Source organism: Sus scrofa, chromosome 4, assembly GCF_000003025.6.
Source record: "Sus scrofa isolate TJ Tabasco breed Duroc chromosome 4, Sscrofa11.1, whole genome shotgun sequence".
Lineage (NCBI taxonomy): Eukaryota > Metazoa > Chordata > Mammalia > Artiodactyla > Suidae > Sus > Sus scrofa.
Window position 1 is genome coordinate 11,626,741 of NC_010446.5, and position 72,089 is coordinate 11,698,829.

Consider the following 72,089-nt stretch of genomic DNA (forward strand, 5'->3'; position numbering starts at 1 on the left):
TATTGTAGTTGGTGGAACAGCATTTGCGGAGTTCAAAACCAAAATCCAATCTGGTGGACATGAAAACCGAAGGCAAAAAAATGACTGATGACACTTTCATTCTCCTTTCCTCTGCTCTGGCCAAGAGCATCAGGGCTGTGATTTCATCATGGATGTTACGGGCAGGAAGTGTGGGTCTGAAGGTTGGTACTTGCAGTAAGATTGAAAAAGACGAATATTCCTTACTAAGGGGGAGACACGAACGCATCGTGGGGACACATTCACACCCACAGATGATCTCCCTGGCCAGATGGGACCCCCGCCCCCCAACTACATTGGACCAGGAAGCAATTTGGACATGAACAGTGAAAGAGTTAAGTCTGAGGGCATGGAGTTCAAAAAGGAAATCAAATTTCCTTTTGAATTTAGTATAAAATTTATCATTGTGGATGTTTACCTACTTTTCTATGAATCTAAGGGTCAGAGGGTCCTTGATTGGTTAGAATTCCCTGCCAGGGCTGCAAAATGGACATTTTCTTAATAATAAAGAGGTGATGACAGGCATTCCCATTGTGGTTCAGCAGGAATGAACCTGACTAGTATCCGTGAGGACGTGGGTTTGATCCCTGGCCTCACTCAGTGGGTTGGGGATCTGGTATTGCCACCGTGAGCTGTGGTGCAGGTCGCAGACACAGCTCGGATTCTGTGTTACTGTAGCTGTAGCTCCAATTCAACCCCTAGCCTAGAAAATTCCATATGCTGCAGGTGCAGCCCTAAAAGCAAGATAAGATAAGATCAGATAAGGTAAGATAAGATAAATTTAAAAAGAGGTGATGTAAAGCTTTGATGAAACCCACTGAGCGAGGCCTGGGATTGAACTGCATCCTCGTGGATACTAGCTGGGTTCATTACTGCTGAGCCACGATAAGAACTTCTGAAATTATTTGTTGAAAAATCTTTTAGAGGTGTAATACCTTGATCCCACTTATTTATATGTCTAGTAAATTACCTTAATCCATTGCGTGTTTCTTCTGAAGGACCTGTCAGCCATACGGGGCATAAAATAAAATAAGGTTATCTCTGGATCTGGGAGATCTTCTGCTCTTGGGCTCTATAAAAAGAAGTCAAGAGAATGGCTAGATTGACTTACAGGTAGTAGTTGACTTGTCCAGGGCTCCCTGGAAATATGTTAGAAATTAGAACACCACGAGCATATGTTGTACGCCTACAATCCTTTGCTCTTATGGAAAGGGAACTGAGGCAAAATTTGGTGGCAGGAATAGTAGTCAGGAATATTTTATAAGTCATCAGTATGAGGGCTCATTGCTGTTCATAGAAATAAAATTTCTTGCAATAATTATTTTTACATTTCCTGTTGGATATTTTGAAGATGAATCTTCTCATGTACTTACTGGATTTCTCAACCCACAGTGATTAATTCAGAGACTTCGAGAGGCTGGAGATAGGGTTAAGGAGGGGTTTATCCCAGCCGTCAAGGAGCCCAGAATATTGGAGAAGGCAGCCACTGAATGAATCATCGCAATGTGATACAATCAATTCCTTCAATTAGGGTCCTGAAGATTCAGTACATTAAATCTCCAGGGTGTGGTATGTTGACATTTATTTTCATTCCTGGGATAGGAAAAAAAAGAAAAAAGAAGAAAGAAGAAAGAAAGAAGAAAGTTAAGTCATTATATCCAGCCCGCACATAGCTGAACTTTTGATATCGTTATTTTGTTTTGACTCATCAACCCAAGGCTCGCTGTCACTTCTCTAAACGTTGTGGTGGTTGTGTCTACTCTCAGTCTGCCTAAGTCTATAGCTACGTTTCCTCTGCCATTTTTCAAATCGGAGAGTGTGACTGAGGGAATGCTCAGGAAAGAGTGTTTTTACTTGCAACCTTTCTGCCAAACCTGAGGAGCAATCATCAGACTGAGTCACTCTGAGGTATAATAAGTGTTCTCGCCAAATGTGCTGTGGTTGTTTAACAACCATGTACCGTTTTTTCTGAAGGACCCTTTTACAGTGAGGGACCTGGGGTTTTCATAACTAGCTCTGGGTCCTTTCCTATCCTAGTTTCCTAAATGGAGGTCTCTTTCCAGAATTCCAGCCTCATATATCCAGCAGCCCATTCCACATCGCTACCTGCTTATTTAATACACAATATTATGTTCAAAACTCTTGATTCTTGCTCCTGCAGAACCTCTCTTCCTTCAGACTTTCCCAACTCAAAGACTGGTACACCATCCATTCGGTATTTGAAACTGAGACCTGAAAGAATGTCAAGTTCCTATCTTTCCTTCTTCACGACGTGACTTGTAGTCCATCTACAAATCCCTTCAGGCCATCTCATAAATTGTCTCAAAAGTGGTGCATGTTCGGAGTTCCCGTCGTGGCGCAGTGGTTAACGAATCCGACTAGGAACCATCAGGTTGTGGGTTCGATCCCTGGCCTTGCTCAGTGGGTTAAGGATCTGGCGTTGCTGTGACCTGTGGTGTAGGTCGCAGACTTGGCTCGGATCCTGCGTTGCTGTGGCTCTGGCGTAGGCCGGCGGCTACAGCTCCGATTAGACCCCTAGCCTGGGAACCTCCATATGCCGCTGAAGTGGCCCTAGAAATGACAAAAAAAAAAAAAAAAAAAAAAAAGTGGTCCGTTTTTCTCCACGTGTAGCATGAGCTCTCTAGCCTAAGATATTATTACGTCATGCCTGGACTACTGTTATCACCTCCCAGATAGACTCTCTCCTCCCACTTTTGCCCACTCTAGTTCTCCAAAAGATGTTTGAATTGCCTTTTTCAAACATAACTAAGATTAATGCTGCTCCTTCCATTGCAATCCAATTCTTCCAAACTTTCCCTAAACTAGGACATGTCTGAGTAATTATCTATTGGTTTACTAGTAGTGTAGTGAAGAGGAGACATTTTGGAATCAAAGAGACCATTCCTAATCTGAGTGACTAACCGCTGTGTGAATTTGTACAAGCTACCTTATATTTCAAGGCCTAATTTCTCAATCTGAAAAGTAAAATTAAATATAGTGCCTCCTTTCATTCCTTCATTCCTGCATTCTAAAAACGTTTGTTGAACTGCCAAGATGTGTCAGGTATTGTGGAGCATTGGTATAAAAAGTAAGTAAAACAGAAAGTTCCTGCTGTGGCACAGTGGGTTGATGATCTGGCTTGTCTCCATGGAGATACCAGTTTGATCCCCAGCCCTGATCAGTGGGTTGATGTCACTACAGATGGGTATTTGATCACTGGCCTGGGAACTTCCATGTGCTTCAGGGGTGGTCAATAAAGGGAAAAGAGAAAAGAAAAAGAAAACAGTGTGGGACTTCCTTAAAAAAAAAAATAAGTGAAACAGATATGAGAATATTCTTCCACTGCTCAGTTTATAATTGAACATAGTAAGTGTCAAACGCATAACAAGTACTCAATAAGCAATGAATTTTGTTATGGTCTGAATGTTTCTGTTTCCCCAAATTCATAATTGAAATATTGAAATCCAAGTGCCTGATGGAATAGTCTCAGGGGTTGGAGACTTTGAGAGGTGCTTAGGTCATGAAGGTGGAGCCCCCATGATGGGATTAGAGGTTTTATATAAGAGACCAAGGAGAATTCCCTTCCTCCCTCTTCAATGTCAGAATGCACCTTGGAAGTCTGCAACCCAGGAGAGGGCCCTCACTTGACCCTGCTGGCACTCTGATCTTGGACTTCCAGCCTCCCGAACTCTAAGAAATACATTTCTGCTTGTAATCCACGCAGTCTATGGCATTCAAATGGCATAGATGAGTGGATTAAGCAACATAAATGGACTAAGAAAGATGTTTTGTTTTTTTCCCTTCTGAGTCTAAAGCTCACCTATAATCTACTCCAACTTTCCTGAGTTATCTCCTGATTCTTAATCTTCAGCTGGATTCTACCATGGTGACTCAGGCTGTCATCTATTGGAGCAATATCCAGTTTTAAAATTTAAAACAATCAGGACAGAACTTTCATTCAAAAAGATACATGCATACCTCTGTTCATTGGAACTCTATTCACAATAGCCAAGACATGGAAACAAATTAAATGTCCATCGATGGATGAATGGGATTAAGAAAATGTGGTACATATACACAATGGAATATTATTCAGCCGTGAAAAGAACAAACTAATGCCATTTGCAGCATGGATGGAACTAGAGATTTCATACTAAGAGAAGTAAGTCAGAAAGAGAAAGACAAATACCATATGATATCACTTATATCTGGACTCTCATATATGGCCCAAATGAACCTATCTGCAGAAAAGAGACAAACTCATGGATATGGAGAACAGATTTGTGGTTGCCAAGGGGAAGGGGAGGGAGTGGAATGGACTAGTAGTTTGGGTTAGTAAATGCAAACTATTGCATTTGGAGTGGATAAGCAATGAGATCTTGCTGTATAGCACAGGAAACTATATCCAGTCACTTGTGATGGAACATGGTGGAGGATAATGTGAGAAAAAGAATGTGTGTATATATAACTGGGCTACTTTGCTGTACAGCAGAAATTGACAGAGCATTGTAAATCAACTATAACAAAAAATTTAATTAAAAAAAATTAAAAGAAAAAGTTGAAACGATTTCTCCTCAAAGGATAACATGGATTGTCCTCTTAGTGTAGTTTAGAGAAAGGATGCAACTATGCCCCCCCCCATGTGAATAAGCCCTCAGCCATATATAGCATCTATTAGATGTGTTAAGGTGCATGAAGAGGTGAGCACATCCTTGAAGGTTATAAATAAGCATGTGAGGTTTGCAGTAAAATACAAGAATCGGGTTTTAATTACAGAAACATGGCTTAAACAGCCAGATGACACCTATAACCACAAAAAAGACTACACTTCAATAATTAGAGTAGGTTGAGACCCTGAAAACCACAGCTGCAGCTAGTACCAGCTGGAAGCCAGCTCAGACCGATTCTGTCTTTGGTCAGGAGTGCCAGGCTACACCACCCTTTGGTAAGCAATGTGTCACCGCCACAACTTGGGAGGCCAAAGGCTGGATGAAATCCCTTGAGGCACAGAACAATTCTTTTTATGTTCATCTCAAGGAACTCATGCCCTCCTTCCTTTAAAAAATCTACAATCCAGTTTACAGCACAGGAAAGTCAAAAGAACAGGTTTCCCATTATTAACTGAGCCGTCAGAAGGGCCTCTTCTCAGAGGCTATGCATACAGCTTTGAAATAGTTTGCTTTTCATCTGTACTGAACAACTACAACCATGATGAAAATATAGGAGGTCTGGAAATAATTCCTTTTTTTTTTTTTTTTTTGTCTTTTTTGTCTTTTCAGGGCAACACCCATGGCATACGGAGGTTCCCAGGCTAGGGGTTTAATCAGCGCTAAAGCTGCCGGCCTATGCCACAGCCACAGCAATGCCAGATCTGAGCTGCATCTGTGACCTACACCATAGCTCATGGCAATGCTGGATCCTTAAACCACTGATCAAGGCCGGGGATCGAACCTACAACCTCACAGTTCCTAGTCAGATTCGTTTCTGCTGCGCCATTATGGGAACTCCTGGAAATAATTCTGACTCTGTGTCTGTGCACCAATGGGTAAGTCATTTCTTTGGGCTTCTGTTTCCTCACCCATTGAGTAGAAGTTGAGCAGGAAGCTTTAGAAGGACTTTTTCCGGTGTTCTGAAGAGGATGAAGCTCTGAGATGGCCCAAGCCTCTCTCCTACCTGTGGTTAGATCACTAACACATCAGCTTCTGGGCTATCGTACCATACTCTGAGCTTCCTTTTAGGAAGTTGCTTTGCAATAAGCAGGCTCTTGCTATTCTCTCATCCCACTCTATTATTCACCTTACTAATGACCTTCATTTTCTTCTCTTTGAGCCTTGTGGCCCCTCTTCTTTGTACAGTAGCTTAATTTGCTGCCTTAGCAACTACGTTCACATTTCCAGTGTATCCCTCTTCCCAGGCTCTGCTTCAGAACAAGACAAGTACCTCCTTGGATTGTAACTTGGTAAGAAGCTCATTACACATTTCTTTTTCTCAATTTAAGCATTTATAAACTTAAGATAAGTGGGAGTTAATGAACAGTAGAGCAGAGTAGACCCATTCAGGCATTTGTTCTGTAAATAATTATTAAGTATCTTTTTATGTATCAAGCATTTTGCTAAGTGTATTACATAGGTCTTATATAATCAACCAAATTAATTGAGTGCCTACTAAGAATCTGGAAACTTACATCTGGCAAATTTCCCTGAATTATTTCCTTCATAATATCTTTTTTTTTTTCTTTTTTTTTTTTTTTTAAAGACCGCAGGCATGGCACATGGAAGTTCCCAGGCTAGGGGTCGAATCAGAGCTGTAGCTGCCAGCCTATGTCACAGACACAGCAACGTGGGATCCAAGCCACGTTGCGTCTGTAAACTACACCACAGCTCATGACAATGCTGAATCTTTAACCTACTGAGCGGGGCCAGGGATCAAACCAGCATCCTCATGAAGCCTAGTTGGGTTAGTTTCTGCTGAGCCACAATGGAAACTCCCATCATATCCTTCCTTTTTAAAAAAAAAAAATATTAAAGTGTAGCTGATTTATAATATTCTGTCAATTTCTGCTGTATGGCAAGGTAAACCAGTCATACATATATACATACATTCTTTTTTTCATACCAACTTCCATCGCGTTCTAACCCAAGAGATTGGACATAGTTCCCTGCAATGGGGTCCTTTTGTACATAATATCCTTCTTATTTAAAGAAAATGAATTTTACCAAGATATAATTTACATATTGGGTATACATTTCAATGGGCTTAGACCAATATAGTCATCTAGATAACCACTCCAACCAATATATAGAACATCTATATCATCCCTAGAAATTCCCTCAAACTCCCTTCTATTCCTGGCCCTCGGCAGGCCCTGATCTGTCATTATAGATTGGTTTTGCCTGTTCTGGAATTTCATACAAATGGAATCGTGCAACATGGTCTCTTGTGTGTCTGTTTTTTGTTTTTGTTTTTTTCCATTTAGCATGATGTTTTTGAGATTTATCCATGTTGTTTGCATGTACTATTTATTGTTCCCTTTTATTATTAAACAGTGTTCATTGTAAGAATACACCACAGTTAGTTCATTCATTCCTATGTTGATAAACATTTGGGTTGTTTATAGTTTGGGCTATAATGGATAATGTTGCCATAAATATTCATGGAAAAGCCTTTGCATAAATGAAGTTGACACTTGAACAACACAGGTCCACTTATACATGAATTTTTTTTAACAATAAATATTACAGTCCTGCATGATCTGAAGTTTGTTGAATCCATGGATGCAGAACTATGGAACCAGAGTGTCAGTGATGGGATTTAGAGCATCTTAGAGCATCTGTGGATTTTGATAACTGCGGCAGGTCTTAGAACCAATCCCCTATAGATAGAGAAAAACAATCATACATATATTTTTATTTCTCCGGAATAAATACCTAGGAATGGAATATACAGATGATTGTTAAGTATATGTTTTACTTTAAGACAAACTGCCAAACTGTTTTTAAAAGGGTAATACCATTTTACACTTCTAGAGTTTTAGCTATTCCACATCTTCACCAATACTTAGTATTATCAGTTTTTTATTTATTTTTTATTTATTTATTTTTTGTCTTTTTGTCTTTGTTGTTGTTGTTGTTGCTATTTCTTGGGCCGCTCCCGCGGCATATGGAGGTTCCCAGGCTAGGGGTTGAATCGGAGCTGTAGCCACCGGCCTACGCCAGAGCCACAGCAACGCAGGATCCGAGCCGCGTCTGCAACCTACACCACAGCTCACGGCAACGCCGGATCGTTAACCCACTGAGCAAGGGCAGGGACCGAACCCGCAACCTCATGGTTCCTAGTCGGATTCGTTAACCACTGCGCCACGACGGGAACTCCAGTATTATCAGTTTTTTAAATCCAGCTTTATAAGTGGGTGTTTTAGTGGTACCTCATTATGATTTTAACTAGCATTTCCCTGATGGCTAGCAATGCTGAGTTTTCTTGGATATGCTTATTCATCATTCCTATGTCTTCATGTATTAATTGTTTGTTGAAATGCTTTGTTAGACTTTTTATTATTGAGTTATAAGAGATATTATATATCCTTGATACAAATCTTTCATTAGATATAGGCATTAGGAAAAATTTCTCCCAGACGGTGGGAAACTATTTTTTCAAATTCTTAATTCTTTGAAAGAGTAGATATTGTAATTTTGTTTTTCCTTTCTAAGACTATACCTGAGGCATATGGAAGTTCCCAGGCTAGGGGTTGAATAGAAGATTTTACAGAAGTATCCATCTAAAATGTATTGAACATTTAAAAAAAAGAAAAAAAGAAAAAAAACCTGGTACTTCACTATAGACAATTTGAAAACCACTTTAGATAATCTTTCCCATGTTAGTAAAACTCAGGAAGCACCAGGTGCTTAACCACCTTGCTTTGACCCTGTAAGTATCACGAATGCCTGGGAAATAGCAGATTCAAAGTAGGAAAGGAGGGAAAAGAAGGGAGCACTAGGGAGTTCCTGTGGTGGCTCAGCAGTAATGAACCCAACTAGTGTCCACAAGCATATGGATTTGATCGCTGGCCTTGTTCAGTGGGTTAAGGATCCAGCATTGCTGTGAGCTATGATGTAGGTCTCAGATACATCTTGGATCCCACATTGCTGTGGCTGTGGTGTAGGCTGGCAGCTGCAGCTCTGTTTCAACCCCTAGCCCTGGGAACTTCCATATGGTGCAGGTACTGCCCTAAAAAGACAAAAAAAAAAAAAAAAAAAAAAGGAAATATTTGCTTTCTCTTTGTCACTCTTCTGGGAGTTTTTCATATGTCACAAAGTAAAGACACATTTTAACTATTAAAGTTGGGGTTTCGTTTGGGAATGAAACTCTTTCTTTAGGAAAATACCTTGATATTTCTTCCGATGGGCCAGTTAAGGCCTTGAAACTCTGTAAAGATAAATGAACAGGAAGCTGGTGTTGAGAGCAGAAAGAAAAATAAGATCCTAAGTAATCTTACAGGAATTTGGAGCCCACACAGAAAATTGGCCAAAAAGAAATTCAAGATGGCAGGCAACACTAACATGCTTTAAAAAAAAAATAAATTAAATATCTGGTTGCTAAAATTATATTTTTAAAATTGTTGTGATGGAAATCTTTATCGTCCAAAACTTTTAGTAAAGAGGTGTACTGATGTCTGATATAAATGACTTTGCAAGCTTACCAGGGAAAGAAGGTGTGTTCCATATTGGTTAATTTGAAATAAATAGATGATAACATATAGAAGAGAGATGAAAATAAGTGGAGTTTGAAAACTCTATGAAACTAAAGCTAAGTAGGAGAATGCAAATATGACACCACTAAGAAGTTTTTGAATCAAGTTTTTAAAAATCTCTCATTGAACAGTTGCTGTATAAAAATTACCATGAATTTAGGGGTTTACAACCACCCATACTTATTATTTCATCATTCTGATGGGTTAGAAATACAGGCATAACTTAGCTTGGTCCTCTGCTTCAAGGCTGCTCATATTTAGAGAGAGATGTGGAAGAAAGTAAGAGGACGAGGAAGATTTATTGTAAGGAAATGTTTTTTCTTCCTGGTTTGTAATGGGTGGGGCATGGCAATAAGGAAACTTCCAGTCTATATCCTTAGGTTACTTGTTACAAACTTTAAATACAAAGAAAAGAAAATCCCAGACTTTCTAGCTAAGGATGGGGAAGGAATAGGAGTTTGGACGCAGAGTCCTCTCTATAGTTCTTTAACCTTATGTTCCATCCTCAAAATGAGCTATGACTGCTGCAGAGACAGGGCCTTGCCCCAGACATCTGTGCAACAGAACATTTCTCTCCCTTCCTCCAGTTTCTTCTGTTGACCCCCATTGCTTGCAGTGCAATGTTAGACTCCAGACTGCCTAGATTTGCCTTCGAGGGTTACCACGGGCTAGTTATAAGCAGTTTCTCCAATCTCATTCCCATGTCCTGTGCATGGTAATCCCTTCCCCTTCCTCATGTGTGATCGTCTTTCCTTAATTCTTTGCTTATTAAACTTGATCCAAGATCTTTTCATTCTGGTCCCTTAACACCACATTCTTAGCCAGCATTTCCTGTTCCTTGTGAGAATCTCAATGAAATGTTCCTTTATCTGGGATTCTTAGCACTTTGTTTATAACAACCCAAACATAGATTTCATTCTGTCACATGATTTGGCTTATTGTTTACATGTCTTTCTTTCCTTACTAGTCCAGATTTTTAAAGATGTTAAAACCCGCTTTATGTATATATACATTTCTATATTCCTACTCTCAGATGCTCTGAGTGAGGTATGGTGAGAAAATGAGGTTGAGGACAAGGCATAAATCTTGGAATTGGATGCACTTTAATTGGAAAATAAGTTCTGGCATTTATTAACTCTGTGATCGGAAGTTACCTAGCCCCGGAGTCCTGGCTTCCTCAACTAGCCAATAAGAAGAGCATTGCATTGGCGGCTTCAGAAGTGTTCTGTGAGAACTCACTACTATGAAATATACAGAAAGATACAGAAAGATTAGCACTATGTGTCCTCCCAGAACCTCCTAATCCCGCAACCCAGAATCCACACTCTGTTCCGACCCCTCTCCCACCTATGCTTCCCGGGACTACCCCACTGTTAATAAATTAATAAATGTTAAAACACATTACATGCCCTATTACTGTCCCCTTGAATCAGGAAGCAAATGACTCACAGCTTTTAAATGATCTATGGGCGTCTCTCTCTGCAGCCTTGCTGCTTGTTTGGTGCCTCTCATCCTTGCTTTTCTCTCCTCTCCTGGCACCCCCAGCATGGCCCACCATGAATCCTTCTTCTGTGTTCTTTTTCTGTTTAAAAGTTTCATTTTCACCTTCACTTTCTTTGCTTACGTGGCACCTCTCTTCTGCTGAGAGAGCATGGCCCTGTGGAGATGGCATTTGTTTAATCTTCTGGCTTCTGAGACCTGTCTTCTTGAGACTTTCCTAATGTTCCCAGTGCTGGGGACTTCCACACACAAGCCAGAGCTTTCTAAGTGCTCCAACCTGAAAGGAGAGCTTTTCCAAGGTTATGTCATCTCCTGCCATGGTTCTTCGTCATCCCCCAGCCAGGCAAAATAAAAATTTCCATGGAGATGAGACAGAAATGAGTCTCTCTGATCAATTCAGATTTTCATTCATAGGAATCTGTTTTAAGTCTATGCTTGTGGCTTGAGCTGCTTGTCATAGCTAAGGGGAGGGTGGGACGTTATCAAGTAAATTCCTAGCATTGAATATCTGCTCAGTTTAGTATAAGAGACTAGCCTGTTGCCCTAAAGTGGCTTAAGATTTAGTTAGAAAATGAACATTTATTTGTAGAGTAAAAATTTACTTGAGAAATAAAAGGTAATCCACAAGATAGAGAAGGTAATTCGTGGTTAAGAATAGGAGGAGCTAGTTTAAGGACTATTTATCGAGTCATTGCATCAATAAATAATTATATATTGTTATAGACTGTTTATGACCTCCTCCCCTCGAATTCATTTGTTTAAACCCTAGTCCCTCATGTTGGAGGTGGGGCCTTTGGGAAGTTATTGGATCATGAGAGTAGAGCCTTCATGATGGAATTAGTGCCCTTATAAGAAGACACAGGAGGGACTTCCCGTCGTGGCGAAGTGGAAATGAATCAGACTAGTATCCATGAGGACGCAGGTTCGATCCCTGGCCTTGCTCATTGGGTGGGGGATCCAGTGTTGCTGTGAGCTGTGGTATAGGTCACAGACCTGGCTGGGATCCCGCATTGCTATGGGGTCTATGGCTGTGGTGTAGGCTGGCTGATACAGCTACAATTTAACCCCTAGCCTGGGAACTTCCATATGCTGCAGGTGTGGCCCTAAAACATATTCTCCTTCTCCCAGTCTCTCTCTCTCTTTGTCTCCCTCTTTCTATTTCGTCACCATGTGAGGACCCAGCAAAAAGGTGGCAAATCGGGAAGAAGGTTCTTCATTGGAACAAGACCATGCTGGCATCCTGATCGTGAACATTTTAGCCTCTAGAACTGTGAGGAATAAATCTCTGTTGTTCAAGCTACCCAGTGGTATTTGTTATAGCAACTCAAACTAAGATAATGATTGATTGATTGAATGAATGAATAAATAAGTCTTGTACTTTAAAATTTTGACAAAGTAACCAATTCAGAGCAGTTTAAATCACCTCCAAATTATTTGCATTGGAATGCCACATTGATTTCATTAAATCAGTCATTTAAGCAATTTCAGCAAGGATACCTTAAGTAACCACAATGGACCAGACCTTATGCTGACTACAAAAAAAAAAAAAAAAAAAAAAAAAAAAAAAAAAAAAAAAAACCAACAAGAGATATTGTCCTCTCTCTAACATACAAACAAAATTTTCCTCTCACCCTTCTATGGATTATTGTCCAGATATCCTAAGTATAGGTCCATTAACCTAGCATTGAATAGAAGCCAGTATTATATCATCAGTTTTAAGTACAATAATAGATTGAATGCAAATTGTGTTGGGATTCACAACTACTTGCTGATTGATCTATAAGCATTACTCAGTGTGTCTGTTTTACCAATTGTAGAGCTTTATTTTTCTCTTCTGGAAGTAGTTTGACACTTTTCATCCTTGGCTCTTGGTATGAAATATTTGTCATGTTCTCAACTAGAACATAAATTTCTTGAGAGCAGGATCTATTTTTTTAATTTATCTCTGCATCTTCCATGGAGCCTAGCGTAGTGTCTGGTATATGGCAGATACTCAATTATACTGATGAATGAATGAACAAGCACAATATAAAATAACAATGTGTATTTGCACAATAAGGATTTGGGAACAGTTACTATGTGTCACACACAAATCTAGGCAATGGAGACATAAAGATGAATAAAACCAGCTCTTGATGTTTCAGGAGTTCTCAGCCTGGTAACTTCGAGTGCAAAATAATGACAATTCAGTGTGCAAAGGATCATGGTAATGATAAACATTAGAAGTTTTATGAGTAATTGGCTGGGCTCAAGAATTCTGAAAAGACTTAGAAAGAAAGGTGAACTTGAAGTAGGACACAAAGAATAAAGGAATTTTCCAAGTGAAAAAGTTAGGAAGATAATTTAGCAGAAGGATAAGAATGCAAGAGAGTGGTAACTGGAGCTCATCAGAGACAGGAGGAACAGCACAGAGAGATGAGAATTTTGACATTTGAAATAATTTGGGATGGCCAGCATAGAGGTGTGTTATGGAGAGTCATAGGATAAGGGAGCAGCGAGATAGACTGACAGATTATCAAGGCTGGGCTATGCCATTGAACTTCATTTTTTGAGCAACAATAAGCCACTGATTTTCTTTAAGGAGAATAGTGAGATCATCAAATTTTTGTCTTAGAAGAAAACTCTGGTGGGGAGAGTGATTCTAAGGATCAAGGAAGGAAGGGAACATTTATTGAGCAATGATTATGTGCTAGGAAATTTATCAGGGGCTTTCACAGGTATATTGAAGTTTGCTTCATTTAGTCCTTATGAACCAAAAGAAATAAGTGTTACCACGCTTATTTAACAGAGGAAAGGTCTGATGTTAGAAATTGGAAATGAAAGAATGATTAGAAATTTAAAAACTACTTAAAATTCTAGGAGAGACCAAAAGTGGGTCAATGCCAGAATAATGATATTAGAGAGCACAGGGTAGGGAGAGAAGAGGGGTGAGGATATAACACATTGGGGGAGTTCAGAAAGCATAGTTAATAGAACTGTCCTTAACGGGATGTGATAATGAGGAAGAGGAACAGTCAATGGTCAATTCAAAGTCTCTAGAGAGTTGAAAAGCTCCAGTCTTATATACCTACTCTCTTTGGCCTTAACATCGTTCACCTTTCTTTTCATACTATCACCTTGACATTCATTGAGATAGATAGAAATTCCCTTCAGGATGCAAAATAGAGTTTTAGATATTTTTTGCCTTTAGTATATTCCCCTGGGAGTCAGCTGCAGTGCCAGGAACATTCCCAGGTACCCAGAATTCAAGATGATTTTGTATCTTTCAACTCTATTATATTGAGAGAATTTATATTGGTATTCAGAGGAATTTGGAAGCAAAGAATTGTATCCAATGAGAGGCACCACCCAGACTCTTGGCAAGCCTAAATTCACTTGGAAGCAATTAGCAGTGGCCCAAGAGACTGATATCACAGCAGATCAAAATGTTCACTGGGGTGAAGAGGCCACCAGTGCCTTCACAGCAAACCATGCAGTGATTAGGAAATAGTGCATTTTGCAATGCTATACACAGCAGAGGAACAACTCCTGTTCCAGAAAAATCCTACTGACATCCAAAAGGCCCCTTTCTTAGGCTTCCAAGGACTTTCAGTATCACATATTTTCTTTGCTTTCTTAAGCTTAATTTTGGTGGTCTACTCCCTATGGTGAGAGTTTCCTTAACAACTTTCATGACTGGAAAATTGAGTCATGCACATACCAAACCTTTTGTTTTACAAAAGGATTAAGAGTTCCAGAATGGATGAGAATTGAGGGGATAAAGAAAAAAATTAATACACCCTCTAGACTCTTCTGTCATGGTTCTGATCCCTTCCTTTGACCAAAGAGATGAAAAAATAATAATAAAAAAAAGGAAATAAGAACAGAGGATGCAAGTGACAGGAAATTAGAAGGAAAAGAGAGAAGCAAAGAGATTTCAAAGAGACCTGTTTGTCCTGCATATCTAAAAACTCCCCATGAATGTGTTTCATAGCCACCTACTCTTTGGTCTTACAGTTCTTATCAAAGTTTGCAGATATATATTTTATGACTATAGTCACCACTCATGATTCCTGAAATGTCAAATAACAACTAAAATGATGGTGTTCAGTAGACTAGAGTGAGGTATGTTTGTATGTGTGTGTGTGCATTGGAACAATGATGCCTGCCTTAAAATTCTCACATTGGAGTTCCCGTCAGAAGAAACAAACCTAACTAGTATCCATGAGGATGCAGGTTTGATCCCTGGCCTCACTCAGTGGGTTAAGGATCTGGTGTTGCCGTGGTGTAGGTTGCAGACCCAGCTCAGATCTGGCGTTGCTGTGGCTGTGGTGTCGCCTGGCAACTACAGCTCCAATTCAATTCCTAGCCCAGGAACCTCAGTATGCCATGGGAGTGGCCCTCAAAAAGCAGAAAAAAAAAAAATTCTCACATGGAGGCCTCAAACTTCACCTAAGGAAGAGGAGGCGATTCACAGGTTTTAATTATGACACCTGAGGAATTAACCAGACCAATGAGCCAATGGAATCACAGCCTTCATACATGAGCTCTTACTTTCAGGATTATATTCTCTAAGGATAATCATTCGGACCACTTAGACTCAGTGTGTGTTATTAAAATCCTTTAGAATGGTCCCCAATCTTCGTTCCCTCTACCATCTCCCGCTTCTCTTGTCTCCATCCACACACACACACACACACACACACACACACACCCCACCCTATATACCAGCCATTCTCTTACTCTCATTGAGTTAGTGTACTATTGCTGCTGTCACAAATCACCAAAAACCTAGAGGCTTAATAAAGTACAAATTGATTACCTTACTGTAATCAAGGTCAGGAGTCCAACACAAGCCTTCTTGTACTGCAATCAATAAGGCTGGGTCTGTGTCCCTTCTTGAGGGATAGAAGAAGAGAATGTACACACTTGATTTGTCCAGCTTCTAGAGACTGCCTGCTGTGCCTTGGCTCATGAGTCCATTTTTCCTTCTTCAAAGCCAACAACATAGGATTTTTATTTATTTATTTATTTTTGGTCTTTTTGCCATTTCTTGGGCCGCTCCCGCGGCATATGGAGGTTCCCAGGCTAGGGAGCTGTAGCCACAGGCCTACGCCAGAGCCACAGCAACGCAGGATCTGAGCTGCTTCTGCAACCTACACCACAGCTCACGGCAACGCCAGATCCTCAACCCACTGAGCAAGGGCAGGGATCAAACCCACAGCCTCATGGTTCCTAGTTGGATTCATTATCCACTGCACCATGACGGGAACTCCAACATAGGATTTTTAAATCTCTCTCTGACTCTGACCTTATTTTGCTTCCCTCTTTCATTAATAAGGATCCTTATAATTACTTTGGGCCCATCCAGATGGTACAGGATAATCTCTCCGCTTTTTTTGTGATACAGATGTATCACTTTTTTTGTGATACAGATACTTTTTTTTGTGATACTTTTTTTGTGATACAGATGTGTCACAATTGCATCTGTCAGGTTCCCTTTGGCACATCAGGTGACATATTCACAGGCATTGGGAAGGAAGCCATTGCCATCTTCGGGGGGGGGGGGTCTTTATTCTACCTCTCCTGCCCAAAGAATGCTAAGCACATTCCCATTTCCATATCCGTATCTTTTCTTAGGGTAACTCCTCTGCCTGAGGTCCCTTTTCTTTTTTCTTTTCAGTTTTTAGGGCTGCACTCTGCATATGGAAATTCTCAGGCTAGGGGTCTAATGGGAGCTGTAGCTCCAGGCTTATCCCACAGTGCACAGCAACACCAGATCTGATCCGCATCTGTGACTTACACCACCGCTCACGGCAATGCTGGATCCTTAACCCACTGAGCGAGGCCAGGGATTGAACCCATGTCCTCATGGATACTAGTCGGGTGCAATACTGTTGAGCCACGATGGGAATGCCTCTCTCGACCATCTAGAGATCACCTTTCCTTGACTATGACTTCTCTGAATCTTTCCCTAATTACCCATTTTTGCCTTGGACAAATTGTGGTTTTTATCCTCGTCCTCATGGCAATGCATGAAATATTGAGTCTCTTACAGCATCCACCACATGGAGTTGTTTTTCTTTGTCCCTTGTCTGTCCCTCCTTGTCCCTGGGAGGTTTTCCAGGTCAGGATGTACACCTGACTCATTTCTTATTTAGCCAGTACCCAGAGAAGTGCCATTAGTCAGCACTGTTTATCTTGTATTTCATGGAGTTTACTGATTGAGGGAGAATATTTTTGGTTATTAATAGTAGAGTCTTTGTTGTGTCCTTTCTAACTCTAACTCAATAACTGCCTTCAACCATGTTTTGAAAAACCCTTGCCTTAGATGGCACCATGATTACTGAGTTCAGACATTGGAAGGAATCTCCGCAAAAGAAGATTGATTTATAGGAAGCCAAAATGTAGAGCTGAGACCAATACACCCACATTATTGACCAATTTTGATTTATCCTGAGCATGAGTTTTCTGGTGGAAAGAGCTGTAAATCAAAAATCAGCTCTTTGAATTATCTGTCAAACAGAACAATATGCTTTTAGCATGAGAAAATGACAATTTAAACCATAATACATATTTGAGAAGCAATTTACAGTGTGTGAAGCACTTTCCTGCGCCTTATCTCATCTGAAACCCCACTTTAATGATATTAAGTAGGTAGAGTTTATTATCCCAGTTTGAAAAAGAGGAAATTAAGGCTCTGAGAAGTTGTGACTGTTAGTGATTGACAGAAGTGGAAATAATATCTGGTCCTCTTGCTCAAATGTTCGTTCTTAATCTATTTCACGGTAATGAGGTTTATATTTTTTCACCATTCGATCTGAGGTAGAAACAGGGTGAGGAACATTTTCTCCTTAAACTCCTGTGCAAAATCCTGTAAGGGAATTATTGGAGGACCACGTATACCTCTTCCTGTAGTCAAGTATCTACTATTCCTCAGTTAACCTGTTCTTTGGTCCATGGCCCCTTGTGAACATATTGTAGATTAGACTTTGAAAACAAAATACATTATTGAAATCCATGAAAAAAAAGAAAGAAAGAAAGAGAAAATCGGCTCTCTGAAAAGAGGAGTCATGTCACTTTCCTGAGTAGAATTAATAGAGAGCAGGAATCCATCCACTTAGATGGCTGGAGGAAAGGCTTCTCTGCTGAATGTGGAACATCTTTTTTTTTTTTTTTTTGTCTTTGTCTTTGTTGTTGTTGTTATTTGCTATTCTTGGCGCTCCGCGCATATGGAGTTCCAGGTTAGGTCGAATCAGAGCTGTAGCCACGGCCTACGCCAGAGCCACAGCAACGCGGGATCCGAGCCGCGTCTGCAACTACACCACAGCTCACGCAACGCAGATCGTTACCCACTGAGCAAGGCAGGACCGAACCGCAACCTCATGTTCTAGTCGGATTCGTTAACCACTGCGCACGACGGGAATCCTGGAACATCTTTTTAAATGCGAAAGCAAATTTAGAAAAATTAAAATATTTATAAGCCACATTAATCAATTTTTTGGGAGTTCCTGCTGTGGCATGGTGGGTTAAGGAGTGGTGTTGCTGTAGCCGAGCCATAGGTCACAGGTTCAGCTCATATTCAACCCCTGGCCCGGGAACTTCCATATGCTGTGGGTGTGACCAAGAAAACTATTTTTTTTTCAATGTTAAAATAGTACATCTAAATAATATTACGAAAATCAGTTGAGTCGGGTGCTCAAAAAATCAGTCTCTCCACTAAAACTTGGGAAAATGGACAGAATCAACTTTCTTGGAACTCTAGATTCTAACTGAAGACTTGTGGCAACTGAGGAAGTGATCGATGAAGAAAAGTATCACAGACTTTTGTTGATAGAGAGCCAGGGTGGAGTTCCCATTGTGGCTCAGCAGGTTGCAATCCCGACTAGTACCCAGGAGGATGCGGGTTTGATCCCTGGCCTCAATCAATGGGTTAAGGATCTGCCGTTGCTGTCAGCTGTAGTGTATGTAGGTCATGACCATGGCTTGGATCCTACATTGCAGTGGCTGTGGTGTAGGCAGGCAGCTACAGCTCCGATTCAGCCCCTAGCCTGGGAACTTCCATATGCTGCAGGTGTGCCCTTAAAAAAAAAAAGGAAAGAAAGAAAAGAAAAAATTTTTAAAAGCACCATGGCATGTTTGGTTGTTGCCTATCATTCCCAGCACAGCAGCAATGGTCGGGTGATGGTGGGCAACATTCCTGGTGTGGTTCTCTGGAGCTAGTAGAATGAAACTTGTTCTTAAAATGTGGTGATTATGTATTTGTATCTGTTATTGCAGCTCATGGTGGGGCTAGAACTAGTACAGAGGCTAGCTCTTGTTTGTTCCCCTTCCATCAACTGGAACAGCTTTCCTGGTGGCAGCTGGGGCGTCTGTCAAAAGATTTAAAGACATATACTCTCTGTGTCTGCCTATGGCAAGAGAGGGCTCATGAGACAATCATCAGACAGATCCTGAAGCCTGGAAAGGAGAGGGCTGAAGAGGGCATTTGTTGGTAGAACAAGGGCTTAGAAGGGTCGCTGTATCTACCAAAGAAGATGGAGAACAATGTGCATGCCCAGGAAGAGACGCATGCCCGGAAAAGACCTGAGAGTACTCTGGGTTTGTATCTCTGGCTAATCTGTGGGTGCTGCACCAGAAAGAGATGAAGCCTAAGGCAGGGTTGTAGGCAGCCTAACTCATCATTGAAAGAGTGATCCAGCTCAGAGCCAAGTTACAAAAACTAAAGAGTAGTATTTTTTTTTCCCTTCATTTTTGGTTCTAGTGTTAGAGCAAACCCGTGTCAAGTCACTGGGTGACACTGAGATAAATGAACAGATGCAGTGACCACATGCAGCAAGGATAGCGTCTTTGCAAAAATAGTTTGGAAAAGTCACAAAACTAACAACTATAGCCCTTAACAATCAATGACAGTGAACCCTGGGAAAGAAGAAGAATCTGATTCTCAGATTCACTACATGAAAATATTAAAAAACACTCAGTTCTCAGCAAAGTATTGGAAGGCATGTAAGAATCAGGAAGACATGGCCCACTCACAAGCAAAAATAAATTAACAGAGACTGTCCCTGAGGAGGCCAAGCCATTGGATTTACAAACGAAGAAGCTAAATAAAGTCATAAATAGGCTCAGGGAGCTAAAGAAAATCGGGAATGTAGCTTGTAGTAGTTCTAGAATCAGGAAGTATGAATCCTACAACTCTGTTCTTCATGTTAAAGATTATTTTAGCTATTTTAGGCCCCTCGTGATTTGACTGAATAGGGATTTAAGGATCCAATTTTGAAATTAAAAATGATGTACCTTGAATTATAAGATACAAAACTTGAGATTGGAAGCTATTGAGTCTGCTATGTTTCCCACTATGTGGCCCAGAGGAGCAGAGGAAGTTTTTGGAGAAAAAGAGAAATGAGACAGAAGAGCAACGAGAAGAGAAAGCCAATCTTTACAACACCCACAGTTCCCATTCCAGATGCATCTCTGAGTTTGAATTCCATAATCCCTCTGTATCCTTTGAATACATTGTCTCTCTACTTAAATTAGTAGCTTTCCTGTCCTTTGAAATGAATGGTAACTCTTACATAGTGAGGAAATGAATACTGCTTTTTAGACACAAAAATTTAATACTTTTGCATATTTTAAAGGCAACAATAGATAATTTTATTTTTCTCTTTCAAGCCGTCTAAATTTATACAGGATTTTAGAGTGTCTAAGTATAATTGAATGCAGTATCTAACTTCATCTTTATTCTCCCCGGAAGTAAACGTTACTATCACCCCTGCTTTAAGGACTGTAAGACTACTATCTAGAAAGATAAAATGACTTGCCCAAGTTAGCAGCTGCACAGGAGCTAAAAGCAATGTATTCCACTGGAAGCAATCTTTACTGGAGTTCTTGTCGTGGCTCAGTGGTTAACGAACCTGACTCATATCCATGAGGATGCAGGTTTGATCTCTAGCCTTGCTCAGTGGGTTAAGGATCTGGTGTTGCTGTGAAGTGTGGTATAGGTCGCAGACGCGGCTTCTTGGATCCCTCATTGCTGTGGCTGTGGCGTAGGTTGGCAGTGACAGCTCCGATTCAACCCCTATCCTGGAAACCTCCATATGCCGTGAGTGCAGCCATGAAAAGACAAAAAGACAAAAATAAGTAAATAAATAAATAAATAAATAAATAAATAAAAATACATTCTTTGCAGTGAAGGAATAGGAAGTGTTGTAGTTTGAAGATGCGGCTTGGATCCTGCGTTATTGTGGCTGTGGTGTAGCCCAGCAGCTATGGCTCTGATTTGACTCCTAGCCTGGGAACTTCCATACGACAGGTGTATGGCCCTAAAAAGACCAAAAAAAAAAAAGCTGTCTTTACTGAGCAATCATGCTGTGAATGACTTGTAATGGGAGCCAGAGACAGAAAGCAAGAGAGGATACTTGCCCTCCAGCCATCCCTCCACGTGGACCTCCTCTCCCATGGCACACATTCTTCTCTCTACAAGTAGAGTCAGCTGTGCCTCCTAGACCAGCACTAGTACCTCCAGCTTCCTAGAAAGGCTTTTCCAGGACACTCCGGCTGCCATGAACTATTATCAGCTTAGCTGGCTTGAGTCCCCCCTGGAGTCCAAAGAATCAGACCCTTTCCTTAACTCCTTAGCCTCTTCCCTGTGGCTATTCCCTCTGGACACCAGGATGTTCACTGATTAAGCAATTTAAGAAGGCCGCCTTCTCTGACTAAAGTAGCTGTGCCAAAAATTTTGGTGTTCTCAAACCAGAATGATTTGTGTATATAAAAGGCTACTTTTGGCATTGGTTTACAAGCCTCATTGCAATATTGCCTGGGGTCAAAAGTATCAAACCATAAGGTTTCCAACAGATTCCAGTCATGAGCAGTAGATTTAGAGCAAGAGATTCCAGATTCCAGCAAAAATAGTCATGAGGGGTGAAAAACAGTGCATGAGAGAATCTCTATGCAGTCTCACAAAAGAAAGTCTCACAGCAATTCAGGTGGGTACGGGCTCTGCAGTGTCAGGGACCCAAGATCTGTTTACCTGTAGCTTCAACATCCCCAGCACTCCTCATTCAAGAAGGCTTCTCGAATAAAAGCATCATGTTCACATTCCAATCAGCAGGAAGGAAGAAGGAGATATCCTTGGTAGAACATTTCCTAAAAGTCACATGCTCCTTCCCATTTACAAAAATAAAAATAAAAAATAAAGGCACCAAAGCTTAGGCATATGGTTATAACTAATTGCAAAGAGACTGAGAAAGGGGATCTTTATTCTGAGTAGACATGTACCATCTTAACTTTAGGATTTGTATTTGTAAAGGACACAGAGTATTAGAGAACAGGTAGCAAACGCTGCCACAGTGTGAAAGCTGTGGGTGGAGTCATTATATGGCTATGCATGTGTGGCCTTTATAAAAATGTCAAGCTAGAAAGTTCTGTTTCTTTAGATCAAACATATCATCTGTCTTCTACAGCAGCATCCTGGTATACCAGCTCCCTGGGGATGCTTAGGAAAGTGATGTCTGGAGAGCAATGGAATTCTCAAGATGTAGCAATTAAGAATAAGAACAATATTGTTATAATAATCAGGATAATGATGACTCACATTTGCATAATGCTTCAGATTTCCAATATTTAACTTATCCTAATTGAACCCCAAACTGTGTAACAAAGATTTTAGTCATAACTCATTTTATAGAGGAGAAAATTGAGAATCAGGGAGGTTAATTGCTTGTGTAAAGTCTATTACCCAGCAAGTCAACCCTAGTCCAGGGCCTGCGTACTGTTTTCTACCCTGATTCGAATGTTCTTTGAAGAATACAATGCCAACATATATGTGTAATTCTGATTTCTTTGTATTCCTCCACTCATTTATCAATTCCTCACAGTTACCCATGCACTTTGGGTGTTGTCTTAGTCCATGCAGAATGTTAGCACAAAATAACCACAGACTGGGAAGCCTATAAGCAACAGAAATTCATTGCTCACAGTTCTGGAGGCTGGAAGTCCAAGATGAGGGTACCAGCAGGATCAGCTGAAGGACCTCTTCCAGGCTGCAGTCATCTTGTTGTGTCCCCACATGATGGAGGAAGCCCTCTGGACTTGCCTTTATCAGGCACTCATCTCATTCATGAGGAATTCACCTTTATGACCTAACACTCCCCAAAAGTCCCTTTCCTAACACTCTCACATTGAGCATTAGAATTCCACCAGGTGAATTTTTGGGGGGACAGAAACCTTCAGACTATAGCAGAGGTACAAAGAAATGTGAGATATTGGTTTTGTCCTAAAATACTTTTATCCTTAAGTCAGAGACACTTGTGCTTGTAGAAATTGCTAAAGTCACCTAGGTCTATGGAAATCATTAAACAATTGAAATCACATAACTAAGATTGGCTTGGTAGTGTGTTTTTGGACTACGATGTGTAGAGGGCTGTTCTGTGGCTACATATGGTGCTAGAAGAAAGAGTATGGGGATTGATTTCCAAAAGTTTCCTGCCATGTGTGTAGGTCATGAGAGGTAGCATAATATATCCACATATTTGTATTCTCAACCATTTATATCATATAAATATAACAGTGACTTAAAAAATAGAATGGGAGTTCTTGCTGTGGCTCAGCAGAAACGAATCTGACTAGCATCCATGAGGCTGCAGGTTTGATCCGTGGCCTTGCTCAGTGGGTTAAAGATCCGGTGTTGCCATGAGCTGTGGTGTAGGTTGCAGACGCGGCTCGGATCTGGTGTTGCTATGGTTGTGGCATAGTCTGACAGCTGTAGCTCTGATTCAACCCCTGGCCTGGGAACCTCTATATGCTATGGGTGTGGCCCTAAAAAAAGGACAGAAAGACCAAAAATAAATAAATAAATAAAATAAAATATGAAGACAAGCACTGAGTTTGGGGCAAGCTTGGAAATTATTTATAGTCTTGCTGTAGACAAAATCGAACTTGGGGAAAAATGGGTTCAAGTTTCTGAATTTCTGCAGGTTAACTCAGCATTTCAAGGGTCCTTATATCTCTGACACTGTTCTTAGAGTTTTCATGTCTTCACTTATTTGTTCTTCACAGCTTTTTCCATAAGTTGTTACTTATTTCATGATCTTGGGAAGTCACCCATACTCAAAAAACTTCATTTCCTCACTTGTATGACATGGATTTCCAGAGCCACTCCACAGGGCTGACTCAGGCTTTTTTGATGTAACACATGTGAGCACAATCTATAATCTAAAAATATAGTGTGCCATTATTATTTCCAGTCTATCAGACTGAGATATGCTAATACACAAATCAATGATATAGGAATTGATTTGTATAATATAGAATATAAGTGCTATACCGAAGGAAGTTGTTGATGGCTGGGATATTGAGATAGGGAATGAATTTAGAGAGTATGTTGGCTTCAGTTAGAAATTGAAACATGAAGGAGAGAGAAAATATGAAGATTGCAGAGCAGAAACAAGAATAATATTTTCTGAAATACCAAGAAGGGTTACCTGTGTAAGATGATGTATACACTAAAATGCCATATATGTATAATAAAATATGATGGATGTCTGTTTACACTTGAGGTCTGTATGATTTTCAACACTGTCTTTATTTTTTTTTAATTTTTATTAAAGTATAGTTGACTTACAGTATTGTGCCAACTTCTGCATATAGCAAAGTGGCCCAGTCATACATATATGTATACACCTTCTTTTTCTCATATTATCTTCCGTCATATTCTATCACAAGAGATTGGATATAGTCCCTTGTGCAACACAGTAGGATCTCTTTGCTTACCCATTCTGAATGTAACAGTTTGCACCTACTAACCTTAAACTACCATTCTATCTGACTCCCTCGCCCCCTCCCCCTTGGCAACTACTAGTCTATTCTCAATGTCTCTGAGTCGGTTTCTGTTTAGTAGATAGGCATTTGTGCCATATCTTAGATTCTACATTTAAGTGACAGCATACGGTATTTGTCTTTCTCTTTCTGACTTCCTTCACTTAGTATGAGAATCTCTAGTTGCATCCATGTGGCTGCAAATGGCATTACCCCATTATTTTTTATGGCTGAGGAGTATTCCATTGTGTATATACATCACATCTTCTTAACCCAGTCAGTTCTTGATGGACATTTAAGTCATTTCCATGTCTTGGCTATCTTGAATAGTGCTGCTACAAACCTACAGACACATTATCTTCTTTTCTTCTTCTTCTTTTTTTTTTTTTTTTTTTTTTTTTTTTTTTGTCTTTTTGCTATTTCTTTGGGCCGCTCCCGCGGCATATGGAGGTTCCCAGGCTAGGGGTTGAATCGGAGCTGTAGCCACCGGCCTACGCCAGAGCCACAGCAACGCGGGATCCGAGCTGCATCTGCAACCTACACCACAGCTCACGGCAACGCCGGATCCTTAACCCACTGAGCAAGGGCAGGGACCGAACCCGAAACCTCATGGTTCCTAGTTGGATTCGTTAACCACTGCACCACGACAGGAACTCCTTTCTTCTTCTTTTTTAAAGATTTTTTTTTATTATAGTTGATTTACAATGTTCTGTCAATTTCTGCTGTACAGCACAGTGACCCTGTCATTCATATATATATATATATACACTTTTTCTCACATTATCATCCATCATGTTCCACAACAAGTGACCAGATATAGTTCCCTACGCTACCCAGCAGGATCTCATTATTAATCCACTCCAAATGCAATAGTTTGCATCTACCAACTCCAAACTCCCAGTCCGTCCCACTCCCTCCCCCTCCCCCTTGGAAACCACAAGTCTGTTCATGCATCTTTTTGAATTGTAGTTTTGTCTGGATATATGCCCAGGAGTGGGATTGTGGGATCATATGGTGGCTCTATATTTATACTCCACACTGTTTTCCATAGTGTTTGTACCATCTTTCTTTTAGATGTTACAATTACTTCTGTGCATGGTATTTCCATTCTACTGGACTATAAGCCTTTTAAGAGCAGGGACAACATTTTTTCATTGTTATACCCTTTTACATAAGTGAAAGACTATAGTCATTGGAGTAAGAGATATGATTTGAAACCTTTACTCCATTCAATTCTTATGTAACCAGAACATTGTTCCCATCTGGGAAATGGAGAGGATGAGCCTGAGTAAACAAAATAACCTGGTTGCACAGAGAGTTAAACAAAACTAGATAAAGTACCCCACCAACCGAGATGATCCCCAACGGTTCATGACTGATACCATCATCATCACCGTAGCATCCTCATCCTCGTCACCATGACTTCACCACCATCGTCATCAGACCCAGCACTTTGTCTTGCAAGGGGAATATTTGCTGAATGGAAGAATGATGGAATGAATGGATGAATACAGGAATGAGACAAGATGGACTAGAAACAAAGCAGGAACCTCCTCCTTTATGCACAACCTTGAAATCTTATTTTTTGTACGTAGTTCAAGACAAAGCCTGGGTTATCAGTGCTTAATTGTGAAGTCCTGCTTTGTCTAGTTTTCTGATAGTAAATTGTAAATTCGGTTTGAATGGACCGCAAATAAAGGTCATGGGTGGGCTTGGGAAAAAAACGTTTATCTTCTAAAGTGAAACTTTTAAGTGCTTTTATTCAACAACCCTCCAGCAGAAGAGAGGAAGGGATCCAGCACCTTCCTTCATTAAGTCTATTGTGGATGGACCCGACAGCCAAAGAGTTACCCTAGTTCAAATTCTTGGCATCTGTGTCCAAATCAATCATGCATATCCAGAAGTGAATAAAAATCACTGATGTTGAGGATGTTGAAACCAAGCAGGATCCTGTGGGGCTCTTGGGCACAAAGGTCTTTCTGTGTCCCCCATTTTTAGGAAATAGGCCTCTTTCAGCCTCTGTTGCCTTCCCTGAGTTCCAAAGGGCAGGTTCAAACAGTTGCTAATCAGGGAAGAGAGGGGGTGCAGAGACCTGGGAGGAGAAGTCAGAAACACTAGTGCAGCCTTGGGGCAGGGTCCTGGCTCCTCCTCAGGGAATACGCATAACAAAATATCTTTGAGCTGTTCTGCAGAAGTAAAACCTTCCAATGAATGTTAACGACTTGATGAAACATCCTTCATTCCAGAAAGAAGTAAGACAACAAAAACCATGCCTGTGGCCACTAAACACCAGCTTTGAAGAATACAAGCCTGCATCTACCCTGATCCTTATCTGTGGCTCTATTTTCCACTCCCAAACTATAAAAGCACCTCCTATTCTCTCCCCCCAAAATGGCACAGTCATTAGGGCATTAGATTGCTGTGGCTTCCCCTGCCTCGTCAAAGCAATAAAAGCTATTTTCCTTTTTTTCTCCTTTATCCGAAACTCTTGTCTCCATGTTTCTATCCAGCACTGTGTAGACAGAGGCTGAGTTTCAGCAACAATGCAACTTCACTGAGGAAAGAATATCATCTAATTTTAGGAGAATTTAAACCTCTTGACAGTTCTTGCCCCTTTTGGGAAACTTGTGTATATTAAACATTTCTTAAAAATCAAGAATCATTTTTGTCCCAAAGTAACATTTCTTTGCTTTCTTTTCATAAGCTCTGATGTTACAGTCACTTTCGCTTAGCGATAAAGACATCAGGCTAAAGGGGGAAGAAACAGATGTGGAAAAAATGTGTGAGGTTTAGAAGAGTGTCCTGTTTTACATCTCTGGCTCTGTTGTATAGGGTTGTTTCATGAGTGAAAGGAAGGAAAACCCCAAAACCAACCTCTGGGGTGGGTGGAGAAGAAGAAAAGAAATATGTATGTATATGTATTATGTATGTGTGTGTGTATATATATATATATATATATATATATATATACATATTTTTTTTTTTTTTTGTATTTTGCCTTTTCTAGGGCCACTTCCCTCGGCATATGGAGGTTCCCAGGCTAGGGCTCTAATCGCAGCTATAGCTGCTGGCCTACATCAGAGCCACAGCAACGCCAGATCCGAGCCACATGTGTGACCTACGCCACAACCTAAGGCAACGCTGGGTCCTCAACCCACTGAGCAAGGCCAGGGATTGAACCCACAACCTCATGGTTCCTAGTTGGACTCGTTAACCACTGTGCCACGACGGGAACTCTAAAAGAAATTAAAAAAAAAAAAAAAAAAACTTTCTGTTTAAAGTGAAATGACTTGATCAAGACAAAAAAAAAAAAAAAAGGAAAAAACCAAAAACCTAATTTACAAGTGTTGTTAAGGACTTTTATGAATCAGTTTGCATAAATGCAATCACTTTTTGAAAGCACCTATGCGTATTTGTAACCAAAAAAATAGCTTTATAACCAGAGGAATGAGCTATCACATATAATAAAAGTACTAAGGATTGCAAACATTAAGCCCACTGGCTTGGAAATAGAGTGAAAAAAAGAGAAAAGAAAAACTCTCTGTAGTCTCTCCTCATTTTACCTTTAAACTTGGTTTTATCATTCTGGCTGAAGAACTGTGAATTCTCAACTCATCTGAGCCCTTGACTCTGGGTCATGAGTAAGTATGAAACATCTCTCCATGCTCCCTGTTGGGGTCAGAGGATTCCTATACTTCTGGTCATCCACACTTGTAAGACCTCTGAATGAAATCACAGAATGTCTGGAGGTTAATAGAAACATTTCATTACTGATGACAAGAGCCTTGCCATTATTCTTTTTGTTGTTGTTGCTGTTTTCTTCTTAAGCCGGACCTGTGGCAGGTGGAGTTCCCTGGCTCGGGTGGAATCAGAGCTACAGCTGCCAGCCTACACCACAGCCAAGGAAGGTAACACCACATCTGAGCTGTATATGCAAGCTACGTTGCAGCTTGTGGCAATGTCAGATTTTTAACCCACTGAGCCAGGCCAGGGATCGAACCAGAATTATCAGAGAGACAACGTTAGGCCCTTAACCTGCAGAGCCACAATGGGAACTCCAAGAGCATTTCTTTCTTTTCTTTTTTTTTTTTGCTTTTTTTTTAAGCGCCGCACCTGCGGCATATGGAGGTTCCCAGGCTAGGAACTATAGCTGCCAACCTACACCACAGCCACAGCAATGCCAGATCAAAGCCGTTTCTGCGACCTACACCATAACTCACGGCAATGCCAGATCCTTAACCCACTGAGCGAGGCCAGGGATCAAACCCGCAACCTCGTGGTTCCTAGTTGGATTTGTTTCTGTGGCACAACAATGGGAACTCCAAGAATGTTTGTTCTTAATACGGGAAAATATCAAAATATCACCTAGTGGTTGGCTACCTGGGCAAGTTCAGAGGCCAGGAAAAGTCAGATAAGTTTCTTTCCTACTTTTGAAGGCATCTCACTTTTTAAGAAACAGACAAGGTAATTTCTGATACAGATGATTGGTTAGAAGACTATACTAAGAGAAATATTTCCTTAATCAGGAAGAGAGCAAATATTTCACTAATAAATATTTACTACTTGCCAAACACTGATGGATACTTTACACACAGTATCATCTTTCCTCAAAAGAGAGTTATGAATCAGCATCACTATCTCATTTAGCAGATAATAAAAAGAGGCCAAGAATGTGGCCTAATAAGGGGTCTAAAAACTTATAAAGTGGAGGATTAAGGATTCAAACCCATGTTCTTTCTCTGCACCAAAACTTGCTTCTTTTACTCACATGTCTATCAGTTCTGAGCCTTAGGAAATTATTCTTCCTTGGGTACAAAAGTGCAGTGTTTTATTATTTGGCTCATGATCCAATTTTAGATTGAACAATGTCTGGATATCAGCATGCAAAGCAAGCCCCACTCAATAAAAGTAGAGAGAAAAATGTCTATGGATCCAAGTTGGCTCAGAAGTGTTTCTCTCCAACAGCAGAGGGTTTGTCTAATTGAGCGCTTTGAGGATTACTCATCATCAATTATTTTGGCCTGAAAATTGTATATTTCTCACAAAAGAAAATTTGGGGAGTGGTTGTAATCAGGTTTTTGAATAAGATTTGTTTTTCTTATAACCCAATCCTGTTATTTCTTATGGCTCCATTATCTTTGGAAAGTTGATGTATTTTGCTCTTTTTACATTGATTTTCCATTCTTTCCTATGCTCAGATGCTAAAATTAGATCCACGGCATTGTAATTATGCCATAATTATCATGATCATATTTTCCTGCCATTGAAAATAAGTACCAATTTTGATTTTCCCAAAAAACTTCAACAGATGCTCTCCTATGGCATCGTAAATTAGCGTCAGAGAGTGTATAAACGTACAAGCCATTTTTCTGAACTCATGAGGGGTGTGCCAAACTCACTGTTGCACTGAAGTTAATTGTTTCCAAGAATTATCGTTCTTTCTACTGATAACTTTTTTCTAGAAAGCTTAATTGTTCTCTCATTACCCGGTACACGGTCTTATTTCATTGTCCAGAAAGGAACTTATCTCTGCGGAAAAAAGCCCTTCATTTTACAAATGAGACAGAGGACCAGAGAAGGGAAGTGACTTTTTCAAGGTCACTTAGTAAGTCAAAAGCAGAGTCAAGGTTAAACATTTTTATCCTCAAATGTGTTTTATTGTATCTGGTGAACTTAATCAGACTTAAGTCTTGGGGTGCAATACCAGAATCTTAATTCCGGCTAGCTCTCCTGCTCTTGCTGTTTTGAGCAACAGAAGATTAGAAAATATAGTGGAAGGAAACCAAAGTTTCGTCCTTCTGGAAAAGAAGAGTAAAGAGTTTAGGCTACTGGTAAAGTCTGAATAGTGGGCTATTGCTGTTCACCTGGGATTAAGAGTTGGGAGGAATAAAGCTTTGATGTTCGTTTATTCACTCAACAAATAATGACTAACAACCTTCTGTATATAGTCTCTGGAGATACTCGATATGAGATACTCTCCCCAAGCCCCTTCCAAGAAAAAGAGTACTCATTGCAGTGGCAGTTAGAGATAGATAAACCAACAATTATACCATAGAGTGGTACATTTATGGATCAAAGATGATAGTCGGATTTATTAACACTACCTCTTACTTTATTGCAAGCTATGTATTTCTTATTCCTGCTCTTACAGGAATATTGCTTTGTTAAATATATTCCAATTTATAATTTAATTATTTTTCATACCCTCGCAGCAATAAAGTATGGCATCGAGCAAGGCTAGTATCTTCAAAAACTTGCAATCTGGTAGAGCAGACAAAATAGATGTTTAATCATAATTCAAATTAGAGGGTGGATATTCATCTTTGAAACTAAAGTATTAAGTAGTTAGGATAAAACCTAGGTCATTTGTGTTGATCCTTAAAGAATTTGGCAAGTGGAAAATGGGCCAGTTGTTCCAGATATCGGAGACTTTGTGCTTAGAGGTCTGAAGCTTAAAGTTTTACAGGGTAATTGGGTAAAAACAAGCCCAGCGGAGAAAACTTTACTTTGGAAAAAATACTTTGGAGCTAGAGTTGAAGGCAAGCTGGACATTTTGAAAGCAATCTGACCATTGACAAGTTGAAACAAATGTATTGAAATAGCCTGTTTAAGGTCAGCACATTTTTAAGGTATTCAAAATAACCTAACTGTTAAGTAAAGAGCTGATGCAAGTATTGATTTTATTTTTCTTTCTGGACAAGCTCAGCTATTGACCAAAGATTACATAGTAACTTCTCACTACGGTCATTAAAGTGTGCTTGTGTATGTGTGTGTGCCTGAGTACAGAGAGAGAGGCAGAGATAGCGAGAAGAAAGAGACAAAGATCAATCTGGGAATCGTTTTGTGGGTTAACCCAAGAGAAAGAACAGCAGGAATGGGTGTTCACCTTACTTGCTCAGCAGGGCTCTTTATTTAGGCAGCAGATCTTTGAATAACTGCTTAGGAGAGGGCTAAGAGATGGAAGGTCTTCATTCTGGGTCTTGCATTACTTCCCTCCATCCTTATCCCAAATCCTTCCACAAAAGACCAAGAAAAGGTCCTCTCCCATTTACACTGTGTGTGTTGGGAGGGATCCTTATTTAATATATTTCCATTGTTATTTCATTACTGATTTTCCCAGGAGAAGAGCGTATCACAGATCCCACTATACCTTAATCATTGTCAGTTGGTTCATAAATAACTGAGTGCGATAGAGCTTTTGTTTTAGTATGGATCTGATATTAAAAGTGATCTCTCATCCATTTCCACTAGTCCCCCTACTCCACCTCTCCATCAAGTCTTCAACTGTACACACATTCCCAGATCACATATGAAAGAGGTGCCTTTAGGTCAGAGAGAAGAAAATAATCCTTAGTTTTTCATGCCAGTGGACAGGAGGACGTGTAGAGCCAGTAAGCACCACTCTGCAAAGAGATACGATGAGTTCAAGGAGACTTAATATGTTATCTCCGATTAGATCAAACTCATTTGAGTAATTAATGCATGATCCATAAATAGTCATCCCCAAATTCTTGTGTCAAGCTGCTTATCAAAGACAGAGTCTCTGTATCACCTCTCTTCCACTAAGACAATGAATAACACTTCTGGTTTGTCTATATTGCATGTCTTTAAAAAAACACTGAGCGAGGCATGAAGACAGTAATATTTGTTCAAAATAAGTCCAAATATTAAGCTGATAACTTTTGGAGGACACTTGAAGATTATCCATGGGTGTTTACAAACTTAATTACATTTGATTAAGCTTGTTAACTTTAATTTGTTCTCCATTATGTGTCAGGGACTTAGGTGAAGTCTGATGACGTCGGTTTGGGATCTAGTTCTCTCATTTATAAGTTTTGTGATCTTGGGTTAGTCACTTACCCTCTCTGAAGCTTTTTCACTATCTTTAAACAATTGAATGAAATTATTCCAACCTCACAATGGCATTATGAGGGTGAACTAGATAATGCATGTGTGAAAAGCACTTTGTGAAATGGAAGATGCCTAGACACACCAGCTTACACCATCATTACAACGTTATAGAGGTCCCGACTCTAAGAGGTGGAACTTGCCAAAAAACACACATTGAATGGTTGAAATCACCTTCTTTTAAATTCAACTTTCCCTACGGGCAAACAGACTAGCAATTATACAACCAGATCCTTCTAGGAGGGAAACAGTTTGGGCATGTACCGATCCGAGCATATTAACATAGGAAGCTTAATATTATAACTTAGGGGAGGGAGGGACCAAAAATTCCTTTTGTGTAATAAGCTCGTGGTTATTTCGTCGTTTGAAATAGGGAAAACATGATAATAATGTAAGTATTTTACTAACTCTTAGACAGACGGGGTTGGGGAAAAGGCTGTAGCTCTTAGCAGGAACGACACTTTACATTTTATTTTAGATGTCTGACCAGTACCGCATCCTAACTCCTTCCCTGGCCGGGCCAGCTGGCTCTGCCGCTGGAGGGAGTAGTTCCCTCTCCTCAGCAGAAATTGTTCATGGAAATTGCCCAACCACAAGGTAGAAAAAAATATCTGGGGACCGATACTCGATTATTTGGGGGGTGGGGTGGGGAGAGCATGGATATCCTATAAGGCAAGGAGAGGAAATGAGTGGAAAAGGCAGGAAGAGGTATAGGAGAGCGTCAGGGTTAGGAAAAAGGGAGGGTCTCTACCTGGATAGCTCAAAAACTTTAGGGACCATCTGGGGATCAACAGAAGCCTACATTACATTGTGCTGAAGGACAGTCAAGAGGGCACACCAAGGAAAGCGTGTTCTAGTCCCATGTGTCTCTGAATCTCTATCATGACACAACAAACTTGTCACGCACACATACCTACACACAAAGACACACACTCACCGAGGATCATGCATATTTTCTTTTAAGTCTAAAGCAGCTGTTTAAATTCTTTAGAAAACCGTGGTCGACATCATCGTCAATTTGATGGGTGTACTCTCTGGTTGGGAAAGGTGAGAAGGCTGGTTCCCACGGCAAAAATGATGCAGTGCCCTCCTCCAAGATTATCACTGGTTCCCTCATTATGGATTCCCAGGGAAGAAAAGTTTTCAACACCGAGGTAAGGGTCCCACTGGGAGAAGATGGGATCCTCTGACTTTCTCTACTCAGGGAGAAGGAGAGAGACTATAAGGGGAAAAAGAAAAAAAAGGGGGGGAAATCAATATGGGGTTAAGGGAGTTCCTGTTGTGGCTCAGGGGGTTAGGAATCCAACATAGTATCTGTGAGGATGCAGGTTCCATTCCTGGCCTCGCTTGGTGGGTTAAGTATCTGGCGTCGTCGTAAGCTGCGGCATAGGTCGCAGATGTGCGGCTTGGATCTGACTGTGGTGTAGGCTGTAAGCTGCAGCTCCAATTAGACCCCTAGCTTAGGAACTTCCATATGCTGCAGGTGTGGTCATGAAAAAAATGGGCTTAAGAGTACACAGTTTCAAAATAAATCTGTATAAATCATTTCATGGAAGATTCATAGTAGAAGAGCAAAATTTGTCAAACCTCTCTTACATCTCTGATGTCTTAAAATGTACTATCTCGGAGTTCCCATTGTGGCTCAGTGGTTAACGAATCTGACTAAGAATCGTGAGGTTGCGGGTTTGATCCCTGGCCTTGCTCAGTGAGTTAAGGATCCGGCGTTGCTGTGAGCTGTGGTGTAGGTCACAGACGTGGCTCGGATCCCTCGTTGCTGTGGCTGTGGTGTAGGCTGGCAGCTACAACTCTGATTAGACCCCTAGCCTGGGAACCTCCATGTGCCATGGGTGCAGCCCTAGAAAAGACAAAAAGACAAAAATAAAATAAAATAAAATAAAACAGAAAAATAAATAAAATAAAATGTACTATCTCCCCTTTTAGATGAAGACACTGACCCTCAGAAATGTTATATCATTCTTGTAGGTCAAATAATGCTGAAGAGAAAATCTGAGGTCCCAACTCATGTCCACATAATTACAAAACTCTTCTCAGGTTGAGAGATTAGTAACTATTATCATTTAGCGCATGCTTAATATACTCCCAACTCTACATTATATAATTGACTCTCACAGTAGACAAATTTAGTGGGACTTTATTATATCCAACTTATAGATAAGGAAATGAAAGAGACAAAGATGATCATGAAATTCACACAGCTAAAAGCAGGTTTGGGATTGAAGGTCAAATGTGTCTAAATCAAATTTTGTGGTCATTCAACTAAACCCAGTATTCCCATTACCTTTTTGAGATTCACCTATGAAGAGCAAGCTTACCTTCCTATCGATGTGGCCTTTTGGAGTCCCTAGCAGAAGCGAATGATAAGGAGTTCTCATCGTGGCTCAGTGGTAGCAAACCTCACTAGTATCCATGAGGACCTAAGTTCGATCCCTGGCCTGGCTCAGTGGGTTAAGGATCTGGTGTTGCTGTGATTTGTGGTGTAGGTCACAGATTTGGCTCAGATCCCGTGTTTCTGTGGCTGTAGTGTAGGCCCACAGTTATATATCTCTGATTCAACCCTTAGCCTGGGAATGTCCATATGCCACAGTTGCAGCCCTAAAAAGACAAAAAAAAAAATAAAATAAAAAGGATTGACAAGATTCAGTACTGCTTCTTCTGGTTACTCAGTGGTACCTTAATTCCATGTGCTTTTTGTTCTCATCAGTCTTACACATTGGGCTGCCATTGTGCATTTCTATTTATGCCAAACCAGAATACGTGCTGCCACTTGTCTTACCATTGTCCATTTCCAGGGACTGGCACAAAGTAGGAACTAAGGCATTTGAATCGAATCCCTATTCTGAGGAGAAAGTCAGGTGAATCCTGAAGTGGAGGGCTGAGCTTATGTCAAACCTGCTGTAAGGTTTGGGAACTGCTGGAAGCAACTATACATACTTGAGAATCCAGGGTATCCAATACTAACTGCAGCTCCCAAACATTTGAGGACCATCTGTGTCACCACTGCATTTGCTCATTTCCCTCAGAAGAGGTATTTAAACTCATTTCAGATATGTCACAGAGAACGGTTACTCCTGTGTTTTTACAATAGAATTGCTCATCTGTGGCAATGGATGACCTGGCCAGGACGGTCTGACCCAGAGACCAAATCACTGATGACGCTTCCTTTAATAGCTGCCCTTTATCTATCCTTCCTTTCCCGAAGGTGACCAAGGACCACAGTCACCAAATAATAATGACAGGGTTTGCTTGTTTCTTTTCCTGTGATCACAGACAAGCTGGGGATAAATAAAGTAAACGGCTTCATATTTCTTGAAAATTTGCTGAGTATCAGACACTATCGGATATATGCATAGGTTGACACATTTAATTCTCCAAATACCCTATGTAATGGTTTATAAAGGTTGTACAGGTATTTACACCTAGTGAAAACGTAATACATGTTTTTTGGGTGAATGAATAAGGTATATTCTTGTTTGATTTAGCTAGATTTCCAAAAAAAAAAAAAAAATGAAGTGAAAGCTTACTAGGGGATGCCATCTTAAGGAAACAGATGAGAAGAACAAGAGTTTAGGAAAAGAAGGAGAACAAGTTCAAAGTGTACGCAGCCGAGCTGGTCAGTGCTTTGCAAACAAGCAGCTGCTTCCTTGGTCTTATAAGATGTTTTCAAAAGGCTATATAAAATATTGTTTCAAAGCAGTCTTTCCACACAATGGAGAAGAAGAAAGAATAAATGTCTTTGGTTCCTTCCTGTCCTTGATCTCCCATTGGTCAAGGTCTACCTCATGGAACCTTAACTGCCCCTCTCTGTGGACACCAGAGGCCCTCAGGATACTTTTGGCCAGTGTACAGACAAGGTGATCTCTTTGTAAGTCAGAGCTGTGCATGGGGCTACTTCATCTGCAGCAGAAGCAACAGCAACTTAGAGCCATGAGATTTCCAAGGGATACACACCCTCGTTAAGTTCTCTCCAGTCTGAAAGCAAGTCAGGTTCTTCAGCTAGAGTCAGGGTACAAGGGAGGCATAACTGAGGGTGGTGTGTAAACCAAGTCCAGTATACTATCCTAAATGGCCTCTTTCCTGCTCTGGTCCTGAAATCGTGGTCAGACTCAGACACAAAGTGTCTTATGTTCATCTTTCTTCCTTTCTTGTTCTTAGCCTGTCTGTCTCTTCATTCAGCAACTCCTATCAGGTCCTCTACCTTTTAGGACTTGTCCCCCATGTCTGCACCTTTTGGAGTAATGGTGTCCTGCCTCCCCAAGCTCACCACTCACCTCAGCTCCTTATTGCTGCTCTCAAAGACCAGCCTTTAGGTGAGGAACAGCCAGCAAATGTCTTCACCTTCCTGGTCTCACACTATCCGTGATATCATGGGGTATAAGAAGCTTCTGAGGCCAGCTTCCATGAAAAGCCTGTTGTGACTGATTTGGACTTTCTACTGTTGGCTTGGAGGAAGAGTAGTGATATCACATGGAAAAGGCAATTTTTTGGAACAATTTGATCATTTTTTAGAATTATTATGTTTTATGTTTTATCTCTGATCACTTACGGTAAAACAGTTGGAGAATAGCATTTGCAAAGTTTTTGTTTGCTTTTTAAATTGTTTTTCGTTTTTTGGTCTTTTTGTCTTTTTTAGGACTGTACCCATGGCACATGTAGGTTCCCAGGATAGGGGTACATTTGGAACTATAGATGCTGGTCTATGCCAGGGCCATAGCAATGTGGGATCTGAGCCGTGTCTGTGACCTACACCATAGCTCACAGCAATGCTGAATTCATGGCCAAGGAGACCACTGTGAAGGTGCAAAGCCTTGGATCCCCTAGTATTGGCTACACACTCAACGAATGTTCTCTCTCCACCACGAAGCCTCTAGTTTTCTCTAACTGGTTAAGAGCATATGAGGGAGAAAATATCTGGGGAAGCAGATATTTTGAACCTAAATAATTCCATATCAAATAATTGTGAGAAGAGTCACTGGGGCACAAGACTGAAATCCTCTGTTTCCAAATGAATGTTCTTGCTGTTTCACACTTGCTTCAGAACAATAAAAGGAGAGATGCAAGGCTCAAGGGAGAAGTGAACATTGAGTGTCTTGAACTTCTTTCTCTGAAAAAAAAATTTAATACAGATAATGCATGTAGAAAGTTTATCTGCAGACACATTTATAGGGGCGTGTGGAAGGGGACTTGAGCAGAGGAAGGAACTGACCTATGATGGGGCTGCATCTGAGGCTTCATAAGTCCTAAAGGGAGCTCTGATGCTGGGATGATCTTTCAGAGCTGTCCCAAATTGCAGCAGGAGACTTTGTATCCCTACAAGAATCAGGGCACCCTGCAAAGGCTGTAGCCCTGAATGAAGTAAACCCTGCTGCCAAGGGATAGTTTTAATGAAGGATTCAGCTGCTGGCCACGAGAACACGAGTATATTGATGCTACAGAAGGAATTCAGGAAGAACACCAGCCTATCCTCTAGAAGATTTCCTTCTGAAATAGATGGATACAAAGTAACAAAATGAAGCTAGGAGATTTCTCCCAATTGAGTTTATAAGGCAATGATTCCAGCAACCTGCCATCAACTGACGGGCATTCTGGCGGGACAATACCAAGAAGATTTTTCTCTTTTATTCACATGTTACTGATCGTCTGCTATGCTTTTGGCCAATGGTTAATATCATATTCCAGGAACATAATTTTCCCAGTGATAATTGCTTTAGGGGACTAGAGATTAGTTTGTTCTCCGGATCTGCAGTGTGTGGGCTGGGGAACATCTGTATATACTGACAAAAGGTTTTCCACCATAATTTTCTGTGAATGATAATCTTGTATGTACTTTCAACTCTTGAGTCTCTTTAAACAGAGTCAAGCAGGGGACTTTCATTTCCTGGAAGATAGAATAGATATACTTTTCTCTTTTACTCCTGATAAATGCCATTACCCCCCCCCTTTTATAAATAGAGCAAACAAAAAAAAAAAAGACTGAATGTTAGAGAAAAAAGAGCATATAGCTGGGGACCATGGGACCCTAGGAGTGAAAGATGGTGAGTGCCTTTGGCTGTTTTTGTTTTGTTTTGTTTTCATTACATACTGCAGCCTTGGAGCCAAATAAACCAGTGAATTAGAAACACCAATGGGTACAGATGAAAAATAAGCCCCAACAGAAGCCTACTCTGTCTAGTCAGAGGATGAAGAAAGAGGCAGCTTAAAAGGACAGAAAACTTTTAGACAATAGCCACTCTACTCCAGCCAAACAAAATAGAAAAATTGGCCAATTCATGCTAGGGAAGGCTAGCCTTACACTCTCTCAAGGCTGTAACAAGATACTTTAACACTCCTGCTGGCATAGTGTCCAAGAAGGCTAATTAGGGAGCCTGGACTCTCATCCATGTTGTCCAACAAGAAGCCCTCCTTCCCCCGCATTGTCAGTGGAGACACAGAGATTCTGGACTTCTACCCCGACCTGGCAGTAACAGGATGCCCCTTCTCCTCCTCACTGGATTGGCAACACAGGAGGCCTAGGGAAGAGTCAAGACTCTGACCATCACCCGGTAGGAACAGGCCCCTCTTCACCACAGTGCCAGGGGAGACCCTTTGGGGACTCAGATGCCCGTCACATCCCAACCTCAATCTCCTTTGTGGTTATCAACAGAGGACAAGAAGGAGGCCTGCGTTCCTGGTGGGAAGGAAGCAGCACTTCTCTTTCTCTTGCCAGAGCCATGCCATAAGATCTAAATAAACAAAGGGGGGAGATGTGTTGCTTTTTGATTTTATTTATTTTTGTTTTTTTTTTTTATTGGATTGTGGTTGATTTACCACGTTGTATTAGTTTCAGATGTACAACAAAGTGAATCAGTACATGCAATGATTATATATGTATATATCCAGTATTTTTCCTATATAGGTTATTAATAACTATTGTGTAGATTTCCCTATGCCTTACAGTAGGTCCTTGTTAATCATGTACTCTGTACAGCAGTGTGTATATGCTACTACCATCCTCCAAATTCCTCCCTTCCCCCCACACTATGTTTCTGAATTGGTAGACTCAATACAGAAAATATGATATACTTCCCAAACTGATATGCATGCTTCATGCAATTCTGATAAAAATTCCAGCAAGAATTTGTGTAGATGCAGACAAGATTATCCTGCAGCTTATATGGAAAGGCAAAAGAACCAGAATAGCTAAAATAATCTTGAAAAAAAGAAGAAGAAAGTAGGGGGACAAAAATCCGTCAACATGATCTTAAGGTTACTCATATAGCTACAAAAATTAAGAATGTATTTTATTGGAAGAAGAGACACATAGACCAGTGGAATAGAACAGAGAACTCACAAATAGACCAATACACAAGTATGGCCAACAGAGTTTTCACTAAAATACTAAGACAAATTCAATGGAGGAAAACGAAATCTCTACCTAAGCCTCACATTCACACATTTATAGAAAATTTAAAAAAAAAAGGGAGTTCCCATCGTGGCTCAGCTGAAATGAATCTGACTGGCATCCATGAGGAAGCAGATTTTACCCCAGGCTCATTCAGTCAGTTAAAGATCTGGCATTACCCTGAGCTGTGGTGTAGGTTGTGGATGCGGCTCAGATCTGGCGTTGCTGTGGCTCTGGCATAGGTCAGCAGCTACAGCTCTGATTCGACCCCTAGCCTAGGAACTTCCATGTGCCGTGAGTGCAGCCTTAAAAAAAAGGAAAGAAGAAAGAAAGAAAGAAAGAAAGAAAGAAAGAAAAGAAAGAAAAGAAAAGAAAGAAAGAAAAGAAAAGAAAATATAACTCAAATGGACCACCTACTTAAACATAAAGCATATGGCTATATATCTTTAAGAAGAAAAAATAAAAGAAAATGTTCATATTATAATGGCAGGCAAGGGGTTCCTCAATTTGACACCAAAGGCAGTATCTATTTTTAAAAATGGGTACATGGACTTTATCAAAATTTAGAACAAATATCTCTTTTGCAAAACACCCTAATAAGAGAATGGAAAGAAAAGCTATAGAGTGGAAGAAAGTGTATACAAACCATTTAACAAAGGACTGGTATCTGATATAAATTCAACAATAAAAATCCAAACAACACAAATAGAAAATGAACAAAATATGTGATGAGACCTTTCACTGGTATGGAATACAGATGGCAAATAAGCATGTAAGAAGACATGCTTCTAATAAAAATTCAACATAATTTTTATTAGAAGAATGTAGAATCAAATCACAATGAGCTAGCTCTACACACCTATAAAAATGGCCAAAAAAATGAGTAGTGACAATACTAAATGCTCACAAAGATACAGAGAAACCCGATTACTCACATACTGCTAGTGGGAATGGAAAATGGTACAGCCAACAGGAAAAGAGTTTGGTACTTCCTTAGAAAATTAAACATTCAAGTCCTATATGACCTAGAAGTTGTATTCATGAGCACTCATCTGTGAGCATTCCATCCACAGAACAACCCATGCAAAATCGTTTGTATCAGTTTTATCTATAACAATAAAACCCTGGAAACAACCAGATGTCCTTCAATAGATGAACAGTTAAATAATCTTTGGTAAAGTCATCCTATGAAATATTGCTTAGCAATAAAAAGGTACTAATTATTGATCTATGCTAAAACCTGGGTGAATCTCCAGGCAATTATGCTGAATGAAAAAAAGGTCATTCCCGAACGTTTCATGCTATAGGATTCCGTTTATGTAACAGTCTTGAAATGACAAAATTATTGAAATGGAAGACAGTTTAGTACTTGCCAGGTTATAAGAAATTTGTGAATTTGAAGTGGATGTGGCAATAACAGAGCAGTACAAGGAATACTTGTGACAGAAATGTTGAGTCGACTTTACCTACATCGATAGTCCAATTGTGATGTTGTGCTATAGTTTTATAGGATGTTACACTGGGGGAACTAGATAAAAGATACACAGATTCTCCTTGATTTATTTCTTAAGACTGTCTGTGAATCTATTATTATCTCAAAATTAAAAGTTTAGTTAAAAGAAAAACCAAGCACATTATAGACTTGGCATCAGATTATTTCTATTTTTGAGACCCTAGAGAAATCATTTACCTTCTTGGGAGACAGAGCCAGGTGTAGCTGCTAAAGGAATTCCAATCTTACTACCCATCGAGAACCCTTCTCTCTAAGAATGAGCAGAATTAGGAATTCCCACTGTGGCACAGTGAGTTAAAGGTTAGTGGTGTAATTTGCAACTGGGGTTCAGATTCTACCTCTGGCCGAGGAACTTCCATATGCCATGTGTGCAGCCAAAAAAAAAAAAAAAAAAGTAGAATCAGAAATTGGATCAAATTATACAACAATTAATTCACAAGGAATTTTACTTACAATTCTTTTTGACTTTTGTACATGAATTTACTTTAGACTATAGTTTCTCCCAGAGAGGAGATAATTTCTCTCAGTCAGGAGGTGGAAGTGAGAGCTAGGTTGTACTTAAATCTGCAGAATCCATGTTCATGTTCCATTCTTGGAGCGTGTTTGCCAAAGAAGACATAGGGATGGCCAGTGCTCATCACTGATTATTAGAGAAATGCAAATCAAAACGACGTGAGGTACCTCCTCACTGCAGTCAGAATGGCCACCATTAACAAGTCTACAAATCACAAATGCTGAAGAGGTGTGGAGGAAAGGGAACTGTTGGTGGGAATGTAAATTGGTACAACCACTGTGGAAAATAGTATGGCAGTTCCTTGAAAAAACTAAATGTAGAACTACCATATGACCCAGCAATCCCACTCCTGGCATATATCTGGACAAAACATTTATTCAAAAAGATACATTCACCCCTGTGTTCACTGCGGCACTATAAACAATAGACAAGACATGGAAACAACGTAAATGTCCATCAGTGGACGGATGGATTAAGAAGATGTGCTATGCATATGCAACTGAATACTACTCAACCATAAAAAGGACAATATAATGCCATTTGCAGCAACATGGATGCAACTTGAGATGCTCATACTAAATGAAGTAAGTCAGAAAGAGAAAGACCAATACCATATGATATCACTTACATGTGAAACCTAAAATATGGCGCAAGTGAACCTATCTATAAAACAGAAACAAATCACAGACAACGAACAGGCCTGTGGTGGCCAAGGGGGAGGGGAGAAGAAGCAGGAAGGATGGGCAGTTTGGGTTTGATAGATGAAAACTATTACATTTAAAATGAATAAGCAATGAGGTCCCACTGTATAGCACAGGGAACTATATCCAGTCTCTTGGAATAGAGCATAATGGAAGATAATATGAGAAAAAAGAATGCATATGTATACATAGAAACTGGGTCACTATGCTATACTAACAGAAATTGACTCAGCACTGTAAATCAACTGTACCCTAATAAAAATAAATTTGATTAATAAAAAATAAAAATCAAAAAATAATTTTATCAGAACATAGGCATTTATCTTACTGCAGACCCTCTGAAATTCTATTATGATCAATGGAATGGCCTTAGTATGGGTGGGGAAATAAAATACAAAATAACTTTCTATAATAGGGCAGAAAGTGAGTGTAGGTTGATTAATATACAACACTGGCCCCTGGAGAATTCCCTGTGAAAGAGTTATTGGTATTTGTAGAACAGTCTTATGAGAACTGTAGATGTCTCAGTGGACTGCTGGTCATAAGACCTTTGCAAGATAGCCACACCTTTTTATCAATAAAGGAATCATAATTAATCCTAATGAGTTTAGAAGGCAAAAAATAATAATAATAAGGAAAGGTAGAAGGGGTATATTTTCTCCATTCCCAAGATTTTCTACAGAAGTAATTTTCCTTATATAACCTCTTGACATTTCTCAATCTAATCTTTAATTTCCCCTCTCCTGGAGTGGTGTAATAATTGGAAAACTGAAAATAAACACGTTCTGGGCTGGAATGAGAGAGCATCCTTCTTTTCCTGTCCATACAAGCATATCCCAGGGCTCCCCCGTGCCCAGTAGACCCCATTCAGGCAATACAGCTCCTGGTCCGTACTGGTAGAACTTGGTAAGCGAGTTTGCCTCAAGAATTCTATTGGCGAGTCTCCTCACCCTCTGTTTTCAACACAGAATTCTCCAAAAAGGCCTTGGACAGTAATAAAGATGTTTTTCAAAAACCTCATCTCCATCCATTTGCTGTATCTCTCAATGCATGCAAAACCCTGGTAATGGTGAGAGGCACCATTTCTCGAGAGTTACTTTGGCCCTCAGTATGTAAAACAAGCTTAAAATGCTGTGGGTTTTCTAGGGTTACTCCAGCAAAATACCACATATTGGGTGGCTTATGCAGCAGAAATTAATTTTTCTCAGTTCTGGAGGCTAGAAAACCTACATCGAGATATTTGTTTTTTAATATTTTTATTTTTTTGATAATAGTTGATGTATAATGTTCTGTCATTTTCTGCCATACAGCAAAGTGACACAGTCATATATATATATATATACATATATATATATATATACACACATACTTTTTCTTACATTATCCTCCATCACATTCCATCACAAGTGACTAGATAAAATTCCCTGTGCTATATAGCAGCAGCTCTTTGCTTATCCACTCCAAATACAATAGTTTGCTTCTGCTAACCCCAAACTCCCCATCTATCCCACTCCCTCCCTCCCCCTTGGCAACCACAAGTCTGTCCCCAAGTCCATGAGTTTGTTTCTTTTCTGTAGATAGGTTCATTTGTGCCATATATTATTCTGGATATAAGTGATATTATTTGATTTCTACTGAGATGTCTCTCCTTGGCTTGTAAGTGACTGTCTTTTCTGTGTCCTCTTTCTGTGTGCCTGCATCCCAAGCATCCAGCCCTATTGGATTACGGCCCGATCCCTATGACGTCATGTAACCTTAATTATGATGTTAAAGGCCTTATCTCCAAATATAGCAACTTTGGGAGTTAGGGCTTCAATATACGAATGTGGTGGATGGGGGAGACACAATTCATTCCATAACGAACACATAAAAAAACAGTTCAAAACAGATTTTTTATTTTATTTTATTTTATTTATTTTTGTCTTTTTGTCTCTTTAGGGCCACACGCATGGCAAATGGAGATTCCCGGGCTAGGGGTCCAATCGGAGCTGTAGCCATCTGCTTACACCACAGCCACAGCAACACAGGATCTGAGCCGTGTCTGTGACCTACACCACAGCTCATGGCAATGCTGGATCCTTAACCCACTGAGCAAGGGCAGGGATCAAACTTGAGTCCTCATGGATGCTAGTTGGGTTCGTTAATCACTGAGCCACAATGGGAACTCCCCCAAACAGATTTTTTTTAGAAGTAGAAAGTCATCTCTGACTTTTTGACAGAGGAGGCATTTAACAGTGAGAAAGCTGGATAAAAGCACAGAAAATGTTACCTCAACAACACTGAAAAAGATTAGTTTTATAGTCATATAGTAATATGTAGTCATTAAATATGTGAATATAGGATAAATAAAATAGATATTAAGACTGAAAGAAATAATAAGAATACAGAGGGATGTGGCTTAGTGATAAAAAGAAACAAACCATCAGCAAGATATAATAATCATGAATTCATACATAATAACAGTCTCAGAGTACATGTGGCAAAATTTCTCAGAATGCAAGTAGCAATTGACCAATCTGACCATTAATTAATCATAGCAGATGATGACTCAGTTACCTCAGAAAGTGATGTCTACAGAAGTGCCAAATTGGTAAGAAGAGTAGAAAAACTGGCACACTTGAAACATATGGTTTAGTACAGAGAATCCTTAACTTGGAATACCCATGGAATTCCAAAGGCTTAGAGCTGCTAAAGCAGCTTGAAGAAAAACAAGACATTGGAAGGGTTAGTTGGATTACCTTGCTGGATACTAAGACCTGGTATTTGTGTAAAATAGCCTTTCTTAAGATTCAGTGGAGGAGTTCCTATTGCGGCTCAGTGGTCACCAACCAGACTAGTATCCATGAGAACGCGGGTTCAATCCCTGGCCTTATTTAGTGAGTTAAGGATCTGGCATTGCGGTGAGCCATGGTGTAGGTCGCAGACTCGGCTCAGATCTGACATTCTGACATTGCTGTGGCTGTGGTGTAGGATGGCAGCTGGAGCTCCAACTCGACCCCTAGCCTGGGAATTTCCATAGGCTGTGGGCGGGGACCTAAACACACACACACACACACACACACACACACACACACAAGAATCAGTGGAAAAGAACAAAACTGTCAACAAGCAGTACTGGGACATTGTTATAACTACATGAAGAATAACAGAATTAGTTATATATCTTATATATTACCCCGAAACAAATTCCTTTTTTTAAAAGAACTACGTATGAATATCAAAAAAACTGTTGAAGAAAATTAGAGAACATATTTATTACATTGGGCAATATTGGCATATTATTTTAGTAAAAACCAAAAACTATAAGTTAACAGATCAATGAATTTGTTTACATTAAAATAAAAAAAGCCCACAAAACACATGATAAAAACAACTACAATTAAGTGATTAACTAAAAGTAATTGCCAACACTTAGACAAGAGTCAGTATGTAGACTACATAAAACATCTACAGGTCAATAAAATATTGATAAAATACAAATAGAAAAAAATGGTAAAGTATATAAAAAAGGAAATTCAGAATTAAGAAGACCTGAATGGCCAATAAGCAGATTCACACAGATTAATTAAACACAATTTATCATCATTAAAAAAAAGAAGGAAGTTCAAAGTGTAACAATGGGTGAATGTATCTTAAAAGTTGTGAAGTATAAATTATTGTAAATTAAACTGAGGGAAGTTGATATCCATTGTTTACTTATATAAGACTGTTATTTTTATAGGGAAAAATCAGTTGTTTATTGACAGCTGTATACAGTTCAACCTAATATTTGTATCGATATAAATAGATCCCCAAAACATGACTTTAATTTTAAACTTTGGTTTGCTAGAAACAACTTATGCGAATATGTAAGATGGAATCATACTCTTTTAAAATTTTCCCTGAGGGAATGAAATCACTTCATTGTGGAAGAAGAGGCACTGATTTCAGGATAATAATTGCTCCTGGACTGAGTGGCAAGACATGAAAATAGGGTGAATACCAGTGAGATTTCGGCTGCATCTATAAACTACTGGTTCTAAAACCAATGAAGATCAGAAGCAAATATTGTAATGTGCTAAATTTTGATTATATGTGTGTGTACTTGAGGGCTTGCCATAAAACTCCCTGGAATCCTCTTTATTCAATATGTATCCATTGTTCTCCAATGAAACCATGGAATTAAAGTAAAAATGAATGTACGGAGGCTCAATGTGGCGGCTACACCTTGGAAAGAGGCCCTCTTGAACAAACTTTCCAAATTTCCAGAAGCAGTACCAGGTCTCTGCTCTGTCATTTTCTCAGAAGACCTTTCTTGGTTTGCAGGACAGTTTTTTCTTCTAGAAAACACATTATGAGTCACTCGGAGGAATATGGCTAAAATTTTCACCATGTGTCATTAAATGTCATATAGTTCATTTTCAGGAAATTTTTTTTCATAACTGAGAAATGCAAAGTCTTGGTTGGTTTCAAGTTTATTTTTTATTTTTTTTAATGTAAACTTTGTACTGTTAGTGCCTTCATTTTACATGTGAGGAAACAAAGTGGTGAAGCAAGATTTTAACCCCTGGAACTCTAGGTCCAGAGTTAGGTTTGAGCCTCACTCACTTGTCACGTATGGTTACCAGCAGAGTAGCACCATGGAGGAGCTATTCTTTTCGTCTAGAGGAAATTGTGGCCCAGAGAGGCTAAGCAAATAAATGGCTCGAGTGTTGCTTTGCATAGGTATGATGGAAACAGCCTGTTTAAGCCCTACGTTTTACACGTATGATTTTACTTAGAACCCCCTTTTATTTTTCAGCTGTGGGTTTGTCTCTCTGTTCCTCCTCTCCCTCTGACTTTCTCTTTTTATATAGTAGACGACATTGACATATAATAGGGTTTACATTACTTTCTACACCTTGAGTCTTGTCTCCAGCCTTGACATTTTACAGTCCCGCTGGAAGATTAACCTCCTACCACACCTTGTTTGTCTGGCATGGAGACTGGATGGGCCTGTGGCTAAAGAAAAGAGAAAGTAGATTTTCAAGAAATGGTAGCTATTTTTTTAAGAGCAGAACCCCCATGGCTGACTTTCAAGGCACAGAGCTCAGCAGATTTTCAACGTGGTATTCCATCCATTCTAAATTGACATGCTGTGCATTAATTCTCCACCAAGCCCCCTAAAATTTAATAACAAAGTATTCCATTTGACAAATATTCTCTTTGAATATCAGCGTTTAGAAAGACACGGCCAAAAAGTCATAAAACAACACATCAGTTCATTCTCGAGGCGTATCGACAAAGTCCGCACCACAGGTGTCTCTACTTATGTGTCCCAACTGGCTGCAGACCCAACATTACGATTTCTTCCCTGAAAAAGGAATCAGACATAAGAAGAAATCACGAGACCAAGGATTACACAATGTTGCTTCTCCAGAGATTGTCCCTATTGCTTGTTGCCAGGTCTTCCAGCTCTATTCCCGAGTTCACACACTTCCTGCCAAGGATTCTGGCTGGGGAATGATAAGTGTACTTAGATTTCCAATATTTCATAGTTACATCGCAACCTGCTAGACCTCTCCATGTGTATCTGCTCTAAATGGTCTACTCACATCTGACAAAATATCTTCACTCTTCCTCTTACCCACAGTTGGGAATGCAGTTCTGTTTACTAAAGTGAGTGAGTCTCTGCTACAGGAGCTTGATGGTGCTTCTTCGTGTGGGGGCCAGGGTAGACTCCAGAGAAGGAACTTATTTTCTTTAAGTTCATGTCATATTTAGGTTCAGGAGATGCTAACACAGCTTACCTGCCCTCTCTTTTAGGTTATCAATGAATTCTAAAAATTGAAGCTGACCAAGCCAATATGAATTTAAAGGAGAATTAAACCCTGGGAAAGGAACAATGTGACCTGTCTATGAAACTGGTGGTATGGAATGTGTGAAGCCTTTGTGGCTTCATGACTTGGTTATCAAGGAGTGGTTTCAACATCAAAAGGTGGCTTTTAACTCATATTTGGCAAAATGCCTTTACTGCAACTGTTAGTGACAATAAAAGAGCTCAGAACCTACTGCCAATTCTTCCCTATGTGATGGCTTCCAGGAAAATAAAAGATACTTTATTACCATGGATACTTAATTTATTTATTTCAAAAATACTCAGTAAGCCTTTACCTTATACTACGTACTTGGGCTACAAGTATGAATAGTGTAATGTAGTTCCTTCTTCAAATTATTTCTAAAGTAATGGGATTACCAGTATATAGACTAGTCATTGAAAAATACAATTAAAAAGGACAATTCGTTGTTATCAGGACTTTAGTTTCTTGCAAGTTAGAATGATAACTAGTGATAATAATTCTTACCTTAAGTGGTTTTAAATGAAGAAAATAAAAGTTAAGTTGGGGATACAGGTAAGAGCAGGCAACCGATAGATGAAAGTCGTGATTATTAACATTGTTTTCATAGATCTAATTATAGAGAGATAGAGGGATAGATAGGTAGAGTAATGTGAGGGGCAGGGGAAAGTGTATTTAACTCTACTTAGGATGGTCTTTTTTTTTTTTTTTTTTTTTTTTTGGTCTTTTTATGGCCATACTTGCACGGCATGTGGAAGTTCCCAGGCTAGGGGTCAAATCGGAGCTGTTGCTGCTGGCCTATGCTAGAGCCACATCAACACCAGATCCAAGCCGCATCTGTGACCTACACCACAGCTCATGGTAACACCAGATCCTTAACCCACTGAGCGAGGCCAGGGATCAAACCCACAACCTCATGGTTCCTAGTCAGATTCATTTCTGCTGCACCACGACGGGAACTCCAGGACAATCTTTAAATAAGAGGGGACATAGTATTGGGCAGGAAGAGAAGTTGGTAAAGGATCATTTCAAGTACATAGCAAACACCCAGTGAATGTTTTCTATTATTGCTGTGGTGGTGGTTATTATAGGAGGTGATCCTATGATACGTTTTGAAGGGTGCAATGAGGTCGAGAAGAGATAAGGAGGGAATTCTGGATAGAGGAAGAAATTTGGGCAAAGGATAGAGGCACTACATTTCAATATGCCATTATGGAATAAGAAATGTTTCTACGTTGCTGGGGAATAAAATGTGAATGAGATAAGCCAGAAGAAGTAGACTGAACTAAATTATAAAGGGTCTTGGATATCAAGGTGATGAGTTTATACCATATTTTACTGACTATGGGAAGTCACTAATATTTAAATATTTTGGGGACATGATCAAATTTACTTTTTTTTTTTCAATTCCGCACCTGCAGCATATGGAAGTTCCCAGTCTAGGGACTGAATCCGAGTTGCAGCTGCTGGCTTATACCACAGCCACAGCAATGCAGGATCCGAGCTGCCTCTGTGACCTACACTCACAGCAACGCCAGATCCTTAACCCACTGAGTGAGGTCAGGGATCGAACCTGCAACCTCATGGATACTAGTTGGGCTTGTTACAGCTGAGCCACAACAGGAACTCCCAGATTTGCATCTTAGACTTATAACTTGGGTAGCAGCAGAAAAGAAGTATTAGAAACAGGAAAGAAGCAGAGGAAACTCAGCTATATCTAGTCGACTTAAAAATAACCAAGAACCTAATAATTCTATTTCTAGGTTTATACCCTAGAAAAAACCATACAAAGTACAACATTTGTTCATTTATTGCAGCATTGTTTATAATAGCAAAGAAAATTTAGACACAATCCATATATGTATCAGTAGGAATAAATAGAGAAAAAAATTGGTCTCGAACAGTCTAGTAAAATAATTACTAAAGTATTGTGCACTAAAATAAATCTGTTATATCTAAGTGTAAGAACCAAAATCAATGTCAAATACTTGGGAATTAAAAAGAGCAAGTTGAAGAATGTTAAGTATAATCTGATGTCTTTTGTGAGCATTTAAAGACTAATACTGTTTATGGACACTTATTCATAAAGCAAACGTCCCCTAAAAGGACTGGAAGGAAAGTCACCAAATTCTTTATAGTTATTGTATCATGGAAGGAGAAAGAGGTGTGAGATGGGAGAGGAAAATAAAGACTTCAAATTTATCTTGGCTGTTCTGTTTTATCATAAGCACAATTTCAAAGCAAACATGACCACCTACTGGCTTGTGTGATTTTCCATGTGTGGGAACATAGGTTTTATTTTTTAATAGTTTCTGTGCTTATTGAAAAAAAATTTTTTTTTGTCTTTTTAGGGCCACACCCATGACATATGGAGGTTTCCAGGCCAGGGGTCCAATCGAAGCTATAGCCGCTGACCTACGCCAGAGCCACAGCAATGCGTGTTCCGAGCCGCATCTGTGACCTACACCACAGCACATGGCCACACTGGATCCTTAACCCACCAAACGAGGTCTGGTATTGAACCCACATCCTCATGGATGCTGGTTGGGTTCATTCACTGCTGAGCCATGATGGGAACTCCAGAAAATATTTTTAAATAAAATATGTGTTTGATTTTGTTGTGTTTGTGTGTGTGTGTAGCATGTGTGCATGGACATGGTCCGGGTGATAAAGAGAACAAATATCCTGGGGCCCAGCTCTCTGTCAATTCCCAAGGGCAGGAAACGGCTGAGAGCAAGAACCATAACTTCAACTTGGACCCCACCACAGTAGGGGATGTTAGGGGTGCACACTACTGGCTGCCAAATCTTTGAAATAACTTGAGATTCTTTGTAGTTTTCAAATAAGGAAATCAAGGAAGACCAAGTACTGCTATTGGTTCAAGAGAAGGAGGGGGCTTCTGAAGGGAGGTTAATGACTGGGAGTCTGGCATGGGCAAGTGTGATGCCCCAGAGATGTGGCGTGGGAGTGAGTCAGTCTGTGGTTTGCGGGAAATGGGACAGCACCTTTACAACTCCAAGCAAATGATTTTGCTTCACCTCCTACCTGCTTTCACAAAGGGCCTTGAAACTCTGTCTTTGAGGGAGGGATGGAAAATGCTATCTTCACAGTCATAGTTTTTGCTGTTATTAAAAGTACCATCAAAAACCCTTATGGAGAGAGAAATAATTATGATAACATGCTTAGTTTCAAAAACATGAAAAAAAAATACCCTCTTAGGTAATTTGAATTTTCAATTCATTTGAAGTCAGCAGACAGCAAACATTTTTTTTTCCCTTTGCCAAATGTATTTTGGACATTATTCTAGGAACTATAGAAGGTGCAAAATAAAAGGAAATTCACTCTTTGCCTTCAAGAGAACTTACAGTCTAACTATTGTGCGGGGAGTACATACTAAGGGCTATATAACTGATACAAACCACGCTGTAAGATTCCAAAGTGAGAATATCACACAACATTGCAAAACAAAACAAGTTTAAAAATATGGATGGAATATGCACGTTTGCTGGGTCTTAAAAAGGTGACAGATTTTCAGCGAGAGGAGGTCAGAGGAAATAATATTTGGATAAGAGGGGACGGCATGAGAAAACCCAAAGGGAAGGGAAATACCCTGTTTGGAAGTATACAAACAGGGCTATCCAGCTGCACAATAAGGTCTAAATTAGAAGGTGGGGAGGGCAGTGATGGAAAATATGAAAGTAAGTAGAACCCTTATTATATTATATATATAACTGAATGCCAAGGTGAGGAATATGGGTTTTATACAAAGCACCATAGGAAGTAGTTCAGAAAAAAGAGTTTGAATGTGATATGCTTGGAGTACTAGTTAAAAAGACGTGTCTTAGTGTTAAGAGTCACAAATGATATTTAATAATTGCTGGAAGTCTGACAGATGCTAGAGCTACAAGAAGACAGATACAGATCTCCTGGCTCTTTATTCAGTGTTATTTCTGCATTCTAATGCTCTTTTCCTCAAGTTCTTGGGACACAGAACTTTACTCTCTTTTAAAAAAAAAATCTAACTCTTTATTTTATTTATTTATTTTTTTGTCTTTTTGCCTTTCTAGGGCTGCTCCCACGGCATATGGAGGTTTCCAGGCTAGGGGTCTAACCCGAGCTGTAGCCGCTGGCCTATCCCACAGCCACAGCAACGCCAGATCCGAGCTGCCTCTGTGACCTACACCACAGCTCATGGCAACACCGGATCCTCAACCCACTGAGCAAAGCCAGGGATCAAACCCGCAACCTCATGGTTCCTAGTTGGATTCGTTAACCACTGAGCCATGACGAGAACTCCCAAGATAATCTAACACTTGCCTGTGACCCACAGGGCAAGTTACGCTCTCCTGTCAATGGTGATGTTACGTAAACACTGCATGAAAGATGCTAATGTTAAAAGGGCCATGTGCAGAAAAGAGTAAACATGGAGACCTGGGGCCGCTATCCTTAGAAAAATCTGCTTGCAAATTTGGCCCTTGACTGGGGATATCTGGGGACTTAGATTTGGGGGAAGTTTTCCACCATTTCCCAATCAGAAATTCACTATGCCTGTGTAAGACATACAGCTTATTTTGAACACCTATTCTTTTTAAAGGGGCCCGGAATTTCAGTATGTGCTTGACAGAGGGTGCCTCTGTGATGAGACCCTAATAAAACACCTGGGCACTCTAATGTATTTCCTTGGGAAAGAACATTTCACAAGTGTTGTCACAACCCATTGCTAGAGGGTCAGCATTGCCTGTATGACCCAGCATGTGCCTCAATTCCTCAGGGCCTCACCCATGCATCTTTCCCCTTTGCTGATTTTGCTCTGTGTCCTTTCATGTAATAAATCTTATTCATGGATATGACCTTATGTTGAGTCCTGTGAGCGCCTCTGAATTAATTATTGAACCTGGGGTAGTCTTGTGGACTCCCCAAGAGAGATGTCTATGGTGAAAATTGTATAAGGCAAAATGGCTTTTCAACTGCTCACAAAATCTGTTACTCAGTCATACATAAGGCAAAGACTGGCACACCCCAAAAGAATATGGCTATGTGGAAGATTTAGACATGATTGCGTAAGGAGGCTACTGATTATTGGTCAAGAAAACAGAAAGAAAGCCAAAACTCCTTTTTAGAATAGTTCTTAATATCAAGTGTGTGTGTGTATATATATGTATGTATATGTATATATTATATGTGTATACTTATACGTATATTTGTGTATATATATATAATTATAACATTAACTTAAAAAGAGGTCTCTCTTTTATTGAAGAAGTATGATCTGGTTATTATAGGTGATTGGGGATGGAGGAATGGACCAAAATGAATCAATGTAGGGGAGAAATTATCCATTGTCTATACCCTCTCCCATATCCACTTTTGTAGCTGTAGACTAATAATAATTAATTTAATTGGATAACTGGATACATAATAGTCAGGCAAACTTAAAACTTATTTCTAGAGTTCATGATCAGATCTCCTGAATAGGGTATAGATATGGCCATAGAACTAGTAAATCCTTGCTGAATTAGGGTTGAATATATTTTGAAGGTTCATGTTATATCATTTACGTATTACTATAAAAACCACCTCAAAATTTTGTCACTTAGAACAGCAATCATTTGGTCATGATTCTGAGGTCCAATAAAATGGTCTGTTCTCACCTGAGTGATTCTTGCCTTGGTCTTGCCTGAGGTCACACATGATGTGCTTGATGACTCCACAAAGGCTGGGTTGTCCAAGATGGTCTCACTTACATTTCTGGCAAATGATGCTGACAGTTGACTAATTGGTCCAGGAGCTGGGATGATTTGTCTCTACTGCAAATAGCCTCTTCTCTTCCAAACTGCTAGACCAGGCTTCTTCATATGATGGTGGAAGTATTCCTAAAGGGCAAGGGAAAAAAAGGCAGACTTCTTGAAACTGAAGATGGCCAGTCGTACAATGTCACTCTGACACATTCCATTGGCCAAATCAAGTTATAAGGCCAGGCCATATTGCAGAGGAGAAAAAACAGACATTACACATTGATGGAATAGCAAAATCCCATTGCAATGGAAAGCGTGTCCCAGGATGTGAGAAATTGTTGAGGCCACCTTTGCAAATTATATACCAGACTTTGACACTGTTCTCTCTCTCTCTCTCCCTCTCCACCCCCTCCCCATTCTCTCTTCTTCCCTTCCCCCCTCCCTCTCCTTTTCCCTATCCATCTCCCTCTCTTCCTTTCTTCTGCATTCTCTGGTCTTGGTTCATTGTCCTTTGACAAACTTCACTCTGTATCTCTTGTAAAAAATTCTTGTTTAGATTTGCACTACACAAAAATTCAGCCTTTATAGTGTACAGATTTTTTCACTTGAAAAACATAAAGTTTCATCTATTACGTGTTCTCTACTTTGACTATTTGCTATTATTTCCCAAATCCGTACAAGGTATGACCCTTCTCCAATGAACAGAGTAAATTCTGAAATATCACCCAGATCTATAATCCCCCCAAACCTGTGACTTCGATGTGGGAGGATTTGTCATGTCCTTGACTTCTTGTAAGAGAAAGTGAAACTTCCCCTGGTTAAACATTGCATTTTAACTTTAGTCAATATTATGGAATCCATGGAACTGATATGAGAATTAAATCTAGCCATATAGAGCAAAAAATGGGCTACGTCCAAGAACTTCCAACTTAGAGAGACTGACACACACATGATGATAATTATCACGGGAGAAATACCCACTTTATCCTGTGAAATACCCAATTGCACCATGTCTCACATGTTCCATTATAAACCAGTCAACACTGACTCTAACGTCTTGATGAAAAATTCTCAGTCCCAGCATGCATAGCATCAAATTCAGTCTTCAAATGTAAAGATTTTCTGACTTTTATTCACACACACACACACACACACACACACACACAAGAGGGAAATGGACAAATACCCATGGGAAATTAAAAGATGAACAAATGACATTTAGTCATAGGAAGCAAGAAACTTCTGAGATGCTGCACAATGTCTGTTATCTTTTGCATCCTGTTTAAACTATGAGTTTCCTTTCCTTATAAGAAGAATTTTGGATTGTATAATTGTGTAGCTGCCACCAAATTCTGACGTTGTATGCTTACAGCATAGGCAACTAATTTCCAGTGCTAGTGAGTCCACATTATTCCTTGCAGTCTTTAAAAAGTAAGCCACCATTCCATCAAAATAGTTGTTGAATTGTAGTATATTTACAGTTTCCTTATTCCTTGTAAAGTTCATGAAGAAAAACTTAAACCTTACAGCTGAAGTTCAGCACCAGCACAATAGGAAAAACAAACCAAGTCAAAAGGAAAAATAAATTCTGTACTTTCTGAAAATACTAGGGTAACAAGTGACAAATCAATTTCATAGAAGCTCAGTGCTCTGCTATTTAATGTAGATGTGTGGTTTACAGATTTCTGCATAAGTCAATGAGGCCTCTGCCCTGCTCTGTTAAATTTTGTGGGTTTTTCCTTTTGAAAGGTTAAACAAATGCTCTACTCTTCTTTCCAACACCCAGAACAATGGACTTATCTGTAAGTACCTAGACCTTTTATGTGTTTTTACTTCATGGCACTTTTTACATTTTAAATAATTTCAAACATATCCTCGCATGTGATCATCAAACAAAACTGTGGAGGTTTTTATTAATAAGACAACTGAGCCAGAGAACCCAAGCGAGAAGCCCCAGTTTACACAGCATGCCAACAACAGATCTAGGGTGAAACCTAGACATCTCACTTCGAAACCATTTTTTTCTACTACATAATACAGGGGAGAATTTTGAATTGTTGTATAGGCCTACCTTGATTTTAGAGACAACTTCACACATCAGTTTCATTGCTCCAACGTTCAAATATCATAAAAAAGGAATAGTTATATTTGGTGCCAGCTAGGTCATTTTGTTGCTCATCTCCCCATCTGTTGGACAGCTGGACAAAGGAACAGCTGCCAATCAAGGCTGTTTTGCCTAGCACTATCAGATCTATTGGCACCCGATGCCATATGCCAGCTGGTGCCTGCTCTTGTTGAATAGACTGTGTTTGAGTAGGGTTAAGTCTCCAGTTGTTATTACTGAAGTCATGGACCTCAGTCCACCCCCCAACCCCATGCACACACACTTTTTTTTTTTTTTAATTTGGCTGCACCTAAGGCATCCAGAAGTTTCGGGCTAGGGATTGAAAGTGTCCCACAGCAGTGACAATAATGTCAGATCCTTAACCCACTAAGGCCACCAGGGAACTTCTCAGTCCCCTTCTTAATGCAAAAGTTAAGGTCATGGACAGAGGGTAAATCAGACTCAGCACTGCAAAAAAGTTTACTTCTGGTTTTGTGGAACCAGAACCTGAATTTGTGTCAGACAGACCAGAGTATGAATTCCATAGTTGCTACTTCTCAACTATCTGACCTCAAACAAATCACTTTGCCTCACCCAGCTTACGCTTCCTTACTCTGTGATGGAAATAGTGCTTACCTCTCAAATGTGATCCAAAGATGCAATGAGTGAAAGAAAGGAGTTCCCTTTGTGGCTCAGTGGTAATGAACCCGACTAGTATCCATGAGGATGTGGATTCGATCCCTGACCTCGCTCAGTAGGTTAAGAATCTGGCATTGCCATGAGCTGCGGTATAGGTCACAGACATGGCTCAGATCTTGTGCTGCTCTGGCTGTGGTGTAGGCCAGCAGGTGTAGCTCATGTTCAACCCCTAGCCGGGAATTTCCATGTGCCATGGATGCAGCACTAAAAAGTGAGAGAGAGAGAGAGAGAGAGAGAAAGAAATTCACCCATATTAGAACCTCTATCAGTATGAACTGATCCAGAAACTACCTCCATGTGGGATGTGATGTAATCTCTAGAAGAGAAGTTCCGTGAAGGATTGGAAGGAGGGGAGGAGGGCTAGAATACCTTGCATATTTCTCAAGAAAGAAAAACTAAGACTCAAATCTAACTAAGAAGCTGCAGGAAAACAAAGTTCAGTTCACAATTAGAAGGAACATTCTAGAACTCAGAGCACTTAAGAGATGGGAAAATTGGAAGTGGCATGCCACATCAGACCCTCTTGGGAAGAGGTTGAGGCTCCTATTAAGATGTTATAGGGGAGTTCCTGTCACGGCTCAGTGGTTAACGAACCTGAGTAGCATCTATGAGGACGCAGGTTCAATCCCTGGCCTCACTCAGTGGGTTAAGGATCCAACATTGCGGTGAGCTGTGGTGTAGGTTGCAGATGCGGCTCAGGTCCCACTTGCTGTGAATGTGGTGCAGGCCAGCGGCTACAGCTCCAATTGGACCCCTAGCCTGGAAATCTCCATATGCCACTGAGTGAGGCCCTAAAAAAAAGACACACACCAAAAAGACCAAAACAAACAAACAAACAAACAAACAAACAAACAAACAAAACCCAAAATGTTATAGGAAGGAGACTCTTTCTCCTCTAGGCTCTTATTTTGCCTTTTTTTTTCCTTCCTTCATCTTTCTAGCGATTACCTGTTTCAAGAGTATTGTGTAAGAGATAAAATTGACTAACCCATGAGCATAACCTTAAGGCGCAATACACACATTACAACTCGGTGGGTTTTACAACTCAGTGGGTTACAAAAAATTCAGAGTCTGTTGTGGAAGACAGTGAGCATGAGAAGGAAGGAAAATCTTCATCGAGAAATAAATTAAGCCACAGAGGAGGGATAACATGAGCATTCCTCACTAGGCTTAACCCTCTCAAAGTGGGAAAAATAACTTAAAAATAACACATTTATTGTACATGCGACATGCTTGACGTGTAATACGTTTGGCTTGTATTCATTTGCTGAGGTTGCTCTAACAAAGGATCACAAACTGAGTTGCTTACACAGCAGAAATGTACTGTCTCAAAAAATTTTGGAGGCAAGGTCAAAGTGTCAGCTGGGTGGGTTCCCTCTGAAGGCTGTGAGGGAGGATCTCTTCCCTGCTTCTCCATTAATTCCCGGGGGGTTTCTGACATGGGCACTCCTTGGCCTGCAGAAGCATCACCCTCATCTCTGCCTGCATCCTCACATGACATTGGTCCAGTATATACGTCTCTGCGTCTAAACACCCCTCTCGTAAGTACACTGGTGATATTTGGTTAGGGCTCACGCTCATGACCTCATCTTGACTAATTACATATTCAGTGACCTTTTTTTCTTTTTTTTTCCTTTCTACAGCCACACCTTTGACATATAGAATTTCCTGAGCTAGGGGTCAAATTGGAGCTGCAGCTGCCAGCCTACAACAGCCACAGCCACGCCAGATCTGAGACATATCCACGACCTATGCCAAAGCTCATGGCAATGCTGGATCCTTAACCCAGTGAGCGAGGCCAGGGATCAAACCTGCATCTTCATGGATACTATGTTGAGTTCTTAACCCACTGAGCCACAACAGGAACTCCTCCAGTGACTATTTTCAAATAAGGTCATATTCTGAAATACTGGGGTAGGGCTTTGACATATTAATCTCGACGGGACAAAGTTCACCTACAAACAGGGCCTCAGATGTGGTAAACATTCAGTAGTATTTTCTTAGTGTTGTAGCTGAAAACAGAGTAATCAAACCTCAGAGTTAGAAATGATGAAACAAGCTTTTCTTCTCCTAGGCTCGTATCCCCTCTGTTACCCCAGCTTTCCTTGGAATCTTTGAGGGATAAATCCATGAAAGGTAGACTTTGTTTCATCTATTGATTTCTTTCTCCAAGGTTTTATAACCGTGGGTGGGTGAAGAAAGAAAGCTGAGAAAAGAGTCTTAGAATTATAAATGACTGCTTAAAATTTTGAATTCCTTTGCTTGCGAGGATAATATTAACTAATGACTGGTGTTGACTATCAAAAACAAAATAATTAGAAAGGAAATAGTTATTATTTCCTGAGCACTTAAGATGTGCCAGGCACTGTACTAAGTGGTTTAATGTGATTAGATGGAAAAAAAAACTCACAAATATAAGAGTATTACCATTTATATTATTGCAGAGAGGAGTCCCGAAGAGGTTAAGTAACTTGTCCAAGCCCATGCTGTGTGCAAAATGCCTCAAGATTCAAAAGAGAGAGCTCCCATCACAGCTCTGTGGTAATGAACCCGACTAGTATCCATGAGGACTCAGGTTCAATCACAGGCCTCATTCAGTGGGTTAAGGATCTGGCAATGCTGTGAGCTGTGGTGTAAGTCACAGATGCAGCTCGAATCCAGCATTGCAATGACTGTGGTGTAGGCAAGCAGCTGTAGCTCTGATTTTACTCCTAACCTGGAAACTTCCATATGCCGCAGGTGTGGCCCTAAAAAAAAAAAAAAAAAAAAAAAAAAAAATTTCCAAAGAGAGCCCTCTGATACAAAAGCCTCATTTCCTAAATCCTATCCTATACTGCTTTTTCTCATCTCTTAATTTTCTTCACAATTAATTGCAAATTAAATCATCTACTTACTGGCACAGAGTGAGGGTGGAGGGCAGTGATGAGGGTATTTGTCGGTGCATCCATGTATAAAACCAATACTTTTAAAAGAGAGAATTGATAGAAGGAAGAATTATTGCTGGTTTATATTTTAGGTAGGTAGGTAAGTGAGTGGCTATTTATAACCTGCCTTCTTCAAATTATTTTTGGCTAGTTCCACTATTAACTAACGCATGACAATAGAACGATTCAGAAAATTCTATTTCCTAGAAAGGCATCTGGCCCTCCCTCTCTGCGGGGGTGAAAGCTAGAGCACCAGATGTTCTGAGGTTTGCCTGATCTAGCTTTCTTCCGTGGGTCCTCACCACAGTCCCTCAGAAAGGAAATTATTTTAGGTGAATTAATTCAATGAAGGTGATATTGAACATGCATCTTTGGCTCATTAGATCAGTGCTGTGACAGTGAGCAAAACCGCTGAGTACCTCGAGGGGTTACCTCCTGGACTCCATAGTCCATTCTATTTCTGGACCACAGAAAAGAGTTCTGTGAGCCTGACTCAGTCAACTAGGGCGAGAGGGTTTAGAAATCCAGCTGGTTCTTCTCCCTCGAGTACATCACTAGTAAATCTGATACTTTGCACGTAAGCACATGTTGATAGTAATCCATAAATACTCTCCATTTTTTTCTAGTCTTGATGCTGAGGTTGTCAGCTTTGTAGTCATGGTTCCTTTTCAGAAAATGATATGTGGAGGATTCCAAAGTACCCAGACCCACGTTTGCCCCATGCCTACTTGCATACTTCCATCCATTTGCCTGACGTGCTCTCAACACTTGCTCCGGGAGAGTTTAACATACTGATAGATGTAAAATATATTTACTCATTACAACAATACTACCAGTTAGACAATAGTCATCACAAATTAGTGAGAGACACAGAACAAAGTAACTGGGAAAAACTGCTAAATTTTCTGTTAGCAATAAATGTAAAGCATTTAACAGAAGGTGTATGTCTAATTCATTCATTCATCCATTCATTTAACAAATAATTTTAAATTTGTGCTAGTGATGAAGAGACAAAAATTTATAATACAAATAGGCCCCCTGATTTCATAGTTCTTACAGCCTATCAGAGAAACAGAATAAAATATAGTATCATACAATTTATTATACATTTGTAATTGCAATAAATACATTGTGAAATGAGAGAATATGAGAGAGATGCAATCTGGTCTGAGTATTAGGATAAGCATCAATGTGGAAATATCATTTAGTCTGAGACACAAAAGACAAGTAAGAGCTAGCTAGACAGGAGGACTGGAAGATGGAATAGTGACTGGGAATGGATTTTGAGTGGGGAAGTGAAGGTGAATGAAGTTCCAATGGCTGAGAGGAAATGACGGAGGAGAGAGGTGGTGTAAGGGGAGGCTGTGGAATTAGGGAGAGGCCGGAACAAGCGACTACAGCTGAGTCACATCAAAGCTTGTCTGTGACCTACGAATAATAGGAAGTCATTGAAGGATTTTAATGAGTGTGGTTACAAGGTCAGAAGGGCATATAAAAGATCACTTTCACCAGGACATTAGGAAAAAGAAGGACAGGAAGAGAAGGCTGAAGTCCTCTTAGAAGATTCTGGAAAGCTTCCATGAGAAAGATGTAGCAGCTTGGATTCGAATTCGGGAGTCAAGATGTAAATACATGCTTTGGTTCAAAAAATACTTAGAAGGGATCTTGCCTAGACTTGGATATTATTAAATATACATCTGAGAACGAGGAGGATGTCCAAGATGATGAAGCAAACAGAAGGATGGAGGTGCCCCTTATTGAGATAGGAAACACTAGAGATGGAGAATAGTTTCTGGGGGGAAATTATAAGGTTGCTCTGTGAAACATTCAGGACGAAATATCAAATCAGTGATTATGCATTCAGGTTGAGAGCTAGAGCCTTGGAGGGGGGAGGGCTATATTACGTTGGTCTGAAAGTCATTGCCTTTGACCTGTTCATGAAGCCAGAGGCTTAGAAACTATGACTTAGGGAGAAGTTCTAGATGAGACAGCAAGACAGCCATGAGGAACCCCCAGCTTTTAATATCTATTTAGCTAAGGAGCAATAACTACGAAAGGGTCAGAGAAGGAGTGACTGAAGGTGCAGATGGAAACAGAAGACTCCTGCACCAGCCAGGTCAAAGAACATAGTGGTCGGTGTTGCCCAAAAGTCCAGTAAAGGTGGTGAGTCCAGTAAAGGTGCTGAGACCTTCCAGACGGTCCTTGCCAAAGGGCGATGGAAGCAGAAGCCAAAGCAGAGTGGGGAGTGAGAAAATGGAGAAACATACACAGATAACTCTTCACATGTGGTGAGAAAAGAAGAAAATCGGGGCAGCAGCTGGAGGGAAATCATCCAGGCGGGAGAGAGGGCATCTTTTTCACCGTCGGTTGAACCAAACCACCTCTGAGAAACCTTTCAGCCTCCACCATCGTTCCCCGCCCTCCCCGCATTCCGACAAGCGTTAATAGCTGTGCTTCTAACTGTGCGCGTTCCCAGCTCATGACACAAAGCCTGAGACTCTACAGATGTCACTACATTTATTGAAAGATTTAAGTCATTATTAGTGGACTACTTGCTAGGGTTCATGAAGTACCCACAGGAAATGAAAGAACTGTTTGACTAGAGGTCTAATAAGAACAAAGGCTAAGATCTTTCAAAACTAAAAATGTGATATCCTTGTGAACAGAATGACTCAGTGAGCAAAAGAGCGGCAGAGCTCCTGGTAAGGGAATATACACTTACTGGTCAATGAAACCACCAATGCAGATATATACACACTGTAAATGATTAATTTAGAAACTATAATGGCCCAGCAGCCAGAAGTCCCTGTAGGTTATTTTTTTTTTTTTAACAGTCAGTATTGGAATGATCTTTTCTCACACTTCGATGCTGTGAAATTAGTGTCAGGTTGCAAGATCTAGAATGAAATGATTGAAAGTCAGACAGAGTAAAGATGAAAGTGCCTTTTTTCCTTGAGTTTCTGAAAAATACATTGGCTTGATTGCTTATAGATAATTGCCTGATAACTGGTTTTAATGCCTGTTGCTAGAAAACTTGAGAAATGTACTTAGGCTGATGCTTAATATTTGGGGATATCACAGTCCACAAAATGTCCTTCAGCCTAGAGTGTTTGACACAAACCTTGAGCCTGGAAGACCTAGACTCGAAACTAGCATTAACAATAATAGCTAGCATGCAGTCCCATCCTGCTAAGCCCCCACATTTTCTGTTTGCCATGCCTAATGTCTCATTTCCATAATAATAGCTAACATATATTTAGGGCTTACCATGTGTCAAACACTGAACATGTACTATAGCATGGAACCATCAAAATTCTTTCCATTTACAGAAGAAAACTAAGGACAGGACAAATAACTTAAGAAGATTGCATACTTTGCTGTACAGCAGGAATTGACAGAATATTGTAAATCAACTATAATTTTAAAAAAATTAAAAAAAGAAGATTGCATAGTATGAGGTGGTTCATCTGGGATTTAAATTCAGTGGGATGTCAATCAAGAATTATGAAACATACCATAACATTCATTCCACAGTGAATACATTTAGGTAAATAATGGCCATCTGGGAAAGAGGCACCCTCTTCCACAAAGCCAGCCAGTACTAGAGAGTGGACCAAGGACCCACCCATGGATCCAAAGCTTCTTTCTACCCCTGAAGAGTAGGGAGAGTTTTCTGATACATCCAGGTGCTACCTTGGGAAGAAGAAAGAGAAATAGGTGAAAATATTGATAGTTTATTCCACAAAGGTTCTCTTAAACGGTTATGAATGCCATTGTATTGTGAAAAACTGAAGCATCATTAGCTGGCAAGTTTTTTTTGTTTGTTTGTTTTGTTTTGTTTTGTTCTTACTACCCAGAAGATTTGGGGATCAGAACCAGCCATGGATGAATTATACAAACATAAGGAACCTTCCCATTTTTTGTGTATGTGAGGTATAGTGTGAAATTGGCGATGCTGCTATAACATGGGGAGGAAGCTTTGAGTGTTTGTCTCTTAAATAAGCCTGATTGATACAGCTACTGATATTGTCTGTCTGGTACAATTTCTTTGATAAATTACCAGATGTTTCTATAGTTCTCCATCTTCACAGTCCTCTCCCACATTGATGCCACGTAGAAGGGAGAGATTATCCAACATTTTAAGGTCACAGTGATCATCTGATGTCGACATTTTGGTGTGGTCCCCTGTCCCTGAACCTCCCAGAATGGGAAATCCAGGAGCCCAAGATGGAGGAGTGGGGTTTGTTCGATGCTGCAGAAGGGGTCAGTGTCTTAAGTGTGATCTGAGACTGTTCAATGTTTCTCCATGGTCCTTGAAAGGCTGCACTAGAAAGAATGCCTAGAATTTATAGATGGCAGGATTCAGGAAGCAAAGGTTTACAGTAATTATTTGAATAATGTATGAAAACTCTTTAAGAGGATTCATTTCTGTGTCAATAGAACCATAGTCTCATGGGATATCAGTATTGGAGGAAATTTAGAGATTATAATGTTTATTTCTACTAGACTGAGGCTTATAGACAGGTACCCAAGATGACAAGTGGAGTTAATATATAGGAATTGGACTTTTGGTCCAGGGATCTTACTCCTCATTAACTTTAATCCTTAATTATTCAATGTGTAAGTTTTACTCCTGATTTTTTTAGATAGCTATGCAATAGTGTACCAATTCAATGATCTGTACCATAAGTCTAGAACTTCTCATGTGTTAATTCATTTATTGAAGCGCTTCAGGACATTTTCTGTTGCTAGGCACTGGTAAAAGATTATTAAGGTATAGACCCTTCCCACATAGAATTTGATTGTAAAAGTGAGACAGATGTGAACGTACAGAGTACGTCACACAACCCAAACACCCTGAATCTCCTTTGCAATTACTGAATCTAGGTGACTCCCACTGTCGATGCATGTGCTTGAGATGACTGAGCTCCATCTCTATCTGCACGATTTTCCTAGCATATTAGTAATTAAAATATTCCTGCCACAGGAACACTTGATCATAAGTGAGAACACACTATTTTCCAGCAAATGCAATGCATTAAAGCATATACAAACAATGCACGCGATAACTGCTATCCACAGAGTCACAGATTATTTGGAATAGAACTTGGTAAACAGTCTGTAGTTGTCAGGCTGTTCTGCAGAGGTTTCAGCTCCGAAGAGGGGCTTCTGGATTTCTTCTGCCGGGGGTCAAGCGAAAGTCCAGCAGCTCTTCTCTTGTACCAAGTCAGTTCCACACCCATTTTTTAGTCTTGCAGCAGGATTTTTTTTTTTTTTTTATCTTTTTGCCATTTCTTGGGCGCTCCTGCAGCATATGGAAGTTCCCAGGCTAGGGGTCAAATCGGAGCTGTAGCTGCTGGCCTATGCCAGAGCCACAGCAACGCGGGATCCGAGCTGCGTCTGCAACCTACACCACAGCTCCTGGCAACACCAGATCCTTAACCCACTGAGAGAGGCCAGGGATCAAACCCGCATCCTCATGGTTCCTAGTTGGATTCATTAACCACTGAGCCACAACAGGAACTCCCTTGTGCCAGGATTTTCATTTCACCAAAGTGTTCACTGCTTTGGAGAGCATGAAGACTATTGATTTCAACTAAGACCTTAATTTTTAAGATGGGGAAATTGAAGACAAAACATCGAGTAACTTTGCTAAAGTCCCGATGTTGGTTAGTAGTCAAACAGGAGTGAGGCTAGTATCCCACTTGTACTGGTACTCCTGGTACTTCTTCCAACCCTCTCCCTGGCTCCTTCCTTCCTTCCTCATGAGAACCTGCTACCCCTGTGATGGGAAGTGCAAACCGTCAGCTCTTATCCCCACATGCAGAATTCGAGGACCTATATTTTTTTTTGCAAAATAGATCTGGCTTCTGAGTCATTTCACTGACTGGCCACTGAAAGCTTACTGAAAGAGGAAACTTGCCCTATCCTTGAAAGAATTCTGTGACATTTGACAAAGCTGTTATCTTAACGAAGAGGACCAAACAAGTATATGTCCATGATCCAAATACTATTTTGAAAGAAATGATTTTTTTTTGTCTTTTTTTTTTTTTTTAGGGCCACACCCTCGGCATATGGAGGTTTCCAGGCTAGGGGTCAAATCAAATCAGAGTTGTAGCCGCTGGCCTACACCACAGCCACAGCAACGCAAGATCTCTCTGCGACCCACATGAAAGCTCACGGCAACGCCGGATACTTAACCCACTGAGCAAGGCCAGAGATTGATCCTGTGTCCTCGTGGATACTAATCAGATTTGTTTCTGCTGAGCCACAATGGGAACTGAATTATTTTTACTTTTATTTTATTTTTTTACTTTTCTGATTGCAACAAAGCTCACATCATAAGAATAGAATCAAAATAGGGGCCACATATAGATCACGCCAGTAAGGAAAACAGGCACTAACACATGTTTATGTACTTAAGAAATTATTTAAGAAAATGAACATACAGAATCTGGTGCCAGAAAATGTAAATAAGCATCTGATTCTATATTTAAAAACTACCATTTTGATAGTTTAAGCCTTCATTTTGTGCTGAATAATTTTATCCAATCTTGATCATCAAGGTACACGATTATTCACATGGCCCTATTCCAAATTTAAATTTGTTTCCTGGTGCATATCTCTGACTTTGGCACACACACACACAACACACACACAGAGTACACTTTATGATTCTTAATACACACAGATAGGCATAAATTATTTTTAGAGTCGAATAGACTTGAAGATTCAAGAACCGTAATTCAAATTTTAAGAGTCTCCTCCTGGCTGATTAGGTTAAGGATCTGCCTTGTCACTGCTCTCATTCTCATTACAGTTGTGGTGCTAGTATGATCCTGGCCTAGGAACTTCCTCAGGCCATGGACATGGGCAAAAAAAAAAAAAAAAAAAAAAAAAAAAAAGAAATAGTAATAAGATAAGTTTTTCAAATTGTGTAATGCCTTTAACAATTGATCTTGAAAGCTAGACTCAAAAGTGGTGACTCTTCAATTTTGCATAATCCCCAGCAATGGCCTATAAACTTTTTTCTGTAAAAGACCATATAGGAAATATAGTAGATTCTGAGGTCCATATGTTCCTATTGCAAATTACTCAACTCTCCCACTGCAAAGAAAGCAGCCCTAGATAGACAAATGGACACAATGATAAACAAATGGTAAACAAATGGACCACGGCATTCCAATACAACGTTGTGAAGACTAGTATTTGAATTTCATAAATTTCCTATATCATGCAATAGTGTCTTTGCTTTGAACTTTTAGTACAGATTAAAAAGGTAAAAAGCAGTCTTAGTTGAAGGATTATATAAAACATATAAGGATGGATTTGACCAATGAGCTATGGTGTGTTGACCATCGCCATAGAGCATCTAGTATATTCTTATCAATAAGAATGATGTAAATATTCCCTGAGGAGAATACAGTTTGCTCATTTGTCCAGCAATGGAATGGGCTGTCTTAGTAAAGTTGTTCAAATAGGAGTTCCTGTTGTGCCTTAGCAGGTTAAGAACCCAACGTAGCGTCCATGAGGATGTGGGTTCAATCCCTGGCCTCACTCAGTGGATTAAGAATCTGGCATTTGCCACAAGCTGTGGTATAAGTCATAGATGTGGCTTGGATCCTGTGTTGCTGTGGCTGTGGTGTAGGCTGGCAGCTACAGCTCCAATTCAACCTCTAGCCTGGGAACTTCCATACGCACCAGGTGTGGCCTTAAAAAGAAGTGTTCAAATAGAGCTGAATTATTTGTCTATGGACTTTCAGAAAGTTTTGCAGACACAATTGGGAAATCATAAACTTTAGAGTAATTATTCCAGAGGTCCCTTCATGGTTCAGCGGAAACAAATCCAACTAGAAACGATGAGGTTGAGGGTTCGTCCCTGGCCTCATTCAGTGGGTTAAGGATCCGGTGTTGCTGTGAACTGTGGTGTAGGTTGCAGACATGGCTCAGATCTGGCATTGCTGTGGCTGTGGTATAGGCCAGCAGCTGTAGCTCCAACTGGACCCCTAGCCTGGGAATTTCCGTATGCTGTGGATCCGGCCCTAAAAAGACAATAAATAAATAAATAAATAAATAAATAAATAAATAAAATAATTATTCCCAAATTTAGATATCTGATAGTTTACTTTAGGCATTCCATATAATGACCAAAGAAAATAAATTCAGATTTGTGAAGTATCTTTCACATACTTACTTGCACAGTCCTTTTCTTCATGAAATCTAGATGTAAGTTTAAATGTTCATGATATTTTAAATATAGTTGTATTATGAAATTGTAAGTTTGATTTCCTCATAGCTAAATTAATGCCTTTCCGTCAAAGTTACTTAAAAAAAAAAATCCTCGAGCTCCTACTAAGTGCTGGGCACATTTAAAGTGTGGGAAATTACAGCAGTGAACAAGGTACTGTTTTTCTTTGTGAATTTATAATTTTTTGCAGTAATATGCTTTGATTTCATTCTCTTTATCTTCTGTGTATTTACTGGACATTTTAGGGTTTTTTTTTTGGTCATGAGTCATACAAAAAACATCTTATTTGAAGTTGTTAAAAGCTTAACTTTGATCATATACAAAAAAAAAAACCTTTACTCTCCTTCCATATAATTTTATTTTTGATGTCACAATCTACATCTTTTTATATTGTGTACTCATTAACAAATTATTATAGCTATAGTTATTTTTAATATTTTAGTTAATTTTATACCAGAGTTAAGTGATTTACAAATATTATATTATAGTATAGTACTCTGAATTTGACTATAGACTCACCTTTACCAGTATGTTTTATATTTCCTATGTTTTCATGTTAATAATGAGCGCAATTTCATTTTAGCTTGAAGAACTCCTTTCGAATTTCTTGTAAGGCAGATTAAGTGGTGATAAACTCCTTCACTTTTTGTTTATTTGGAAAAGTCTTTCTCCCTCCATTTCTGAAAGAAAACTTTTACAAGCAAAGTATTCTTGGTTGGCTTTTTTGTACTTTCAATACTATGAATGCATCATCCCACTATTTCCTGGCCTGCAAATTTCTGCTAAAACATCCTCTCATAGCCTTGTGGGAGTTCTCATATGTAAGGATTATTTTTTCTCTTATTGCTTTAACACTTTTCTCTTTGCCTTTAATTTTAGATTGTTTTATTATACTGTGTTTTGTTTTGTTTTGTTTCTTCCCATGCCCATGGTACGTGGAAGTTCCTGGCCAGGGATCAAACCTGAACCACACCACTGGACCAAGCTGCTGCAATGACAACGCCAGATCCTTAACCTGCTGTGCCACAAGAGAACTCCATAATGTGTTTTAGAGAAGATCATTTTGAATTGAAATGTTGGGCTGACTTATTAGCTTTATGAACTTGGATATCGAAATCTCTCCCAAGATTTGGGAGATTCTTAGCCATTATTTCTTAATAAGTAACCCACCCTTTTCTACCATGGGGGCTAGCCTGGCACTAAGGTAAGCCTGAAACCTGGGGCATTGAGAGTCACTCTGTAACCTAGGGCTTCAGGAGCTGGCCTGGAATTTGGTTCTCTGTAGGCCAGTCGTGTAATAGGGTGGCTGGGAGCCTAAGTCCATAGGAGCTGGTCTTGAGGCTGGGGCCACAGGGGCTGGCTTGGTGCTGGGGTGAGTAGAAAGCCTGGATCTGCAGTAATTGCATCAAGTCCACCTGGGAGCATGGTTTGCAAGTTCCCACTTGGAGTATGGGTTCACAGGGGCTTATTGGGTCCTTATGAACCGGCTGATATTTGCATTGGCAGGGGGCCTGGGTTCATAGAAGCCCATTAGGAGCCACCTAGGCCTTGGAGTTGGGACAGACCAGTGGTCCATTATGAAGTCTGAAACTCACTTCCACTCTTCTTTTCCCACAGGGAGTATGTGTCACCACGCTGTGCTGCCCAGACTTCAGTGATTCTGTCTTTCCTACAGTGCAGTAGAGTGTCTGCTTCATCTAGGTACTATAATCCCTCACGTGTAAGTTTTAGCTCTTGTGAAGTTTTTTTTGTTTGTTTTTTGTTTTTTGTTTTTGTTTTTGTTTTTGTCTTTTTGGGGCCATACCCATGGCATATGGAAGTTCCCAGGCCAGGGATCGAATCAGAGCTGCAGTTGCCAGCCTACACCACAGCCACAGCAACAGGGGATCCAAGCCACATCTGTGACCTACACTACAGTTCATGGCAAACACTAGATCCCCAACTCACAGAGTAAGGCCAGGGATTGAACCTGAGTCCTCATGGATATTAGCCAGGTTTGTTAATGCTGAGCCACGATGGGAACTTCCTCTTGTGAAGGTATTTTGCTGCACATAGTTTTAAAATTTAATATTTCCGAAAGGGCACAGGCTCTAGAAATTCCTGTACAGCAATTTTGCTGATGTCACTCTCCTGGATATTTCTGCTCCTACTTTACAGATGACAAAACTGGGTCCCTGCGTGGATGAATATTTTGTCAAATAACTCATTAGATCAAGTCAGGGTAAGAACTTAAATTTGTCTGCCTCCACAAATGTGTCTTTCTCTCACAAAACCCCTTCTCTTCAGAAGTGAAATGTACTGAAAATTAAGATAATTGCTCCTTTCAATAAATTATTAATTATAACCACATGTGCCCTCCATAAAGTAAAATAATGCACGTGGGGGGGAAAATACATCTTTATACTGTTCCATTCCTTACAGTGCAGGAGATGCCACATCCAGATGTTGAATTATATAAAAGGGAGAATCGTATTGCCGAAACTTCCACCAATTCTTTGGCTGTCAAAAGTTGAAAACCTCAGATAGATGACCTTTTGTTTAGAGAAAATCATAACTCATAGTTTTAAAATTTGGCAAAGCTGAGAGTTTGGGTGGAAATGCATTATTCTGTACATTAAAGGAGAAAAAAGCTCAAAGGAGTTTTTTCAGGTAGTACACAGTAGAGGTAGAGGATGCTAGGAAATGGGAGAGAAAGCGAGGCGAATACTGAGTGCCTGATTTACAACAGCCAAGACTTGGATGCTACTAAATGTCCATCCACAGAGCTATGGATAAAGAAGATGCGGCATATATGCAATGCTATTCAGCCATAAGAAAGAATGAAATAATGTCATTTGCAGCAACATGGATAGAGCTGGAGATGATCATACTGAATGAATATTGAATGAAGTACGTCAGACAGAGAAAGACAAATATATGGTATTACTTATAAGTGGAATTTAATAAAAATGATACAAAAGAACTTATTTATTAAAAGGAAACAAACTCCCTGATTTCAAAACCAACGTTATGGACTCCATAGGTGAAACCATTAGGGGAGATGAATTATGAGGGTGGGAAGTTATACACTCCTGTATAAACTAGATGGCTAATGAGAACCTACTGTATAGCACAGGAAAAACTACTCAGTAGTTCTAATAACCTATATGAAAAAAATGGATTTATGAATGACTGATTCACTTTTCTGTACTCCTGAAGCTAACACAATATTGTAAGTCAATTATACTCTAATAAAATTAAATTATTTAAAAAGGAGAAAAAAGAAAAAAGAGAGTGCCTGACTAGTATGGCAGCCAGGAAATCCACAAGGAAGACTCCCGCCAGTGAGGAACCCTTGTCAGGAGTGAATCTATACAACTCTGGAAAGTTGAGACCTTATTAGTAACTTCTCATGGTTTTCTGCAGAGTTCCACACACCAAAAAAAAAAGAAACCCTTCCTTTTTCTCTCTCTGAATTTTGAATCAAAACAAGAAGACTAGGTTTGCATTCAGGGTGACTCAAGCTAGGAAGATAAGAGCCACAAGTGACGAGATATTAGTGAGATCAAGAATACAGAAAAGAAACTTAGAAAATGAGAAGAATAGGGGAAATTTGTGACCTTCCCCAAAAGGGATCTAAGCAGGTGTAATAGGAGGATGTACTATTGCTGGTTTTTTTTTGTTTATTTGTTTCTGGTTTTTTTGTTTTATTTGTTTCTTTGTTTTTCGTGTATGTAGATGGAAGTTTGAGCCCATTTATTTCAATACTAAAGGAAAATGGTGACCAACCACCATCAGCTGTAGGATTTGTAAGACACTCAGATATCTGGAACTGGGGTCATAAAGAGAATACTGACATCACCCCCAACTCTCTATCACAAGGGAAACAAAACTTTGCACAAAGGTTTTCCCAACATTTTTACTTTCCCTCCACCACACACTGTAGAGCCCATCAACATCCAATGATGGGCCTTAGGTAGGTAGAGA

The 72,089-nt window shown here is 39.9% G+C and overlaps 1 long non-coding RNA gene across 1 annotated transcript; it reads right to left on the reverse strand.

Moving 5' to 3' along the window:
* LOC110260447 lies at positions 45,949–56,325 on the reverse strand. The gene is made up of 3 exons (XR_002343757.1): positions 56,220–56,325; positions 54,065–54,286; positions 45,949–47,929 (listed from the first exon to the last, which is right to left on the reverse strand). It is a non-coding gene; the product is annotated as an uncharacterized LOC110260447 (long non-coding RNA).